This window comes from Convolutriloba macropyga, chromosome 4 (genome assembly GCF_964194025.1).
Source record: "Convolutriloba macropyga chromosome 4, txConMacr16.3, whole genome shotgun sequence".
Lineage (NCBI taxonomy): Eukaryota > Metazoa > Xenacoelomorpha > Acoela > Convolutidae > Convolutriloba > Convolutriloba macropyga.
Window position 1 is genome coordinate 81,513,052 of NC_134471.1, and position 72,089 is coordinate 81,585,140.

General features: G+C 37.2%; 1 protein-coding gene across 1 annotated transcript; it reads left to right on the top strand.

Annotated features, from left to right (window-relative positions):
• Window positions 1–17,426: 17,426 nt before the first annotated feature.
• Window positions 17,427–41,884, top strand: LOC142338714 (putative GPI-anchor transamidase). Its single transcript, XM_075388593.1, has 6 exons — window positions 17,427–17,695; window positions 34,012–34,148; window positions 36,482–36,684; window positions 39,219–39,323; window positions 40,764–40,988; window positions 41,312–41,884. Exons 1-6 carry the CDS (start codon window positions 17,464–17,466, stop codon window positions 41,622–41,624), a joined length of 1,215 nt encoding a protein of 404 aa, XP_075244708.1. The 5' UTR covers window positions 17,427–17,463; the 3' UTR covers window positions 41,625–41,884.
• The last annotated feature ends 30,205 nt before the right edge of the window (window positions 41,885–72,089 follow it).

Below are 72,089 nucleotides of genomic sequence, written 5' to 3' on the forward strand. Positions count from 1 at the left end.
CGGCTGATAAAACGAGTGCTTTGTACAAATTGCACTTGAGGTGCACGCTGAGCTGCTTGCTCTTCCAGAGATTTTGGAAGTTAGCAAACCGTTGTCTACCTTCTGCAAGTTTGCAATTGACTTCCTGCAGGTCTCCATGCTTGAGGCTGACATATGATCCGAGATACTTGAACGCTTCTATGTTTTCAAACTCGTTTCCGAGAACATCTTGTACTTTGCAGGAAAACACGCGTGTGGCAACTGCTTTAGTTTTGCCACAGTATCTCGATTGGTGAACTTTTCGGCCATTGACTGTTTTGAACTTTCTTTCACACTTGTCACAGGTAAGGCTCGCCTCTAGTTGCTCGAACTTTGACTTGTCGACGACATTCTTTGACAAACCGGCTTTGCAGAATCTTGTTTGGTGCACTTTGCGTCCGGTAACTGTACTGAATTGCCGCTGACAATTCTGACATCTTAAAGACTCTTGGTCAGCCACCACTGACCGACTCTCATTTTCTAGCGACTCTGAATCTGCTACCGCAGATTGTTGTTGTGAAGCTACCAACGCTGGCTTAGCCACCGCTAAGCTTTTCAATCTTAGCTTCCGGCCATCTTGTGTTTCGAACCAGCCCGCTTTCTTTTTCGTTCCCAGCAGCACCTCCGTGCTGATGGTTAGTCGTGACTGGCTAGATGTCTCTGCCAGGAGTCCTAGTTTGCCTTTATGTGTTCCAGTGAGTTTCTCCACGTTCTGTTGGATACTAGGCACTGCAACAACACTTGGGCTGTCGCATTTTACGCCCATATTCTTTGTTTTGGCCACATTAATCTTCAGACCAGCGGCTTCCGCAAGGGCCTCGATTTGATGTAGGTTTTCTTGCACCTCATTGTCTGAGACCCCCACGAGAGCAACATCATCAGCAAAATCTAAGTCAGCCACCAATCTCCCAATGTCTAATCCTCCATGCACCGAGTTAGCCAAAATGGAGTTGATGACAAGGCCGAATAGGATTGGGGACCACACATCACCCTGCCTAACGCCCGTTCTGACATCAAATAAGCGTCCTTTCTCACCTTCGGCTTTGACTCGACATTTGAATCCATCATAGCTGTTTCTTCTGATGTTTATCACTTTTAGCGGAAGACCATAGTGTTTCATTATCTGGTACATCTGCTCACGATCGACAGAATCGAATGCCGCTCGAAAGTCTATGAAACAAAAGCTAATATCCAATTGAAACGCCATTGATTTCTCTATTATTTGACGCAGGGCAAAGAGTTGATCGGCGCATCCTCTGCTTTTTCTGAAGCCGCACTGCTCTTCCCTTAAGACGCGATCCACTGAATCTTTGCATCGATTGAGAATAACGGAAGCGAACACTTTGCCTGGTACTGACAATAGAGAGATCCCTCGGTGGTTCGAACACTCTGACCTCTTTCCTTTACTCTTGTATAATGGGACAATTTCTGCTACCTTCCAGTCATCGGGCAGAACTTCCGTCGACCAACACTTATCTATGATGTCCCAGAGCCACTCGACAATACCCTTGTGTGCTTTCAACAACTCACGGGAAATGTTATCGGGTCCACTTGCCTTGCCATTCTTCAACCTGCGGACAGCTTCAAGCACTTCTTCAAATCGAATTGGGCTCAGGTCAATCGACAAGTTTTCAGCTGCTTCTTCGGGATCCAATCTCGTACTGCAACTGGATGTTGAGGGATTCAGGAGTTGACTAAAATGTTCCGTCCAGCGTTCAAGTCGTTCCTCTTTCGTCCGTAAGTTGACGCCAGTGCTTGAAACTAATTTGGTCAACTGGGGACTCCATTTTCGGCAAATCTGCTGTGATGCCCCAAAAACCTCTTTCAAGTTGCCTCTGTCCGCAAAGCTCTGCACTTCTTGGCCTTTGCGTTCAAGCCATGCCCGTTTGTCTGCACGTAGAGCTTTTCTGACTTCCTTACAGCAGTTTGTGAACTCTAACAACGCCACCGCGCTGCTGTGTTTCTTCAACTGTAGATCAGCTCGTTTCCGGATAAGTTCCAGAGAATCTGGAGAAATCCAAGGTTTGTTCACTCGCTTGTCCGGAAGGAGGCATTTCACTGCTGCTTGGTTCAAGGCTTTTCGAAAATTGTCCCAAGACTGCTCTGTATTCTCGAAATCGCCGCTCTTATCCAGATCTAACTTGACCTCCTGCGTGAATAAGTCACGCGTTGTTTCATCTTGCAGCTTTGCAGAACTGATTCTGGGCGTGAAACATGGCTTTTTAGACAAAAGTTTCATAGATACTTCCGCAATGACCATTTCATGATCGGTAATTGTGGTTTTCCCTCTTCTGGTCCTCACATTCATCAGACATCCTCTGTATCTCTCTGCAAACAGAATGTGATCCAGCATCTTTTTTCGACAACTCGGATCGGGAGGGTTTTAGGTGTACCAATGCACTTGTCGATGCTGGAACCATGTACCACCTACGAGCAATTTGTGTGAAGTGCAAAATGATAACAACTTTTCCGAGTTTTCATTTTCTTCACCCATTCCAAACGGGCCTCTGCAGCTCATGGTGTCATTCAACTGGTGTCCAGGCTCTGCATTGAGGTCACCGATGACACAAATACGCTCCCTATGTTTGAAGCTGGAAACTAGGTCTGAAAGTTGACTCCAAAACAAATCCTTCTCTTGGAGACTAGCTTCATTCGTAGGTGCGTAGCAGACAACAACAGCTAGATTGGCTCTCCTCCGAGCCGCGAACTTGACGTAGCAAATAGGTTCACTTAGAGCCACTTGTTCTACGATGCTGTTTATCAATGACTTCTTTACAGCAACGCCCACTCCTCCTTGTCTCGACTTTACACCAGACAACCACGAGTCAGACAGGTAGAGCTTGTGGTCTCCGAGATCAATTTCTTGCTCCTGCAATCTCGTCTCCTGCGCTCCCAGAATATCCAACTTGTATTGTGCCAGATCCATTTTCAAAGCCTCTAAAGATCCGGCTTGGGTCAGTGTTCTGACGTTTAAAGTTGCAATTCTGAGTTGGTTCCTCGGGAGATTCTTAGCACCCCTTACCCGGGACTCGGGGCCATGGTTGAATGTACTCATTGCTTTGGTGTTTGAAGCCTGAGATACGACTAGTTGCGCCACAAACTAGAAGACCAGTGCCTCGTTAGCTCGACCATGTGAGCGGAGAGCCGCAGCACATGATCTACCCCCAGGGGACACCACGTGGAGGTGAGGTTGGATTTTGTCCCCAATACTACTACTACTACTACTACTACTACTACTACTACTACTACTACTACTACTACTACTACTACTACTACTACTACTACTACTACTACTACTACTACTACTACTACTACTACTACTACTACTACTACTACTACTACTACTACTACTAGAACTGAGGTTGGGAGGGGTTGTACAAGGGTAAAGAAATAGCTGCTCCTGAGTGTTTTTGTTTGTAAGGAGGATTAGTTTTTCGAGCCAACAAATTTGTGCGGTTGCTGGGTAGACCGGTTTAGTAGTATTTGTGATTTTCGAGGCCATAGGCCGGGGAGTTTTGAGTTCCTTTGTGTTAATAACCTATTAAGATTGGCGGGTTTCTCAATAAGTATGTTTTAGGTTTTATAGATTGCTTCTAAAAAGAAAACCCCGAGCAGCCAGTGATCACCCAATTTTATTCACGGGCTTTTATGGTGACAGGTCTTTTTGACTGACTGGAGTGCCTGGCGCTCCTAATAAACTTTTAAATAGATGTGAAATAAAAATCTCGTGTGGAAGGCCCTCTATGGAGGGATTTTAGAAACGATATTTTGCATGACTTCATGATATTTATTATTGGAGCAAGCTCTGTTAATCATGCCCTACAGTCGAGAAGTGACGAAGAAATAGTTCAACTTTCAGATCAACTGAAAACATATGTCAATAGCGATACTGGCTTAAATTTACACCCTCAGGTCAAAAATCATGCTAAAACAGTTCAACGTATCCTGCAAGATAAAGTTGGCGCACAAGACCGGTCATTATATGACACGACCTAATTAACAATACAATCACAAAACATATCCACGATCCCCGAACACTCCTGAGTCCCCTTGAACTTTTAACTGAAATACACGCACTACAATATATAACAGCTATTTTCTATTGTAACAGACAAAGAGAAGCAAACATTTTTTTCGAAATTAAACAACTGAGTATTTCGGTGGTGGAAGTTACAACGAATCTTATCTCTTGATCGAAACAACAAAACCGTGAGTTAGTTGCCACTTATCAGCACTTACATCAACCGGATTTCTTTGAGCTTCACTCTTTAGAAATTGTCATGAAAAACAACCGTGATCTGTCCGCATTTCTGTGTAAGAAAAGAAAACAGAAATTGTCACAAAAGCAACGTCAAAAACAGAGAGAAACAAAAAAGACACAATGAAAAAAAATTCGAGTAAATCAGTTCTTGCAGTAGTAGTGGTAGTAGATGTAGTAGTGGTAGAACTGGACTTGTTGTCCAGGTCTATCTATCTAAAATTTCTACTAGCCATTTACTCTTGTAGTAAACTATAGAACTTAATGTATGACAAGCTCATAAAATACAAAGTGAACGCACAATTCGAAATTATCACAATAAAGGAAAAAACAAAAAGAGATGGTTACTAAGAGTAAACCGGATTTTAACAATATAAAAAAGCATCATAAATAATGATGGAATCATCGCGGAATGTCATCTTGACGGGAGACGTCAAGGAATGTTTTTTCTTGACGGGATCCGTCAGGCAGGTAAACCTGTTATCTGTTAATTTAATTAACAGGGGCCCGTGCGGTAGAAATTCCCGAAGAGATTAAAGAAAATGGGTAAAAATAACCTAAGTTTAATCAACCATTGATAGGACCGAAACCAAAGACCATATTCAAAACTAAACCTCATATAATTGAGCTGCCTTTCTCTTATTAGCTTTACAACTTCTCATCTTTAGAAAATTTTTGTATTTTCGACCAATAATTCTAACTCTATATTGAACCATTTGAATATTTACAGCTTCATAATTAATTAAAGTCTTATAAGATTTTCATCAGTAAACCAGAGGTTTTCAAGTGCTCCTAGAAAAACCCCCAACCCGTAACCGTACACAGTGCACGGATATTACACTGGCGACAGAGATTTTTTAAAAAAGTTATTTTTTTGAAAACTTTAATAAAAATTTCGGTAGGAAGACGCAAATAAAAAGCACTTTAATCCCGAGAATCCGAGAATCGAGTTCATCTCGAGAAAACACAAGAATTGGGATAACAAATCACCAATTCCACCAATTTCCACAAAAGTTTGTGGGATTTAGTTGCAGAAGTCAAAACGGAATCAGTCGCAAGTGAGAAATTACTCGCGTGGGGCTAACTTTTACTCGTTGGTGAAGAGAGAAAATTGCTTGTGTGGAAAGACCGCATCATACCAAGTGAGTACAAATAAAGAGTTTTCTCTAGTTGTTGTTGTTGGTAATCAAAACTGATCGCCACTGCGTTAGTCTTGTTAGTCTATGAAAATTTTTTTTCTCTTTCGATCATGGTTGCGAAATTGACTTGTAGATAACGAGCGACATAACAATCGGAACAAAAAAAACTGCAGCGTAATTGCGTTGTAAAATCAATTAAAGCAATTGCGTTGTTTTGTACTCTGAAAGTTATATATTGACTTTTTCTGAAACTACCATTAATTAAAAAAAAAACAAAAAAGCGAAAAAAGTTGATCAGGTAACAATAAGCAGGAGAAAGTAAAAGAAAATTAAAGCACCTAATGTCATCCCTGTCGTAATTAGAAAAAACTATATATTTTATTAGCATCAATAAAACAGGAAAAATCGGAATTCAACTAGTATCATATTAAAATAATAAAGAGAAATTAGGTGCGACAGTCATCTATAAGACCTAAATTAAAATTTGGTTAAAAATCAAGAAACAAAATAGGTAAAAAGGAAATACCAAACTGAAATAAGCGTTAGGTTTTGTTAAAAAAAATTTTTAAACCATTAAAAAAAGAGACAATTATAGAAATTCAAAATAAAATTAGAAAACACTTACCAGTGACGATCTACTTGGTAATTACTTATAGAAACTATTATTTTCAACAACTAAACAAAGTTTTAAAAGGCCACGATGCAAGAAGGGGAACAGTAAAATGGCAACGGGCTCGACCTCTAGAATGCTATTATACGAAGCGTTTACCAGTTCAAACGACTTGGAAGGCTACTTGACGCATTTTGAGCTATTAGCAGAACTACAAAAGTGGAAAAGAACTGAAGGAGATCCGGCCCGCGAAGTTGATGAACGGCCGCATTACTTTGCACTAAGGCTACAAAAATCTGCCATAGAGTTCTATCGCACTCTGCCGCAAGCTACAAGTGAAAAAAAAATGATGAATGCGTTAAAGCTTTTTGGAGAACACTGTAGAGTAAAAACCGGTCGTTTTCCGGGAACGGCTAGCTCGCAGCGTACAGCAACCCGGAGAAAAACTGACAGGTTTTCTGGCAGATTTAAAGCAGTTGCTTTGAAAGCTTACCCAACAGAGTCGCAGGACATTAGAGACCATCTCGTTATGAGTGGATTTCCAGAAATAATCAACCATAGTCAGGTGAGGTTAGATCTCAGAAAGCAAATCGGCGACAAGGATATGAAAATTGAAACAGTTTTGGAACGAAGCTGCAACAAGAATAGAAGAGGAAGAGCAAACACCAAAGTTGCTGTAATTAGACGGGATGAAACGAAAGACTTAGTGGAGGCCGTCACCAGGCTTGTGAACCAATTGTCAGTAGATGACAAACAGCGGATGACAAACCAATCTAGGGAGCGAAGCAGTTCCCTGGGACGATGGGGTGACGACAAACGTGAGAGAGGACAGCAACAAGATCGTGGGTTCAACGATCGGCGGCAATTGCCAACGCCAGGATCTAGTCTTCGAGACAGATCTTTCAGAGGAGATGAACCGTCTAGGAGGAACGACAGGTGGGGTTCCATGTGCAGAGCCTGTGGACAAGAACGGCACATTTCGAGGTATTGTCGAAATTGATTCCTATGTGGAAGTTCCCAACACTTGAAAAGAAACTGCCCTTTTAAAAAGAAAACCACCGAGAATTGTTTTGTCTTTAGAGATTGTTCGACAAACACAATTAAATGTCTAAAGGCAGAAATCACACTTCATGGGAACAGATGCGTTGGATTAATAGACAGTGGAAGTATTATATCGCTTTTGAGCTGGTCCATATACAAAAAACTGGGCAAACCGGGAATTGTGCAAACATACACAAAACGAGTGTTAACAGCCAATAACTCAGCAGTCAAAATAATAGGAAGAGTAACGCTGTTGGTACAGTTGCAAGCAAGACTGCCGGAGGTTGAACAAGAATATGTGATAACGCAGACGAAGGTATAAAATGTCTGCTGGGACTCGATTTCCTGAAAACCAGCAAATTTGTATTGAACTTACGCGAAGAGAAGCTATATAGCAGTCACTTTAAAATTTCGATACCGCTTACCACAGAGAAAACGCAAGGTGTTCAGGTTTTTGCAGTTGCGGGACAAAACACTTATATACAGAGTAAAAACGAAAACCTTATGACAATTAGATTAGCTGATGAAAACGGAAAAGAAATTCCGGGAGTGGAAGGATTAGTTGAAGCCATTGAAGATTTTTAACTAAAGACTGGTTTGCTTTCACTCGCCTGTATGATATCAATGAAAGATGATTCGAGCTTGATAAAAGTCATGAGTCTAACGGAGGCACCAGTGACCGTGTAAAAAAGCACTAAAGTAGGAACTTATTTTGAAAACAAACAGAACTTAGTTGTGAATGGAATTTTACAAATCAAAATAAGCCAAAAACATTGGAAAATTTTCAAATGGGAATACAAGCAACCTTGGAAGATTCTAATCTACATAACCAGCAGAAAGAGAAAGTACAGGAATTGCTCATGAGACATCAACAAGTTTTCTCCCGAAACTCGAATGACTTAGGATATTGTGACAGAATTAAACACCAAATTAAACTCAACAAAGATGCACAGCCGTTCAGAAGAAGTTATTGCAGTATGAGCTTTGATAAAAGAAAAGCAAAAAAAAATTGTCGACGATCTAGAGGATGCAAAATTAATTGTTGAACCAATCCATTCGTATTGGGCAGCACCATCAATTTCGGTGAAAAAGAAAGATGGCAACTACAGACAAGTTGAAGATTACAGAGGCTTGAACAAACAAATCGAGAAAACCAGTTGGCTGCTACCAAGAATAAATGACGTTATTGACTCTCCAGACGGAAATTGTTACTTTTCCAATATCTATTTGACATAGGGATTTTTTCAAATGGCGCTGGATGAAGAGTCACAGAACGTTACAGCTTTTGTAGCCCCAATGGGACTCTACAAGTGGAAGAGACTACCAATGGGTTTGGCGTCAGCGCCAGGACCAAAATTTATTGGAATTGATCATGGCGGGACTCTCTTATGAAGTGGATTTAGTATTCCTGGATGACAAAATGATCTTCGGTAGATCCATTGAGGAGCATCTCAACCGTCGAGATCTCGTACTTGGACGACTTAAAGACGCTGGATTGAAAATTAAAGGCTCAAATTGTAGATTTTTTCAGGAAAAAGTTCATTGCTTGGAACACATTGTATCAAATCAAGGCGTAGAAGTGGATCCGGAGAAAGTAGCGGCAGTAGGTAAAATGAAAAGTCCACGAACAATAAAAGACTTTGAAGTAATATTCGAACTAGTTGGTTTTTACAGAAGATTCATACAAGATTTTGGAAAAATAGCAGAACCTCTTTATAAGCTATTAAACAAAAAGAACGTTTTTCTTGGAGCAAAGAGTGTGAATCAGCAGTTGACATCTAAAACAAGCTTTACAGAAGCACCAATATTGGGTTATCCGAATGACACGGATCCCTATACGTTAACCACAGACGCTTTTCTGTTTGACATTGGCGCAATTATCTCCAAAGACAACAATGGGGTGAAAGAGTTATTGCATACGCAAGCAAAACGCTCAACAAAAGTCAACAAAACTATTCTGCGACAAAACGAGAACTTTTTGCAATAGTTTATTTCACTCAACACTTCAGAATTTATGTTCTGGGACAAAAGTTTTTAATTGTTACCGACCATAGTGCCCTCACGTGGTTATATAGTTTTAAGGAACCAGACGGATTATTGGCCAGATGATAGAAAAACTCGGACAGTTTGATTTTGAAATCAAAAACGAAGCGGGAAAAAGATCCCTCACGTAGACTGTCTGTCGAGAGTTCCACAGACAGAAGACCAAGTCAAAAACTGCGATCAAGTGATCCAAGTAAATACGGAAGACAAAAACATCTGGTTCATTGCACTAGGGAAATCTGTTGAACAACTAGTTGAACATCAGATAAATGCAGCGGACCTTATTATACTAAGAAACTGGATTGAGAACGGGAGACGCCCTCAAAGAAAAAACATGGCAGGAGCCTCTAGAGCCCTGTGGAAACTTTGGACTGACTTCTGAAACTTACAAATTGAATATGATCTAATCAAGAGATAGAAACGTATTGACGAATTTAACAGCTTAACACAAATAGTCCTTCAGTGATCACTTATAAAAGCAATTCTACTTTTCTTTCATGAACATTGCGGATATTTTGGTAGGGCCAAGACATTTGATCGGGTTCGAGAACGATTCTACTGGCCTGGGATGAAAAAAGATGTTCACGACTAGGTAAGTTCTTGCAAAGTATGCTGTCAAAAGAAGTCTCCACACCAGAAACACATGCACAGCCTGACAACGTGGAAACCAAGTCATCCGCTTTCGCAAGTTGCCTTGGACATTATGCGACCTTTACCTGAGCCAAGTGGAAACAAATACATTCTATTCTGTCAGTTGGAGATCGGTATACAAAATGCTATGAAGCAATTCCCAAGAGCAACCAAGAAGCTCCAACGGTAGCTAAGGATTTTGTAAACGTATGGAGTTCAAGGTTGGGTTGTCCAGCAAATCTCCATAGCGACAAGGGCAGTAACTTCATATGGAATCTTTTCAAGAACATGTGTTAAGAGCTGGGAATCAACAGCACATCAAAAACAGCTTATCATCCTCAAGGAAACGCAATGATAGAGCGCATCAATCACACAATCGAAGAGAGTCTTGCAAAATATGTTGGTGAACATCACAACAACTGGAGCAACTATCTTCCGCTAGTAATTTTGGCGTACAGATCATCAATTCACTCTGTTACCAAGTACAGCCCCTTTTATCTCCGTTTTGGACGATCATGCGCGCTACCGATTGATTACATGTATCAAACAATACAAACCAAAATCTACCCAACCTTGAGTGATTACGTTGGTTGCTTGAAAGACGAACTACAGACTTGCCATGAAATGGTTCAGCAAAGCATGGATGTGGAGCAAGAAAGACAAAAAACCTACTATGACCGTAGCACATTTGGACCACAATATGAAGTAGGTGATTTAGTAATGGTGTTCAACCCCACAACGAAAAGTGGCCAGACAAAAAAATTTAAATCGTTTTACAGCGGACCGCAAGTAATACGTGAAAAATTCAACGATCTAACCTTTGTTATTGAGGATGTGTAAACGAAAAAACAACAAAAGGTCCACTACAATCGACTCAAACGTTTTAAAAGTAGAAGTGCTACCACTGAAAAAAAAGAACCTATAAAGTCAAAGAGTGAACCGAGCATATCCCAAAATGACCTTACGCAGGACAATGATTTTGTGGAAATTGAAGTAGTCACTCCAAAATTGAATGACAAAGGAAGAAGAGAAGTGAATCCTGAAGAGAGTAATAGTCAAATTAACCATAGTACTGAAGCTCACAATGAGACAGTCAAAGAGGAATTATTTAAAACAAAAATTGGTGGGAGTACAAGAGAATCAATAAATACTAGCACAAACAACAAAAACAGAAGCACAAAGATACCTGCGCCTAAAGTAGCCACAGAGCAGAAGCGGGATAGCCGGGTGGCAACATCCGAAAGGAGTGAAGGCGAAGAATTTCCAAATAGAAGCACGGCTTCTACTTCGCAAAGTGTTACCGAACGACGATATCGAACAAGAAGTACGTCGGGAATAACAAGACCACGGGAACTCAAAGACTATTTTTTTGTTCAAGGATAACGATTCAGATAAAAAATTTGATAATGATTTATTTTTTGAAAAGGTGATACGACAAAATGCAGAGGGCATGGAAACCACATTGGAATGTGCAGCTGAACTGGAAATTTCTCCAATTGGTTAGCATAGTAGGTTTTTCACAATCCTTGGAGATTGTGGGGTATGATTTTGAGAACATTCTGCAGACGCAAAAATTTTCCATGACGGAACGGACGAAATGCGAAACGTCACACATAAATGAGGAACAGGTAAATAAAGGAGGACTCATCTACGCCGAGAGCAGCAGGAGTAAACTAAAATACTGCATGTGCACGGCTGCATACACGGTAACTGTGCTGAAAAAAAGTGGTTGATATGACGACGCAACTTACCTAAACAAAAAATCACAAATAATTTCAACGTTTTACCCATTAAAAGAATCAATCTGCCAAATCCTATGGCAGGAACAAAAAGCGCGGTTACCGGTCTTGGTGAATTTGAATTCAATGCTCCTAAAGAAGTTATGAATGAGATGAATTTTGACCGAACCGACGCATAGTTTGTTCAGAGGATATCAAAAACATTCATGAAAGGCGAGATGAAAAAAGAGTGAAGTATGTCTACCCCGAGGAGTGGATCAATCCAAAAGGTGAAACACAGAAAAGTAATATCATGATAAATGCTGAAATTCTCATGTGGACTTTGTTCATTGAAACTAGAGAAGCGAATGAAGGAACATGGTTATATTTTAAAGACCCTCTGAAACAGGAGCAGACCTTGTTATATCAAGGAGACACATTTGAAATAGTTTCATCACAATATTTGTTCGACCAAAACAAAAAACCAAACATCTTAACGATAAATAAATTTTCAGACTCGATAACAGTAAAAATAAACCGTGCTGGGAACAAAAAGTACCTGACGAGCACATTGGACAGAAAAAGAAATTTAGTTGTTCAGTTGAAAAACAGGACAAAACAGATAGACAATTTTCAGCTTTTTGAAACAAACCACAGAAATTTGTTTTACACAAAGGAAACGTTGGCGGCCACGGAACAGAATTTTTCACCAACAGATATATCTGAGACAGATCTCAGTGACATAAAACTTGACCATCTTTTTGTGCGGGATTTTTGAGGCATGTTTGAAAATCTGAAACAAATAGAGTTATTAAATTGTCACAAGGAAACACTGCACAGAGTTATGATTTTAACGACACCAATAAACGGAAACTCACACCAAATTTTCCTAAATCAACAAAACGCTCTGGGTACACACGCAGAAAGAGCGGGAGGCATACTTTACGTCCCTAGGTGCGCTAAAGTTATCGTACATGTTATAGAAAACCAGTTTTGTACCAATTAGGGTATCTTTTGACAAAAGTTCAGAAGGAATTGGATACATGGACCCTATTTCTAGAGTATTCTATAGAAATTTCACACTAATTAAATGCAACACCATGTACCCGTACGCTCTTGAACTGCAGATTGGGTCATGGATAACGTACGGCAGACGAATACAACTGATTGATAAACCCAATGATATGCCTAATTACAGAGTTAACGTCAATTGGTCAACCTCCGCGCCAATGGAAGGGTTTTTCAATGACAAAGACCTTGAACTGAGCAAGAAGGCCCAAAGATTAAGGCATTCGAGAAAAACGATTACAGGAACAGAAGTTTTCCTGGGACAAGGAGCTTTATATGAGCATGAGACTCTAGAGTATTTCAACACGGACTGGAAGTACAATCACTAGTGGCATGACTTGCTGATTTTTGAATTCCTGGGTATTGACGTGAAACAAGTCTGGCATGTGGCCAGGGAAATAACCATCAGTTTGATGACTATTTGTATTGGATTAAAAATCATATTTTGTTTGGTACGTGTGTTTTTTTTTCAATCGATATGCTACGGAGTGGCACCAAACCTGTGATTGCTCTGCAACCTAATAACCCAATGGGGGAACTAGGTTATTTTCATTATCTAAAACAACGTACTATGGAACAAAATTTGACAAGAAAAAGAACAGTTGAACTGTGTGATGGTAATACAGACATTGTAGTTATAAAAGCAAAAAAGGCTAAATCTGACACAGAAATTGAGATTGACACATTAGATTAATTTAAATGTATGATAAGTAGGAATGGCAGAACCAAAATGGCGGTTTTTGCTACTGTCTACCCGATTTGTTTGGGGTCAGGTCGATAGTCAGGCACCAAGTGTATTGGATTGTTGGAATAACCTCAAATAAAAGATACTTGGTGCCGTTGACGCAGCTGTAACCACCCAATATAGCAGATAGAGCCGCAATTAAAGTTATGGAGTTAAATGGGATGCATCAGAGAATCAAGGAACAGCAAAATAAGATTGACAACAGCGAAATCCTGGGAACTGCTGGGGCTCGGCTCGAAGAGGAGCTCCGTCAGTTAAAATTTGAAAGTCAAAGGTTAAGCGTTCAATTGCTTGAGACCAAACGACTGCTTGAATACGCTGGGAATCAGCGGCAGTCCTGCAGGAGGCAGGTGGAAATATTGAAGAAAGATTTGGCGGAGGTTACGAATGTAGCCGAAACAAAGACAAGAGAATGTATTGCTCTGGTGGATGAGCGGGAGTGTTTAGCTCGGGAGTTGAAGAATGCCGAGATAGATATCAGAAAACTAAGGACTAGGGTAAGAACAGAACAGACCTCAAAGAAGGTCATCCAGAGGAGACTGGAGGCGATCAACGCGCAGAGCCCGTTCAGTCGACCTCCGAACTTTTATGAGCTTCTACTCCTGCCACAGTGGGCCACAACCAGTACTATCCAGAAATATTTCAAAACGGTGGCAATGCTCTGTCATTCGGACAAGCGTGGTCGGGAGGACCTGTTCAAACTTATTCTTCAGGCAAAGAAAATTATGGACGATGAGGAGGCCCGTAATATTTATGACAAGCACGGGATTGAAAAAGCAGAGGAATATACGAACTCGAAAATGGACCTTTGAAACTCTTGCTTGTGAGTGAGTGGAACACTCACATTTTCTAAGAGGAAGGCAGTGTAGTCAACCATAGAACTTAATGTATGACATGCTTATAAAATACATAGTGAACGCACAATTCGAAATTTTCACAGTAAATGGTAGAACAAAAAGAGATGGTTACTAAGAGTAAACCGGATTTTAACAATATAAAAAAAGCATCTGAATAATAATGGGAATCATTGCGGAAAGTCATCTTGACAGGAGACGTCAAGGAATGTTTGTTCTTGAGGGGATTCGTCATGCAGGTAAACCTGTTATCTTTTTGTTTAACTAACGGGGACCCGTGCGGTAGAAAATAACTATGAGGAAATCCCAAAGTGATTTAAAAAAAGGGTAAAACTAACCTAAGATTAATCAACCATGGATAGGGCCGAAACCAAAGACCTTATTCAAAACTAAACCACATATAATTGAGCTGCCTTTCTCTTATTAGCTTTACACCTTCTCATCTTTTGAAACTTATTGTATTTTGGACCAAAAATTCTAACTCTATATTGAACAGTTTGAATTTTTACAGCTTTATATTTATTTAGAGTCTTAGACTTAGAAGACCTTCATCAGTAAACTAGAGGTTTTAAAGTGCTTTTAGAAAAACCCCCAACCCAACCCGTAACCGTACACAGTGCACGGATATTATACTGGCGACAGTGATTTTTTAAAAAGTTATTATTTTGAAAACTTTAATGAAATTGTCGGTAGGAAGACGCAAATAAAAAGCACTTTAATCCAAAGAACCCGAGAATCGAATTAATCTCGAGAAAACACAAGATTCGGGATAACAAATCACGAGTTCCACCAATTTCCACCAAAGATTGTGGGAGTTAGTTGCAGAAGTCAAAACGGAATCAGTCGCAAGTGAGAATTTACTCGCGTGGGGCTAACTTTTACTCGTTGGTGAAGAGAGAAAATTGCTTGTGTGGAACGACCGCATCATACCAAGTGAGTACAAAAAAGAGTTTTCTCTAGTTGTTGTTGTTGGTAATCAAAACTGATCGCCACTGCGTTAGTCTTGTTAGTCTAGGAATTTTTTTTTCTCTTTTGATCATAGTTGCGAAATTGACTTGTAGATAACGAGCGGCATAACAATCGGAACAAAAAAAACTGCAGTGTGTTTGCGTTGTAGAATCACATAAAGCAATTGCAATGTTTTAAGCTCTGAAAATTATATATTGACTTTTTCTGAAACTACCATTAATAAAAAAAACAAAAAAGCAAAAAAAAATGATCAGGTAACAATAAGCAGGAGAAAGTAAAAGAAAATTAAAGCACCAAATATCATCCTTCTCGTTATTAGAAATATATATATATATATATATATGTATATATATATATATTATAAACATCAAAATAACAGGAAAAATCGGAATTCAGCTAGTATCATATTAAAGTAATAAAGAGAATTTAGGTGGGACAGTCATCTATAGGACTCTAAATTAAAATTTTGTTAAAAATTAAGAAAAAATAACACGTATTTTTAAACAATTGCATGCGCCCTACCCAAGAAGGCTTCCGACCCAACAAAAGTACAGTAAGGTCGACTTACCGTGTCAATCTTTTGATAGGAAAAACAATTCGGAAACGGAAACAGATAGCCTTTTAAACATCGACACGGAGAAAGCGTTCGATAGCGTTTGGATATATGGAATGATCTGCAAACTGAAAGAGAATGAAGTGTTTGGAGAACTATTTGCCTTTTTGTACACTTTTCTAAAATAAAGAATTGCTCACACACGAATTGATAAACATGACACTTCTGAACTTAAAATCAAAACTGGAAAACCACAAGGCAGCGTACGCTCACCTGTGCTATTCATCCTTTAATTTCTCGAAAGACTGGAAATCACACTTTAAATTTGCGGACGACAGTTCTGTACTAATAGAAGCAGAGTCAACTGAAATTTTAAATGCGCAGCTCAAAAATGCCTGCCGTGACATTGAGAACTGGTATTCCAAGTAGAGAATGGCCGTGAACTGCTCAAAGTGAACTGAGCGGATGCTGTTGAACTGCTCACCAACTGACGTAGATGTATCAATTGTGAAAGGTGAAAGCTGTGCCGTTACACAACAGACGAAATTGCTTGTTCCGATTATAGACCACAGACTTGAATACAAAGACCAGGTCCAGTCAGTCATCACGACATCAATGGGGACCTGGAACCACTTCAGAAACAAATTTTCCCGGAGGTGGGGACTACCATTACAAACCCAAGCCTTGTTATACAGAACAGTTATCCAGCCGCAAGCGTTGTATGCTTTCCCGGTATGGGTGCAAAAAAAACACGAAAGATATCCAAACCCTTCGAAACAAGGTCATTCGATCCATACTACAAAACTACCTCTCACCATCACTTCCAGCATCCGAGTATCTCCTCGGTATCCACCGGCGGCGTCTTTGGCAAATGCTTGAATGTCAAGTTTCTCGTCAAAACAAGACAGTATGGCCCAGACCTGGTCTCTACTGCCCACGATAAAGCACTGCAATAACAAAGGAGCACAAGTCATATTCTGCAGAGCGATCTAGAAAGATATCAAAAGCAAATGGCCCCAAAGGATCCACTGCAATACTCAGCGAAATCAATAACAGATTTGTCAACAAAGAATGGACCAATAGATGGAAGAGTCCCTCACTACCTATTGGGATTTTTAAAGAATTTCCCGTTATTTGTCCCAGAGATAGGAACAACAAGCCCACTTCTCCGCGGAAATCCATACAAAGCAAACAAGATTGCTGGACTTTTGTTTGGAAACTCCTTGCAATACAAGGAGATGAAATGGAAATTACGAATGTAAAAGTTCAGAGGAAAATGCCTACCACTTTTTCTTCGTTTGCAAGAACCGCGATCATGCGCGGCCCTCACAACCACAGCTACTGGATTTCCTGTCGTATCAGGACTGTCAGCGACTCGTGACCTTCATCTATAACTCCCGTAAACTGCAAGAGTAACCCTATCCTTCAATTGATGTTGCTAACGATTCCAAGCCAGAACTTCCCCTACAACAGACAAGACGGCTACAATCCTCGCCCGCTAGGAGGGGCTCAATAAGAAACTATATATATGTAGGCAGACTGAAAAAAAATTATGGAAGATTTTTGGGTCTTTCCCATTTTAGCCCCCCCCCCCCCTCAGCTTAGTGGTCAGACAATCTATAGCCCCCAACCTCAAACATGGTAGTTATACCATATTGCATTATACTATAATTTCAGGGGGGTGGCTTTAATGGGAAAGACCCAATTTTTTAAGGACCTTTTCAAATGATTTTGACTTTTTTTCATTTCAAGTTAAATTTAATGCACTTTTATTTTTTTGGTTCGTATTCAATCAAATTCTTCTTTCAGGATCCGTAATGCGTTTAATACTGCAGCTTGTTTGTTTTCTGCTCACAGTTGATTTATATTTCTGCCATACAAATAACTGGGCAATACTTGTGGATACCAGCAAATTTTGGTTTAATTATCGGCACGTTGCAAATGTGTTATCTATATACCGGAGCATAAAGAGACTGGGGATTCCCGATAGTCACATTATTTTGATGCTAGCCGATGATGCTGCTTGCAATCCGAGAAATCCTCGACCTGGTAAGACAAATTGGACCCAATTTGGATTGAAAGTCATTTTTCGTTTATTATAGCCACGTTTGTAGACTATTAACTACACCCACCACAACAAAGATTGTAAGTGAATGAGAGAAGAGGGTTTTTTGATTTGATTGACGAAACCTAAACAGTGACTAAGACTGAGTTTTGAACTTGTCAGAAGCTTAATTCCATTAGCCGTATTCTGAACAAAAGTGACCTTCAATATCCTCCTGATAAGAAGGAACATATCACACTTATGGTGAAGTATTTGTCTATTGTAAAGAAAGAATGGACTGGTGCTATGGTTACGTTCAGTGTCTATGGTTAAATGCACAAGAAAACCTAGTGGGGTTCTCGTTCAAAACTTGAGCATAAGCAAAAAAAAGTAAAAGACTAAGGGAATCAATGTTAAGAACGATAATAAAAGAATAGAATAAAGGTTAAAAGAATTGGATCTTTTCCGTTTGTGCCCCCCCCCCCAGTACGTTATGCGCCCCCCAGTTACAGAGCACGTGCCATTACATAGTAAATCATCATAGTGAAAATATGGCACGTGTGTCTGGGGGTTGCAAATAATATGCGCCCACTAAGCTGGGGGGGGGGGGGGGCACAAACGGAAAAGATCCAAAGAATTAAGAACGTTTTCGGCTCTCATAGCCATCATCAGTTATTTAAAAAACAGAAGATGAACTGCTTATTCAAAGCACGTCATAACAATAGAAACTAAATAGAATAAGAGTAAAAGAAATAAAATTGAAAGATGTCGAGCTTTATTGAAACATTGTCTTCACAGTCAGGGGGCGGCTCGTTTGCTCATCTTTTGAGTTGATAACAGGCTTTAATTTTTCAATGAATAGATTACTCGGTAACGAGCCTCCAGAATGAATAACTTCCTCAAATCGAAACACGAAGCCAGAATTGACACGGTAAAATCTGCATTGCATTCAGATAGGTGTTGTTTCACAAGAGCATTGACATTTTTGTGCTCGGCAAGTCGGGTTTTTAGGTGTCGAGAAGTTATTCCGACATAAACTGTACCATTAAGCTTATAAATAACACGACTTTTGATCTCCCGGGGAATCCTGTCTTACAAACTCGATAGAACTGTTTTTAGTTTCTGAGTGCCAAAAACAACTGAAATTTGTGTGATAGACCTAACTTTCTTCATCATTGCATCCAAATATTTCCCTCTGTATTCGAGAATTGAGTTGGCTCGTTCTTTCCTCTGTTCTTCCTTTGTTCTTTTTCTGAATTCTGCGTGGAAGTACTACTTGTGACAATCTTCTCTATCGCAGTCCGAACAGTGGGATTGTAGAAAACGGCGGGTATGAATTTTCTTCCCAAATAATTTTTGCTTCAGACAAACCGTTGTGAAGAAGTTCCCATGTCAATGTTGCATGATATATCGAATATACCATACCCTCCACTATATTCTCCTTGTGTCTAGTAGGGGCACTCGCATGATAGGACATAATGAACCCAGTATCCGTCGGTTTTTGATACCATGCCGAGTGTAGTTTTCCTCTGTGTTTGCAGATCTTCATATCCAAAAATGGCAAATTTTCTTTCTCGTCTCTTTCAATAGTAAAAGTCAGGTTTTTATGCAAATTACTGGCTGTTTCTGGTAATTCTTCTTTTTCTTTAACACAAGTCAGAATATCGTTCATATACCGGAAGAATAACTTTGATGGCTCCTTTTTCTGTACACTGATTTTTCTAATACAACCGCAATGCCATTGTCCAGGTTTTATTGCCCTCACCTGTGCTGTGGAAAAACCCAAACACAACCTGTGGTACCAGTGTCCACACCTATTACATGGGACGGAAAAACCTATTCTTGTAACCGTTTTCCCACAGTTTCATCATGGGTTTTATTAATCCATAATTATTGGTAGAGGTGAGGGAGGGATCCTCTTCGTCTTCTTGTGATTTTCCACCAATACAGGGTTTAAACAGCTTTTTTCAAGGGTTTGACAAATAAACAGCCAAGTTCAAGGCCATAACCAATCCGTCAACTTGCTTGTACCATCTTCCATCGGACTGGAAGATAACATTTTTCACAGCAAGCCCCATGAGTCGAATGAAAGTGTTCTTGTTAAAGGCTGGTACTTGTCTTTCATAGGTCCAGTTAGCCGCCTGAGCAATCGATTCATCTACCGGTACGTTTGTGTACAAACTCTTGACATCTAATGATACAAGAATCTCGTCACTCTAATTTCGGTTCCGAAATGGCTTCCTTAATCTGTCAAGTGGAACATTCAATTTGAGCTTCCGGCAGGTCTTCGAACAGTTTGGCGAGTTCGTTTGTTAGTTTTTTGTAACAACTTGCAGGCCGTGAGAGCACAGGACTCAGCGGAATACCTTCTTTGTGCACCTTTCGCTAAAGCGTAAAGTCGCGCTGGTTGAGCTCCAAAACTTCTGGACTTCTCGTATAGCTCTCTGTCAAGTTTCCCATTCTTTGTTTAATTCACTTGTTTAATTCTTTGTTAAAGACTGTTTCTGTTTCTATTATCACATTTTCGCCGGACAACATTTGGGTTAATTGGGGCCTGATAAAACCTCGGCGATTCTCTTTATAATCTTATTTCAAAATGCAAAAACCCGTGCCCTTGTCATGGTGCAACTTTCAAAGCATTCTTTTTTGAAACTCTCTGGCTCTTTCAACGGCACGGATGCCCTTCTCCTTATTTGCGGCGGTACGGTACCAGACAGCGGCGACATTCAGATTGTTCAGTGTCCGCATCAGTGTCGCCCAAAAATCCGGTTTTATTATACCCTCAGGTGATCTAACATTGTTACTAACTGAGCGTAAAGATTTTTGTTGTATTTCAGACAATTCTTCAATTTTCTTTCTTTGTTTGGCCCTGATGTTTTTCCGGATCTCTCTGCATCTAACGGTCAGGTGTAGAGATACTGATGGTAACAATTTAGATGGAGTGCTCTTTTTAGGTTTGCTTCTGGCTATGACTAGCTCGTTCTGCTGTGTTTTGGGAGTCCGGAAAGCCTCCGCAACCTCTTTTCTCAGGAAGCAAACTTGCAAATGTTTTAACCGAGTTTTTGCTCGATCAACACCAGAAAGTACCCGTTAATAGACAAATAGGAGCCTTCAATTCCCTTTTTTTACCTATGAAAACGCACAGCCACAATTTGAAGATTATTATATTAATAACAATGCTGATTAATTTATTTCACATTTTAGAGCATGTAGATATCTAACCTTAGGGTTATAGTCTGAATAATTTACATGTTTTAAAAAAAGAATTATGCATGGAAGTACTACTTGTGACAATCTTCTCTATCGCAGTCCGAACAGTGGGATTGTAGAAAAACGGCGGGTATGAAGTTTCTTCCCAAATAATTTCTGCTTCAGACAAACCGTTGCGAAGAAGTTTCCATGTCGATGTTGCATGATATATCCAATATACCATACCCTCCACTATATTCTTCTTGTGTCTAATAGGGGCACACGCATGATAGGACATAATGAACCCAGTTTCCGTCGGTTTTTGATACCATGCCGATTGTAGTTTTCCTCAGTGTTTGCAGATCTTCATATCCAAAAATGGCAAATTTTCTTTTTCGTCTCTTTCAATAGTAAAAGTCAAGTTTTTATGCAAATTACTGGCGGTTTCTGGTAATTCTTCTTTTTCTTTAATACAAGTCAGAATATCGTTCATATACCGGAAGAATAAAATTGATGGCTCCTTTTTCTGCATACTGATTTTTCTAATACAACCGCAATGGCATTGTCCAGGTTTTATTGCCCCCATATGTGCTGTGGACAAACCCAAACTCAAACTGTGGTACCAGTGTCCACACCAGTCACATGGGACGGAAAAACCTATTCTTGTAACCGTTTTTCCACAGTCTCCTCATGGGTTTTTCTAATCCATGATTATTGGTAGAGGTGAGGGATCCTCTTCGTATTCTTTTGATTTTCCACCAATACAGGGTTCAAACTGCCTTAGTCAGAGGTTTGACAAATAAACAGCCAAGTTCAAGGCCATAATCAATCCGTCAACTCGCTTCTACCATCTTCCATCGGACTGGAAAAAAAACATTTTTCACAGCAAGACCCATGAGTCGAATGAAGGTGTTCTTGTTGAAGGCTGGTACTTTTCTTTCATAGGTTGAGTTAGGCGCCTGAGCAATCGATTCATCTACCGGTACGTTTGTGTACAAACTCTTGACATCCAATGATACAAGAATCTTGTCACTCTAATGTCAGTTCGGAAATGGCTTCCTTAATCTGTCCAGTGGAACATTCAATTTGAGCTTCCGGCAGGTCTTCGAAGTTTGGAAAGTTTATTTGTCAGTTTTTCGTAACAACTTCCAGGGAGTGAGAGCACAGGCCTCAGTGGAATACGTTCTTTGTGCACCTTTCTCTAAAGCGTAAAGTCGCGCTGGTTGAGCTCCAAAACTTCTGGATTCTCGTATAGCTCTCTGTCAATTTTCCCATTCGAAATGCAAAAACCCGTGCTCTTGTCAAATGGTACACTTTCAAAGCATTCTTTTTTGAGAAACCCTCTGGCTCTTTCAACGGCATGAATGCCCTTGTCCTTATTTGCGGCGATACGGTACCAGACAGCGGCGGCATTCAGATTGTTCACAGTGTCGGCATCCGTGTCACCCAAATCCGACAGGCATTTGTCAAAATCCGCTTAGGAAAGACATCTCGTCGAACCTCCACTTGGCGGAATGCTTAGGTCCAAAAGAAAGTATTTCCTTGACAAATTCCGGTTTTATTATACCCCTAGGAGATCTAACAGTGTTACTAACTGAGCGTAAGGATTTTTGTTGTATTTCAGACAATTCTTCAATTTTCTTTCTTTGTTTGGCCCTGATGGTTTTCCGGATCTATCTGCATCCAACGGTCAGGTGTAAAAATACTCATGGTAACAGTTTAAATGGAGTGCTCTCTTTAGGTTTGCTTCTGGATATGATTAGCTCGTTCTGCTGTGTTTTGGGAGTCCGGAAAGCCTCCGCAACCTCTTTTCTCAGGAGTCTTCTCTGGAAGTTATGTATAATTCGTTCCTCAAAGCAACCATTTTCCAGGACCCGAAACTTTAAAAACGAGGAATGAAGTCATGTTTCGGACACTTTTAAATATCGCTGGCGACATTAGCTTGGCTTTAAAAGTCAGTCTGATTGGTAAAAACATTGATAATAGAAATGTACAAAGAGGCTCGGTGATGTGCGTTCGCACATGAAGTTCCGACCGCGCTCATTCACACTTAGCTTAATTGTCTACCAAATGAGGAACAGAATGACAAAACTCAAAGCTTCACATATTGTTCCAAAAAATATAACTGGTGTAAATAAATGCTTTAAACTCAAATGACTAAATAAATACAATAATTCATCTATAAGAGGGCCTACGTGACCTTTCATTGAAAAGACGATGAGGAAAGACAAATAACAAAATCAAATATAAACAACAGGCATTAATTACTACCAAAATTCAATGTAGTCTTTAAAAAAACAAACCTAATAACAAAGTCCAAAAAGCATCTGATAACACTAACAAATAAACTTATACTTTTTTGGATTAGATATATAATCTGCTCTTAATTAACGCTAGGTAACAAGTAGAAGAAAATGGCAAAGTTAAAAAATAAGATTCAATTTTCTGAATAGAATTGTTTTGAAAGTCAGGAAAAGTATAAGCTATAAACTGAAACCACTGAATTGCTTAATTTATACCTCAATAAGAAGCCATTGAGGTCTGTAATTATCCTTAATAAGTCATCGACTCCAAAAAAGCGACAAATATAGCACAACAAATAAACAATTTTATCAAATTTTTCGAGAAAACGGTTGCGAAGCCGTGAACAGAATAATTAATTCACTGAAAACATTAGATTTTTTCAATTACGTTTTTTCAACACCAGCAATGTGATATCTCACTTCAATTTGTGAGACTACTTAACAATTAGAAAAAAAAAACAAAAGGGGCAAAGTTACAAAAAGTTAATATTTTAAAAACAATAAATTTTTTTACTAATGAAAACCATCAGCTATCAACTGAAATCGTCCGATATCCTCCCTTAAACCCCCACATTAAGTCATTGAGACCTCTGTCAGTATTCAGAATACGTCATAAGTCCACAAAAAGAACGGCAAATACATACAAAATCTAAACTCAATTAATTGCACTGAGAAATTGATGTCGAACCTAATAAAACTATAATTTTTTTTACTATAAATGTTAGACATAAACCAATGTCGTTTTTTCAACACAAAAAATATTGTCAGACGTAACGTTTCGCTAAAAAGATTAGGGAACAAGTAGACAAAAAATAAAGAAAAAAAGCTTTAGCAATGGACTGAAATATATAAATAGTCCTATAATATGCCAAACGTCTATAAAAAGAACGGAAAGTACCACAAAATTGATGAAATTCCAACAAATTTTGCGAGAAAACGTTGTCGAAGCCGTTAAATCCATAATCTGTTCATACAAATATTAGCGTTTTTCAGGTCAGACTTCTTGCAACATAAATAATGGGATATTTAACTGTTATTAAGGTGATTAAATTGACAGGACAAAGAATTAACCACAACACTAGGCAAAGATCTAAAAACCAAAGGAACTTAATAAAACTTAATATCCAAGCAAAGAAAAACCATTCAATAAAACACAAAGCCGCAAGAATGACTAACACATAGATCACGAGAAACGTAATAAGACTTGTCACTGCTGAAATTGAGCTATAAGTTGGTTAAAAAAGATAAAAAAGAGAAGGCCCAACGAAAATTTTTTAACAAAAAAATTGAAAGATTAGAGCCTTAAGATCTCAACTGAATCATTCTAGATAAAATACTTAACTCCCTATAGAGCCTCCTCATAGAACTATAACTCCTTATCAAGCCAATTGAACCTATAGTGAAAGAGACTAAGTCATAAGACTGCAAAATACGCATTAATGCCGACGGAACTCGAACAATTTCACCTACCATTTTACGTATAAACTGTGGTAAAGTCAAGGAAACAATGAGATTTTATTTAAAATGGTAACATGTGCTACTTGGGTCCCCTAATTGGCAAGAAAGAAAAATTCTTGTGTGTAATTAACATAGAACAAAAAATCAAAAATATTTTCAAAAAAGACAGCGCTCAAAAGCATCCAAATAATAATTGGTTTCTAAGAATCCTCAAATAGCTCAAAACCAGCCATGCCAATGCTGCCCCTATTCTTGCAAACACGTCATTGGTCCTAGTTTTATAGATGTGAGTAATTTGACAAATAAAAGTCAAAATTAAATGATGCAGTTTTTTTAATTATCGTGTTAAATTAGCAAAAAAATTAAAATTTTAATTCTAGAAAACCCTCCGAGGAAATGGAAGTAGAATTAAATCGCTTCGGAGTTTCCACAGATTGCGAGAGCAGTTTTTATGTCTTTACTTACGTCAATTTAAAACAAAGGGGTCTAGAGTTACAAATTTGGCACAATTTTTTTTGAAAAGTTTGCTGAATTTTAAAAAACTTAGCCAAATTTGTTGTCGAAAAGTATGATCAGATGGTTCAGAAATACTCGTTTATCTTAAAAGCTCAAACCAGTTTTTTCAACAACCTTATCTTTACTCATTATTAACAAAATTGACAAATTTTTAGTAAAAATTCGCAAAATGTGAACAGAAACAACGGAATTTAGTGATATGTTCACGAAAATTTAAGCCCCGATAACTCCTCGAAAAATATTAATTTTGAAAAAATCTTTTTAATTCTAAATTCTACATTGGACGAGCTGTTCAATGATACCACTGAAAACTCTCTACGATGAATATATCATTCGACCAAATTTGTTTGAACAAAGTGGGGTCGGAACAAAAAGACTAAGGGAATCAATGTTAGAACGATAATAAAAAAATAGAATAAAGGTAAAAGAATTAAAAACGAGACAAAATGGAATAAGAGTAAAAGAAATAAAAGTGAAAGATGTCAAGCTTTTTGAAACAATATCTTTATATCTTGGAAAAAACAAAATTTGGAAAAAAAACAGAACATTAGAATTAATTCAGCCGTCCCTCATGAACAATTGCAGAGGACAAAATTTCCGTTGCGTCGTGTTTCTTCGTAACCACCGACACCCTCTGAGGCAAAGGAAACAGCTTACAAGAAGAGCGAAACTGATATTGTTTGAATAATGGAAATGACGTCAGCGTACGGTTCCTTACGCTTTTCGCTGATCTTAGCGGTGATATGTTTGAGAGCTCTCGTCGCTGTAGGTTCCGCATTGACAGTGCAGGTTATTGACTAGCGTGTTAAATGTGCTATGCGTGTCAATCACCTATTGTTCGTGTACTCTCGATATTCTTTCACATAGAATATAGAGCCCCCAGATTTGTGCCGTTAGGGCTTGTAGGGCTACGATTACAGATAATCTTCTTACTTCCTACTCTGAAATTGATATATCAGAAGAACTTAAATTGCTATTTAGTATTGAAATTAGAATTCTACAATTCTTTAAATTGACCTAATTATTGTGATAAACTTTTTAAATAGTCTCTATCTGCACACGGGATGATATTTAAAACCTTCTCAGCTTGAGTTTTGATGTCAGAGATTTGCACTTGATATCAGAGACTGGGTTGTTCTTTGGTTAGCCTCGCAGTATTGGGGATTTTAGATTCCGGCAAAATCCAAGGCCGATTCCTTAGATTGAAACAGTCCTGCCAATTTTTCAGTTGCTCATTGGCTGAAACTACAGTTAGCAGAGGCTCTCATTCTTGTTTTTCTTACTGATTTTTTTCCCTGTAACACTATTCCGACATGGGTGATAAACATACGTCTGATGATGGCTGCAACTGACATGGGACGAGAACTCAATCACGAGGACTACTGCCTTGAGCTTTGAAGATGAATTTCTACGTTCCCTCTTAAAGCTGAAGGCTAAACCGAGCAAGGACTGGCTTCATTGTCTTCTCACGGATAAGCTTGTCAATCTCGGGATCGAAATGACTCAAGCTATGGATGAGTAAATGAAAGCTTTTAATGACTTCATCAAGCAACAGAGTTGCCAACCAAAAATTTAAGATGCAAAATCTGATTCGTTGAGCAATGATCAACCATTCCTGCTACTTCCACAAGATCTTATTATCATTATCAGCTGACGGATAGTCTTTTGAGTAACTGAAAGTCCTTGGGTTATCTGAAAATCAGAAGGAATCTGTCTCTGAAAGACTCTTGAAGAACATAACTGCCGTTGAGGACACATTGGAGTTATTTCACAGGCTGAGGATTGAAAATTATTGAAAAGAAAATACTCAGGAAACGATATGAGTTGATCAATGGGGGATGCAGTTGATCTCGGATCAGCTCAAAGCTTTTCCTGGATCACAATATTGTTTGGGTTGATTGACTCGATAATATTACCATCAATTTCCGCAGTACCCTCACTATCAACAAAAGCGTTCTCATTTCAAATTTGCTGGCCTTACACCACCCTGACATCGCCTGCATCACTTGGCCTGACCTAATTTCTACTTCCAGCTTTATATTAAATAGTGATTAGTTGCTCTTGAACGTAGTTGATAGCAATTATTGTAAACGTGTGTGTCTTTTTTTGCAAAATTTTTGCTTGACAATTTTGACTTTTCGAGTGACTTTTACGCCCTTGACTTTTTGCATTTCGCGTGATCTAAAATTCTCTCTCAAATGAAATTCCAAGCAGCTGAACTCAATTGGCGGCAATTTAATACTAAAAGTCAAATGAAAAGTGCGCCGAAACTGGTGTCATTTTTTACTTTAAATCTTAATAGTGGTATATGTTAACCTCTGTGGTTATTTGAAGCCCACTATAGAACTTCTTAGTCCCATTTAGGCTCCCCTCCCCCCCCCGACTGACGCAGACTGCAATTGACTAGAGCTCCCACTAGTCGTTCAAGAGCAATTCTTCCGACGTTTAGTCGGTTATGTTTATAAAAAAAAAAGAATTTATTTCTTGGACATGATTGAATATATGCAGCCATTGGATATATTTATCATGACACAAGTGGACTTGCACGGAATCTTGCTGATTCTCTATTGCAGCAATCCCCATATTTAACTCAGAAACATTAACATTTTCAATTTTACTACATTTCAAACATATAATTTACTAGCTCTTGGTTGTTAATAAGGTAAGAATCCTTTAACTTATGGTATATATTTTTTAATTCATCACGCGTACTTTTTTCTACGTTTCCAGGTAGCAGATTTAATTCCCTGAGCTTATTATACAGTTTAGCAGCACGATATTTGATCGAAAATTTCTCAAGTTTTCTCTTGCAGCAAGGTATATTGAGTAATCTTAGCTCGGATTGCCTCGTATTCCTCCTTTTTTTTTTACTAAATTGAAACATTTCGTTACAATAATTCTCAGAATGAAAATTGCAAATCGATTTAAGAACAAATTTAAGGAGCTCGTAAATATGTAGCTCGTAGACTGAGAGAAATCCATGTTTAAGAAACAAATCACTGCAACTGTCTGATTTTCGTCGAAAGGATATAAACTTTAACACCTTTTTCTGCAACATAAACAATGGTAGTAAAGAAGAGTAGCTGCAGCAACCATATACAAGAACGCCATATTGAAAAATGGGAATCACGTTGCTCGAATAATAGCTTATAAGTTGCAATCTAGGAACAAAATGTTTCATTTTAGATACAATTCCACATTGCTTGCTTAGTTTTTTCTTTACATGCTCAATATGGCTAATAAGGGAAAGCTTTGCATCAATTCTAACACCAAGATACTTGCACATAGAGTGAGTTTGGACAACTTGATCATCAAACAGATATTCACTTGAATCTATTTTGGAACCAGCAACCAGCATTTTCATTAAGATAGTCTTTTCAAGGTTAAGTACCAGTTTATTTGATTTCAACCAGTTATTTATCTTCGAGACTAATTTCAGCACGGCTGTTTCCTATGGATGTAATATTAGTGTCGTCAGCAAACAGCAGGAAATTAAGATTACAATTTTGAGGGAGATCGTTAATATATATTAGAAAGAGTAGAGGTCCCAGAATTGAACCTTGTGGTGCCCCACAGTTTGAAATTTCCCAATCATATGACACATTGTTTAAAAAAACTCTTTGTCTCCTATTAGTTAAATACGATTCAAACCACATTAAGTATTTCCCCCTGATACCATATCTTTCCAGTTTTTTTAGCAGTAGATTATGATTTATAGTATCGAAAGCTTTCTTCAAGTCCAAAAAGAGCGAATTAATAGCGTTCTCTTTTCCAGAATGACGAATTTTTTCGGTAAGTTCTACGAGCGCATCAATCGTGCTATGCTTGTCTCGAAAACCGAATTGATACTTTGAGAGAATTCCTAGTTTTCCGAAATAGCCATATACTATATTAAAAACTACTTTCTCAAAAATTTTGCTCCAAATTATGTAGTGAAATTGGGCGATAGTTTTTTTTCCTCCAATTTTGAGCCATCTTTAAATAAAGGAACGATCTTGGCTGTTTTCAGGCTATCAGGAAAAAGGCGTTGAATGACCGGTTAATCAAATTTATAATTACATTTAAGGTGGCTGGCATTGAGGCTTTTACAATACTGTTACATATTAGGTCATCTCCCGAGGACGACTTATTTTGTAAGCTTCGGTAAACGGATTCAACTTCACGCTTTGTTGTTGGGAAAAAGAACATGGAGTGAACGCAATTTGGGATATCAACATCATGTGCGGCAGTTAAATGATTGCTAAGTCCTTCACCAACGTTTGCAAAGAATTTATTAAAGACATCTGCATTGTTTTTAATTGATGGGAGCTTATAGTTTTGTCTACAAGTGTTCAAAAGCGGGGGATCATTAAACGTTTTGGATTTTCCGTTGATGTCATTCAGAAGTTTGTACGTTCTCCTCGAGTCTGTTTGGCAAGCTTGAAACTTATTTTGATAGTACTGCTTTTTTGATTTTTTGTTTATGTTACAGCTACTCGGACTAATCACAGTTTTGGTTACATGATGACGTTGCTATCTTATGCCGCCACAATTTTTGTTTTGAGGCCATACCTCAAATACGCGACTGTCAGTTCATACGTTCTATAGAGTATTGAAGGTGGAGACCAGAATTACATCCTCACGTGAGCCGTTTGTCCCTAATTTTGGTACTTATTACAGGCGACTTCATTTAACTTACTTTGATTGGCCGTCCTTTACCTCGAACTGCAATGAGATGGACACTTTCATCAATTTACTTATGGACAAAAAATTCAATCAATCAGTCACAATACCAACCTACTTTTCTGGAAATATACTCGACCTTGTGTTCTCTGATGTTAATGGTTTTAAGGGCTTTATTTTTTGGAGTTTTTCAACGATCGTCCAACTTTGGACAGCGCTTCAACAGTTTATCTTTTTGCAACCTCATCAATAATAATATCACCAGCATGCAAACAGATCTTAATGACTGTTCTGTATGGCCAGAAATAATTACTTGAATATTTCTAAACTCAATTTCTAAGAACTGGCAACAAATCATAGTTTCAGAGCTCTGATCGATCGCAACACATCTGCCAATTGGAACTAAGAGTCATTTCTACCGTGCAGTCTTGTGGCCAACACTTCTTTTATGTTTAATAGTCGCCTCAGCTTCTCAGCCGGCTATTATAGCACTCCTGATTTTTTACAATTCAAAGAATTTGAATTGTATTGGGGCGCTGTCTTTTTTTAAGATCTGTTCACACATTTTCATCATTTTTGACGTCAAATTGGAGTAGTGATTATGGTCACGCCGAAACATGAAGTGGAGCGAAAAAGCGAGTGGTTTTGCGGCGTAAAAATTTTTCGTTCTAATTTTAAAGTAGAGTGAGAAAACATTTGCTTTCTTCCTAGTGGTTTTTTTGTTAACATGTGGCAATTTCACTTTGATTTTTACTGTTTTCCCGGTTTTTGGATTGGATTTTGTCTAAATGGTTTTCCCAATCCATTTATCGTTCATTCTATGCCTAGTTGTTAGTTTGAACCAAATTTCAATTTATCGCTATTGGTTTTTGTTATGCGGCATTTTGACATTGAATTTCTGATTTTTTTTTTCAATTTTTTGGATAATTTTTTTTTCTAAATGTTTTTTCCAATCCATTCAAAGTTCATTCTAGGCCTAGTTTTGTTTTGTTTGAAACAGATTTCTTTCTCGCTAGTGGTTTTTTTTGTCCACATGCGGCATTTTGACATTGATTTTCAGTTGTTTTTTATCTGATTTTTCCAGAAATGTTTGTTACAATTCAATCATAGTCCGTTCTAGGTCTCTTTTTTGTGTAGTCAATGAAAATTTTCTGAATTGTACGTCAGGATATGTCTGCTGTTTTTTTTACTCATCGAATAAAAATTTTGTTTTGCCTTAGCTCACACCTTGTTGAACATTTTGCGTGAAATCTTTTTGATTTCTCCAGTCTAGTTTCACTCATATCTCTCATTCTTCTAAAAGTGTTTTTAGACAGCAGTTGCTCAGCAAAGCAATTCAAAGTGAACAGAGTCAGTATAAAAAATGAAATCTGAAATAAACGGGATACGCTTATAAAGCCCGATTTTGGATACCCGTTACTCGAACTTTGTTTTCAGTTATCATCTCTAATGTCTATTGGAATTGATACTAGCTCCTATGCGGTCTCACTACGGATTAGAAGTATGTTCAGCTTCAAAATGACATCAAAATAGTTTGCAGAATTGTTTGTACAAAAATAATTTTTTCACTAGTTTTTTCTGTTCTTTCAATACCAATCTTGGTGATGAATCAACGGCGGTTATTGTCCGGCAATCTGCCGGGTATGTTTAAGTGTTGGTAACTGATCATGAACTAATCAAAAGTTTTTTTTAAAAAGGTATCAAATTAACATGAACTCAACAGTATATAATGACTCAATGATCAAGTGTAAGGTCTTGCCGCCGCGCTACTAAGAGTTGAAAGATCTGTTGCTGCTCAGCAGCATTATAATGGCTTATCGATATCAGCGATCGGTTTAAAATACGTTGGGGGAGTGAACAGCGAATCTCGAGTAGTTCTGCCTAGAATTCGATCTGAAGCCCAGAGACTCAATTTTTGGTACCGAACTGGCTTCAGAGTGATTTTTGTAGTATGTTAATTCTCGTAACTTGCTAAGTCAGGTGGTTTTCAGTTTCTTCAAGTAATTACTTTTTTAAAATTGGGCCATAGTCTTTGGAGCAAGAGTTCGAAAAACGTTGATGAAACTGGGCATCGATGTGTTGATGTACACTTCAGTACTTTGCTTTTTTTCTCTATTGCATTGAAAATTTCATGCTTGACATCTTTATTTTGCCCAGTCATTAATAGCCAAAGTGATAGCTGGGGCTCTTATTGGCCTGGTCGTGACTTTTTTACAACAAAGGGAACGTAAAAACGAGTAAGTTTGAGGCTCCATTTTTAAAATTAATTTGAAGTGGGAATGACAACTTGATGTTTGAAAGCGATTTTTTACGTGCCGCAATTTGACTTCTATTTTTGCTATTATTTCTGCTGATTGTTTCAACCAGTGTTTTCAAAAGGTCTTACATGTGTTCTAAGGATTCTTAGATATTTTAAAGAATTATTCTACGAGCAGTTAACGGTTTATATGGCTTAGACACTCTTTGATTTAATGAAATATCAGTGATTGTTGTCTTGTTTCTTAGTCTCATTAATCACCGGTTGCTTTAGCTTTCTAATGAGGCCTAATAGAATCTACGTAGTAGTATCAATTGGTCTTGAGGTTTTCACAGTTTGTTTTGAACCTCTGGCCCAGTTTTGTAGTTCTTCTTGCCGTAGCACAATCTCATTCATAGCAATTTTCATCGTCTGTCAAAATTGAATCTAATTCTTAGTGTGAGTTCATAGCTAGTGTTTTCCATAATTTTGAATTTATAACACTGTTAATTTTTTTAACACTATAACAATTTTTTGAAAATTTGCGTGTATTTGTTAAAGCACTCAATCTGATTAATCATCAGATCTGTCATCAGTTGCTAAGCTTAAATATTCTAATCAATTGTTTCAGTTCAAAGATGATGCATTCTATGACTTATCAAATATATTTGCATTTTTTGAGTTTTTGCAACTTTTTATTGTTCATGTTGTTGTCTTATAACTTACTCTTATTAATCAGAATGAGCATCCCTTGCTAATGACGCATTTATGTTTATAATTATCGATATGAGCTCATAATTGTGATTTTGCTGATTTTTCGCCAAAAATAGTGGATTTTTAATATTGCCCTTTTTTGTTCCTTTTCTTGTGGTTTTGTTCCTGTGTCTCATAATTAACAATCCTAATTGGTCTTCTGTTGATGCGTAGTTCTTGCCAATTTAGTCAAGCTTTAGTTCAAATTTTCTGCTTTTTCTTTAGTCTATCGTGCAATTTTGACTGAATTGCGTACTTGACTTCGTTTACACTCTTAGTGGAGCAAGTTTTTTGTCATATGCATGGTTGATTAAGTTTTTGATCACACGTGTCTCACCTCAATATCAAAAATGACTTTCCTCGCAATCGAAATTACTTTTCTTTGCTTTTTTAATAGATAAAGTCAACTCAGTGCATGTAATTATATTTGAGGGGTATTTGATGGCAGTTAATAGGAGCAGCAATAAGCTTACAATTTTTTCCTCGAAATATGACATCTCAGTAGAAAAATGTCACTTTTGGTCCGGTTTTTTTGTGTTTTTGAAACTGCAGATCTACGAAGCTACCGCGGCTATTTCCTGGGAATCTGTCAGCTATGTTTTTTATTGTTGGTAATCTAAAAAGGATACGGGTGTGGTACATTCACAGCGAAGTTGGAAGTAAAGTTAATCACAGCGAGTTTTTCAGAGATGGTGGAAAAATTAAAAGGTCAAAATTTAGTCATATTTTTTGAAGAAATGGAGCAGACATTGTCTTAAAACTGTGCAAGTTGAGGGCTTTTTTATGTCGGGTTCTTTTGGAGTATTTGATAGCGTATCAACTACGTCCTATGACTTAAATTTTATTGCATTCAATCAAAATTTGGTGCAAGTTATTGTAAGTTTTTTTTGCATTTTTTGTTTGACTAATTTGACTTTTCGATGACAGTTTTTCTTGCCTTCTTAAGTTTTGCGTGACCTAGTTACTGTAAATATACTGCGATGGTTTGGTTATAATTTGTTATGAGAACCTAGCGCTTTTCGCTTGAGAGCAATTCTGTCGAAGTTAGTCGGTTATGTTTTCTATCGTATGAACTAAGAGTCAGTTGTTTTTTATCGTGTGAAATATGCCACTAATGTATGTCAAATGAGTCTCACTCTTTTAAACACGTCTTTAGTAGCCTTGGCCGTAAAGTACAGATTGGATAATCCTGTTGTTGCTTTAGCCACCATCTATCATAATTCCAACCAGAGGTTGAACATTTACGGCGATGACGTAGAAGTAGACTACAGAGGTTATGAAGTGACAGCAGAGAACTTCATTCGTATTCTCACTGGAAGAGTTAAGGATGGCACACCCCAAGTGAGTCCCACTTTATTTTTATTTAGGTTAATTTACCAAATTAAGAAGGATCTTTTCCGTTTATGCCCCCCCCCCCCCCCAAACCATTTTCAAATAATGGTTTTAAATAAAAATTAGGATCTTTTCCGTTTGTGCCCCCCCAGGTACATTATGCTCCCCCCCGTTACACCCGTTACAGAGGACGTGTAATTACGTGGTAATTAAGTATGTAAAAATATGGCACATGCGTCTGGAGGGGGCGCAAATAATATGCACCCACTAAGCTGGGAGAGGGGGGGGGGCACAAACGGAAAAGCTCCAAAAACTATTATTATTATCAATAATTAAGATATAATAAAATGTTTAATAGCCGCCCTCATCTTCTCAGCCGGCTATTATAGCGCTCCTATTTTTTTACAATTCAAAGAATTTGAATTGTATTGGGACGCTGTCTTTTTTTAAGATCTGTTCACACATTTTCATGATTTTTGAAGTCAAATTGGAGTAGTGATTTTGGTCACGCCGAAACAGGAAGTGGAGCGAAAAAGCGAGTTGTTTTGCGGCGTGAATTTTTTTCGCTCTATTTTTAAAGTAGAGCGAGAAAACGGCGTTTGAACAAAAATTCGCTTTCTCGCTAGTGGTTTTTGTTCACATGCGGCAATTTCACTTTGGTTTTTACTATTTTCGATTTTTTGGATCGGATTTTTTTTCTAAATGGTTTTCCCAATCCATTCATAGTTCATTCCAGGTCTAGTTTTTTTGTTTAGTCAATGAAAATTCTTTGAATTGTACGTCAGGACTTGTACTGCTATGTTTTTTTACTTCGTCGAACTTTTTTCGCTTTACCCATTTTGCCGCTTTTTCGACATTTTGCGTGAAATCTTTTTGACTTCTCTAGGCTAGTTTCTCTCTTCTCTCATTCTGTTAAAAGTGATTTTCAACATCAGTTGCTCAGCAAAGCAATTCAAAATGAACAGAGTCAGTATAAAGAATTGAAATCAGAAACATAAACGGGATAAACCCATAAAGCCCAATTTTAGATGCCCGCTATTTGAACGTGGTTCCTATAAGTCTTAGTTAACATCTCTAATGCTTATTGGTTACGATAGCAGCCCCTGTAGCCTCTCTCTAAGAAACAGAAGTATGTTCAACTACGAAATACCATCAAAATAAATGGGACTTAAAAAATGTTTTCGTACAAAATTCTTTTTTTTTCAGTATCTTCATATCTTCTATTCTTTCAATCCCAATCATGCTTATTGGAATCAACGGCGGCTATTTTTCGGCAATCTGCCGGGTATGTTTTGAAAAGATAAGACAATAAATACGTTGTAATAGGAGGAATCAATGCTCCACTCTGAACCAACAGTCACGGTGCTTCGATTTTGATTGTTTGGAAGAATATTCGGAGCTATTCTGTTTTGGCCCCCAGTGTGTTTTACGCCACCCAGTTACAAAATATATGTTGTTATGTAGCACGTTACTATGTAAGAAAATAGCACGTGGGTCTGAGGGGCGTAAAAAATAAAAGCCCACTGAGCTGGGGGGTGGGCAGAATAGATCCGAAGCTTCATTCATCCTGAATTATTTTAGTTGATCTGGAGTGAGTTTTCGGATCAATTCTGTTTGCCCCCATCTTAGTGGGCTTATATCTTTCACGCCCCGCCCCCTCTCAGGCGCACGTGCTATTTTTTACATAGTAACGTGCTATAGAACATATAATTTGTAACGGGGGACGTAAAAACGCAGAAATGAGTTCCAGAAATCCAAAAATTGAAAATATCCAAAGTAACGAAGGGGTCTGTTGCAGATTCTATTCATTAAATTTAACTTGACTTTTTGCGTAAATACAGCTCTGTTTGTTGAGTGCATTGAATTTTGCCTTTTAGAAAATATTCGTTGATTTTTAATTGCTCTTGAACGCAGTTAATAGCAATTATTTTAAACGTGTGTGTCTTTTTTTCTGCAAATTTTTTGCTTGACAATTTTGCGCTTTTCTTCTAGAACATTCTTTGACTTCTCAATTGACTTTTTCACGCTTTCGTTCATCATTTTTGAGTGATCTCTAGTGCTCCGAAGTATAGCTTGTTGCTAATATAAACTCAGTTGCAGCATAGGAAAATTAAGTGACTCGTAGTGCAGTGGTTAGTGTGGGTGGACGTGGATCGGGAGGTCAGTGGTTCAAATCCAGGTGGGGGCGAGGGTTTTTGCACCTATAAAGAAAAATCGAGCTATACTAAAGACCATGAACTAAATTGCCTCGCCTGTCGTTCAAGAGCAATTCTTCCGACATTTGTCGGTTTATGTTCTTATTTCTTAATATATTGTTAGCTGGATTATATTTGACTTTTCAGTCGAAACAGATGCTTTTGGATGAGAATAGTAACGTGCTCGTGTACATGACGGGTCATGGTGGAGTAGGATTCCTCAAGTTCCAGGACACCCATGAGATCTCAGACCAGGAACTGGCAGACACATTCCAGCAGATGTACCAGAAGAGAAGATACAAGTCACTTTTGTTTATCATTGAAACTTGCAAGGCTGCTAGCATGCTCAGGTTAGAAACTGAAAAACTATCGTCCGCCTTGATCATTTTTTTTTGTTTGTATTACCCTGTGTTGACAAACAAATACTTATTTTTTTTTTGCGCTGATAATGGTTTGTGTAGTCCAAGAACAGGTTGGTCTCTCCTTTGTGATTTAGTTACATCATAAAGGTGAAATATTATTAGTTATGGAGTGCGGGGACTATATCCTAAAGCTCACAAGAAGAAAACAGTCCCGAGAAGCTGTCTCGGCACTTGCGTATAATGCAGTGCGACCTGGTGTAAGTAATATTTTGCACCCTTTATAGGCGTGGAGTATTTTAATGCTTTGCCCCTTTTGGCAGTGGACTGTTCAAACTAATCATTGGGAAAAGTGTAACTCCACCTTGCTAAATTCCATAAAATTTACAAGCTTTTGTGCTTTTATTCTAGAATAATCTTTGAATTCTTTAGTGACTTTTTTAGTGGTCTAAGTTGCTCGCGTTCTGAAACAAGGATGGTTGCTTAGTGATTGTGAGAGCACAGTAATCATTTCCCTTGTAGATAAGTGAATAAGATGTCAGGCTGCGAACCTGGAGATTCTAGTCCGAACGCGAGTGGGGAAGTTTTTTCCACCATAACACTTGTCTAAGCTACGCCCCTTTCAAATTAAATTGCCCTCATTTGTCGTTCGAGAGCAATATATTGCGGTGCTCTTGGATGTTTTTGTTTCTTCATCTGACGCTCGTTTTACGTTAGCTCTAGAACAATCTTTCGCTTGACTTTTTTAGTGACTTTTTCACGCTTGGTTTTTTGCTTTTTGCGTGACCTAGTTTGCTGGCATTCAAAAATTATGTCTGTTGCTAAAATAAAATGGATTGTAAGGTAAGCGGTGACAGGGACCTGATAGCCTAGTGGTAATGTTTCCAATTTTTACGCCTGAGATTGGGGTTAGAAACTCAGCGGTGTCATGTCAAAACTTTTTATCCCCAAAAATGTTCTCAACTATGCACCCCCTTTGAAATTAAGTTTTTAAAGTAAACGTTTCTGGTTCAATTTTCGATACTTTGATGAAAATAAATCTTTCAATAAATCTCTAAAAGTTTTTTCGGAAAAATTGTTGCCCACCGATCAATCTAATGGGTAGCAGATGTTGACAGAATGAATGGCTGTTACCAAAATATTTATTTCCCTGAGCTCTTTAGGGGCTCAAATCACAAAAAAATTACGTGGAAAAGATTTCAGAGGCTTGTTCTCCTTTTTTTTATCCAGCTATGTATCAACTTCTGCCTGACCCAAATTGACGGTCCTCTCAAGATTGAGGGCAGTTGAACTTGGATTAAATTTTCTGTTGTTGGTGCTTTGATTCAAAGCACTAACAGCAAGTACTCAAGCAAAAGTATGAATTGTAGTATTTTAACAACTTTGGCACGTTTAAAAGCTAGTTGAAAATTTTCTTAGCTAGACTTGAAAGTTTTTTTGACAGTTGAAAGATCTCTATCATTTTTATTCCTTCGATTTCCTTTCCGAGTAAAAATTTCATCGTTTTCACAAGGGTATACGAACGGGCTAGTGCTTTTTATTTCATTGATTAGTGCGTGTAGATATTAGTGGGGACTATAATTCAACCTCAATGTACTTTATATCGGCGATTGGATATCAGACAAAAACTTGATTGGACAAAAACATTGTATGCATTTTGCAAAAATTTTAATAGCATTTTGTGTAAAATAGGCGAATGATAAACCCTAATGAGGAAATCAATCTAAAACCCTAATTTAAAATGCACTCGAGACACTATATTGTCAAGTGTTGCTCAAATTTATTTCAAATACAATACGAGTTGGAAAATGTCGTATAATGTTCCACTTTTGCAAACTGTTACATCATTTTTACACCCCTCGGTGCTGCCCTTCAGAGTTTTTTTTGCAAGTTAACGCATTCAATAATTTTGTATTTTTTACAACCATTGGACGCGGAAATTTTTTTTGAATTTGGGCTTAAACTAAAATGGTGCAGATCGCTTAAACTAAAATGTTTGGGCTTAAACTAAAATGGTGCAGATCGCTCAATATTTAATATTTTGAAAAGATAGTACCAATTTTTACCAATTTATATAAAATTTTCATTGTGAAGACAAGTATTAAGGATGCGTGATTACATTACAGCGTCTAGTGGATTTTAGAGAATCTTTTTTGTGTTTTTTTTTAGAATTCGCCTGATTTCCGCAAACTTTAAGTCGAAAATTTTTGCCTGATGGGTACAAAAGTTCCTTTAACCTAATCAAGTTTTCGTCTGAAATCCTACGTCCCTTATTATCGTACATCTGAAATAATAAATCAGTGGAATACTTTTTGGTAATTAATTGAATAATTTTGGTTATATGGGGCTAATTGTATTAGAATATCAAAAGTCCTCGTTATTTGTACTGGAGTTAGCGAAATAAATTCTTTCTGAATTTCTGTAGATTTGGTTTTCGAACTTGTTAGCTTGTAACTAAATTTGAAATCTTGAGTAAAGAATTTGTTAACTTAGTGTCTTAGTCTATTTGATTAGATATTTTTCAGTTACATCTACTCGCCGAATGTGATTGGATTTGCAGCTGCTAGGATAGATCAAGATAGCTACAGTCACCACAGCGACCATACTATTGGGGTACACGTCATAGACAGGTAAGTGTTTACAAGTGTTTACATTCTACAATTAAATAACCGAAGAGGAGTATTGGTATTCTACCGGTTTTTTTTAGCTGAAGCAAGTTTGTTCATTACTTGAACTTCGACTTTTGATTTCGAACATCGACTTCTGTTTCAGAAGGCTGACTTCTGTTTTTTTTTATTTTTTTTACACAGGACATTTAACAGTAGCTTCATAACTTAAACGTACTCTCACTGACAAAGGTAAACGCACAAAATAGAGTTTTGCATGGTAAATTCCCTGTTTTTGAAGTCAATTTCATTCAACATAACTTTTCTTGATTTTTATGTCAATCGATGCATAATGATCATAAGTTTAACAGATCTATTTTTGGTTAAACTGACAATCTTACTTCCAGAAACAAAATCCAGAAAGAAATTGGCCAGTTTTCCATAAGTAGCTATATTTTGAGTCCCACGTTAAAATATGTTCAACCCGCTCATGCCTCCTCAATTTTAAGCAAATTTTTACATTGTGAATTTAGCAAATTTATGAGCAGGTTGAACAGATTTCACATGGGACTGAAAATACAGCTGCTTATTGAAAAGTCGCCAAGTTATATCTGGATTTTTTCAGTAAGCAAGCTTGTCAGTTTACCCAAAAATAGATCTATTAAACTTCTGATGATTATGCGGCGATTGACACAAAAATCAAAAGAAACGGCCAACGTTATATGTGCGAAAATTGACTTAAAAACAGCAATTTACCATGTAAAACTTCATTTTGTGCGTTTACTTTTGTCAGTGAATGTGGAAAATAGGAACTGCTTGTAATATTCAAGGTCTCAAGGTTATTTAATCTTTTTCACATGGCAATCCCCTTCTTATCCAAACTACAGACACACCCCACTTACCTCTTCCACCTTCCTACCTCCTCCCCACCTACCTACATCTCCACCACGAGCTAACTACCTCCTACTTACTCCCTCCCACTACCCCAATCCCCCCCCCCTCACCAAGTTACCTCCCCCCCCCCCCCCCCCCAGTCCTTCATACCTCCCCGTCTGCCCCCACCCGGACCTACCACACTTACCTAATCCTCTCTACCTACCCCTTCCCCCGCACCTACCTACCTCCACCCCTACCTTTATTCTTTATATTTAAATATATTTAAAATATATATTTTAATGATATGATATATATTTTTATTAGTGGTTATAGTGGTATTTAATAACGTCTAATGACAACATTTGATGCCCCCATTTGTGAATTTAGTTACTCTCCTCCCCCCACTGAAGCAGGCTGTAATAGATTTGAGCTCCCACTAGTCGTTCGAGAGTAATTTTTCCGACGTTAGTCCATTTTGTTTATATTTACAATGACACGGTTTTTCAATGTGATTGACGATTATTAAAACCGTCAGATAAAAAAATCATTATTGCAGGGTTTTCCTTTTAAATGAAAATGTTACTCCAGGTTCTCCCACTACATGTTGGAGTTCCTTGAGAAGATAGACTCGTACAGTGAAGTGACTCTGTCTCAGTTCTTCGATTGTTGCCCATACACAAAATGCCACTCAAACACAGTGCCAAGAGTGGATCTATACTCTGGCGATGCCAAGACCACCAAAGTGACAGACTTCTTTGCCAGTGGCAGGCCGGCTGAGTTGATGGATGTGCCAGAGGGATACAGTTCTGTGAGGTATGGACGAGTAAGGACTTCTGGTTTTACCAATATAGACCTCCGTCTGTCCAACAAAAAGGAGCTAGATATAATGTACTAGAGATCATAAAACCGATCGAAGGTGTTGGATACTAATTGTTATGTCAATGCGGTCGGAATTAAAAAATAGCATAGATTTTGATAGAAAGTATTTCCCAGTTGAAAAAGTAATTCGCAAGTCAAGTTTCAGTAGCAGAAAGACTGAAGAATTTTGAGGTGAAGCATTCTTAAAAGCTTCTGCTGTGACTGCAAATGCAGACATAGGGTTCCATTTATTGCTAAACTATTTTGATGTGTTTTAGAGATCTCTTCGACCCCGAAATGTTCGACAAATACGACGAATATCTGAAAAGCGAAAGTTCAAAACAATCAAAACGGACATGTAGTTTGCTAAACAGTTTCAACATCCAACCACATCGAATAGAAGAGCAAGTGAATTTAATGGATCGTGATAAAACTGACGATGGGGTTTGGTTCGCAGTTTTGATTATGAGCGGTCTGTTGGTTTACATTGCGGTTTCTGCGTATGAAATGAGCAGTCGGTACAAAAAGGCAACTTTTGAATTCATTCCTGATGGTCTTTTGCCTGCCACGTGCTTCAGTCCCAACCAATAACAAGAAAGTTGACTTTCAGAACTGACTGTAATGATGATTCTGGAGTGGAGTTTTGGTAACTGGCTGAAATTTTGTTGGATTTTCTCTTAATTTGGATGTGGCGCAACCAAGTACGACGTCAATGATTGATGATTTGAGGAAGTTAAATCCATGATCGATTTGAAAATTGAATAGAAAACTTTGATTCCAAAACTATATACTTTGTAAATATGTTTACGATATTGTTTAGCAATAATTATAAAGCTCATCAGTGTTGTCAATTCAAGTAAGGTAAATAGAGGCAAGATTTAGCAGGTCGGTCAAATGTTTTAGAAAGCAACACAGTGAAAAATTGGAAATGTTTAATAGCCTCCGTCATCCTCTCAATGGCTACTATTTAGGCGCTGTCCCTTTCTTTACAATGCAAAGGATTTTGATTTTGTTAATCAGTTGTAGCGGCTGTTATTGCGGACATCGTGGTTTTTTACAATTCAAAAAAGTTATTGCATTGGGGCGCTGTCTTTTCACACATCTTCAAGATCTGTTCACACATTTTCATGATTTTTGAAGTCAAATTGGAGTAGTGATTTTGTTCACGCCGAAACGAAGTGGAGCGAAAAAGCGAGTGGTTTTGCGGAATGAAATTTTTTATACTCTATTTTTTATTACAATTCAAAGAATTTGAATTGTATTGGGGCGCTGTCTTTTTTAAAGATCTGTTCACACATTTTCATGATTTTTGAAGTCATATTGGAGTAGTGATTTTGGTCACGCCGAAACAGGAAGTGGAGCAAAAAAGCGAGTGGTTTTGCGGCGTGAACTTTTTTCGCTCTAAATTAAAAGTAGTGAGAAAACGGTGTTTGAACAAAAAATTCGCTTTCTTGCAAGTGGTTATTAATAGCCGCCCTCATCTTCTCAGCCGGCTATTATTGCGATCGTATTTTTTTTTACTTCGTCAAACTTTTTTTCGCTTTACCATTTTGCCGCTTTTTCGACATTTTGCGTGAAATCTTTTTGACTTCTCTAGGCTAGTTTCTCTCTTCTCTCATTCTGCTAAAAGTGCATTTGAACATCAGTTGCTAAGCAAAGCAATTCAAAATGAACAGAGTCAGTATAAAAAATTGAAGTGAGAAGTAGAAACGGGATAAACCCATAAAGCCCAATTTTAGATGCCCGCTATTTGAACGTCGTTCCTATAAGTCTTAGTTACCACCTCTAATGCTTATTGGTGTTGATAATAGCCCCTGTAGTCTCTCTCTAAGAAACAGAAGTATGTTCAACTACGAAATGCCATCAAAATAAATCGGACTTGAAATATTTTTTTGTACAAAAATCTTTTTTTTTCAATATATTCTATTCGTTCAATCCCAATCATGCTTATTGGAATCAACGGCGGCTATTTTCCGGCAATCTTCCGGGTATGTTTTTTTCACAAGCGGCAATTTCACTTTGATGTTTACTGTATTTTCGATTTTTTGGATCTGACGTTTTTCTAAATGCTTTTCCCAATCCATTCATAGTCCGTTCTAGGTCTAGTTTTCTGTTTAGTCATGAAAATTCTTTGAATTGTGTATCAGGACTTGTCCTGCTATGTTTTTTATTTTGAAGTAGAGTGAGAGAACGGCGTTTGAACGAAAGTTCGCTTTCTCGCTAGTGGTTTTAGTTCACATGCGGCAATTTCAGTTTAATTTTTACTGTTTTTTTTTGATATTTTGCCTTGAATTTTCTAAATGTTTTACCCAATCCATTCATAGTTCATTCTAAACCTAATTTTTTGTTTGAACCAAATTTCTCTTGATGGTTTTTTTCATGCGGCAGATTGACATCGATTTTCAGTTGTTTTTATCTGATTTTGTGGAAATGGATTTCTCAAGTCTATTATAGTCCGTTCTAGGTCTAGTTTGTTTGGTCAATGAAAACTCTTTGAATTGTTCGTCAGGACTTGTCTTGCTATGTTTTTATTTGATCTTGAACGAAGTTCATAGCAATTATTGAAAACGTGTCTTTTTTATGCAAAATTTTCGCTTAACGGTTTCGACTTTTCGAGTGATATTTGCGCACGACTTTTTGCGTTTCGCGTGATCTAAATTTCTCTCTCAATCACAATTTCAAGCAGCTGAATCCTATTGGCGGCAATTTAATACTAAAAGTCAAACTAAAAGTGCGCCGAAGCTGGTGTAATTTTCACTTTAAATCTTAATAGTGGTATATCTTAAATTCTAATGTTATTTGAAGCCCACTAATTGACTTCTTAGTGCCATTTAGGCTCCCCTGCCCCCCGACGGAAGCAGATTGCAATTGATTGGAGCTCCCACTAGTCGTCTGAGAGCAATTCTTCCGACGTTTAGTCGGTTATGTTTTTGAGATATTTTCACAGATTTTTCAATGACTTCGATGTTTCAAAACGGGATAAACAGGTAAATCCCAGCGGTCATTAAGTTTCGTTGGAAGCCCTTAGTGAGTTGTAGTAGATCTTCAAGTGCATAGATTGGTGCAGATGCTGGGATGGCAGTATTTTAAGGTTAAAAGGTCAATTTTTTGGGAGTTTATGGGCTCAAAATAGTGCAATTTTTGTAATTTTTGGAGTTTCTTGTTTGATTAATCTTAGATTGATGGTCTTTTGCCAGGAAAAGTTACGTAATGTGACCATATTGAGCTGTATATTTTGAAACTACAAACACGCAAAATGATACTAATTTTTTAAAGTTTATATTTCAGAATTTCTGTTGAGTTTATATTTCAGAATTATCTCAGGGGCCAGGGAATCTTCTTTAAGGTTTGATAATAGAGCACTGCATAATAGAGCACCATTTTGAGCTGTATATTTTGATACTACAAACACGCAAAATGATACTAATTTTTTAAAGTTTATATTTCAGAATTTCTTTGAGTTTATATTTCAGAATTATCTCAGGGGCCAGGGAATCTTCTTTAAGGTTTGATAATAGAGCACTGCATAGTTTATAGTAACAATGGAATGGTTTTCAACATTTTAATGTCTCAAATTGCAGCATTTTTGATAAAATTTGCTTTTTTAAATTCTAAAATGCCACAAAAACTATTGCACGGGATAAAAAGTTACTGCATGGTTGTTAGTGTCAATGGAATTGTTTTCAATAGTTTAACTTTTCGAATTTTAAATTTTTTGGATAAAATATTGATTTTTTCAAGTTTTTTAAACTTCTTTTCATTATAATTTCCAGCCTTAGTAGCCAGGTAACCTCTTCGAGTGTTTGATTAAATTTTTTTACTTAGTTGCTAGGGGGCAATGGGATGGTTTTCAATTTTTTAATAAAACGAATTACTTCTTTTGAAATTTGGACTTTAAATTTCGATGTTTGATCAAATGAATTTTTTAAGGCTTGGAATCGGATTACTGGACAGGATGTAGAGAGACAGCAATTGTTCTGAAGATATTATCGGGATTTTCAGCAACATTTCATTAAAATTTGCAATTTTTCTTGAAGTTTTTTCTGTCATTTTCTGTCTTAGTCGATCTTCGAGGGCCAATGAGTTTTTTTCTGGCCTTGCAGCAAAAACACTGGACCTGTTTCGGAAATCAAAACTGGTTGTAAACATTTTTTTTAAATAGGTAGTATACTTAAAGGTATCGAATTTTGACTTCGGGTTAAAAGCTTCAAGAGTTATAGCAATCAGTATTATTTTGTTTAGTTTGTTTGTTCTTTTCTCAAATTGTTGAGATGTTTTTGTTCTTGTTTTGTCTGGATTTGCAATTGCTCTTCTGGTCAGTTAGAGTAATTCAAACTTTTTCATCCAATTTTTTGGATTGTATTTCAGATCTTGTGCTATGTTTTTTTAATTCGTCGTCTCCATCGATGATAATTACAACCTGAATACTCGGAATTGACTTTTTCAAAGACTTTATTTACTTCTACTGCTTTGCAGTTAAAATTTGTAGGGTTGACGTCTTTTCTGCTTTTAGGTGAATTGCGTTACTCACCTCACTAAAAAAATGACTTCTGAACTCACTTATGGAACTTTTAATTTTATGAACATCTACTAGTTAAAAACAATAGTGTGCGTCTAAGTAGTGCCTAACTTATATGCCCTAATTCTTTGGTATTAGTCTTGAGTTTTTGATATCGATTGTAAATTTTGAAAAAGCTCTTTTAGGGCATTTTTCTTAAAGACCGTTTGTTTCATAAAGGAGACAGTCCGAATCTAACCCTAAAAATTTTTTAGTAGTGGTCTATTAAAAACTGATAGTCGATCTGGTTTTCTTGTTTCCTTAGTTTCTTAAATTCATGGAAGGCCACAAGAGTCCATCGCAGCTATTTTCGGGCAACCTGCCGGCTATGTTTTTATAGTTCAAAGGAATTGGTTTGCATTGCTGAGCTGTCTTTTTTAAACTGCAAAACTGATATTTAACCGCAAATTTTGAAGTTCTGTTTGCTACTCGGGGAATCATGCTCTTTCTCACGACACCAAGAGTGGTTTTTTTAGCGACTGAGAAACGGTTTTCCAATAATGAATGCTGGAAGTAAATTTATCAAAGCTCCAAGATTGTAGCAGTTATATTAGTCCTGCTGTCTTTTTACAGTATAAAATGCTCGGAGAGTATTAAGTTGTGTTAGAGCGGTACGGCTCTCTACTCTCTACTCTTTTTGCCGAATTAAACTAAGAGAACTTTATGAAGGGAGGTTAATAGAGTTTGGCACACTCCTACGGTTTTTGTCATGTAAAAAAGTTGTAAGCTTCACCCTCCATAGTGAATCCCCCGCCTGTTGTTCAAGAGAAATTTATCTGTTTTATGTTTGTCTGTTAATGTTTCGTCTGTTGATGTTTACATTTCCGGCTGAGTGGTTTTAATTGTTTGCTCTCACATACTATTGAGAATTGCGACAAAGTTTTCGGTTATTAGTAGCCACGAAGCGATAGCGGCTATTAATGAGGACATCGTGGTTTTTACAATTCAAAGAATTTGAACTGTATTGCCACACAAGCAAATTGATGTTTTTGCTATTTGGTTTTTGCATTTTTTCAAGTTTTTCGAAAATTTTTGTCACTTTTGAGTTTTTCTAGCCTGAATAAAATTTGTTATTTCAAGTTTTTTGAAAACATCCGTCTTTTTAAGTAATTTTTCTTGCTTCAGTAGCCAGGTAGCTCCTTTAGTGTTTGAATATTTGTTTTTGCATAGTTGCTATTGGGCAATGGAATGGTTTTCAACTTTTTAATGGAACGAAATTCTTGAAATTTGTCTAAAAATTATTGCCTATCGATCTTTGAGCCAGTTATATTAAGTTTGTCACAGGATGATAAGTCGACCTTTCGGTATCAAAGTTAGACGTCTTGATCGTTGGCCTCACGACGCTTTGTTTGAATTGAGTAGAAAATTATCCTGTCTGAAATGTTAAATTGATTAAGGTAGTGTAGCCCGGAGAAGTTCACAATTTAATTGTACATTACTTCGTTGATATTACATCTCTCAGCGTCGTACTCTTCAAAAGTTTTTTGGGGAAGCAATAGCACCTTACTAGATGTACAAACTTTGAAAGTCTTCAAGGTGGTTGGATGTGAGCTTTTCAATTTTATACCGTTAGTTAGAGGTTCTGGAACATACAGTTTCTTTTTCTCAATAAAAGAAATCAGGCTTCCCTAGTGACCGCGGTGAGACAACTTAATTTCCTAACAGTTGTAGACTAGAATGCAACCTGTAAAAAATCACTAGCGACAAAACTTTTTAGTAATCCTTTTTCTCTCTGTGAAACAGCTTAGAAATATCACAGAGTGAATTTAGAAAACAGCTCGTTGTTTGCAGGTTTGTATTATTTCGATAAGCCTTCTCAAACTTTCGTCCAGATTTTTTCAGTGTTCGTTGCATATCATAGAAGAAAGGGCTCGTATAATTTCTCAAATATTTGGTTTTAAGAGGATGGTTCTTCTTGACATAACTAACTTTGTTCAATAGAACACGGTTCCAAACATTTTCTGGATTTTCTCCGCAGATAAGAGCAAAATTTTTTTTGCAATTATTACGGCGAAGAATGTTCCATTTCCTACAGGAGGCCATCTTCTTAGCTCAACTCTCATGCTTTTGCGATGATCAAAGTGAACAGTTCCTTGATCAGAGATTGTACCGGAAAGTGGTTCTGAGACTTTAACCCCCTCAGATGTTATAACGTGGTCTCAAATCACTCCACGTGTGAGAGTAGCTGCAGTAACTCAGTATTACAAATTAAAGTAGTCCAAGAAAGAAGTCTGGTTTTTTGAAGCATTATTTGATAGCAGCGTAGAAATAATAATATCAAGTACAAAAATTACTTTTTTAAACAACAGCGCCTTCTCCTTAATAAATTAGGTTAACTCATCTCTAAAACACGATTATTGGTATTTGATCGACGGTATATACAAAAAGAGATAAATTGATTTGCCCACCGTGAATTTAGGAGGGGTGAAGTCTGCATTTGAAAAACACATGCTTAAAAAGTTATCGACACGTAAGGATCCGTCCTAGTGCACCGCAAATCCTACGCCATGTTGTTTTCTTTTTGCACTGAAGTATTGATGAGCATCGGGGAGACACTGTTGGAGGAACTCACCATTTGAGTTATCTTTAATCCATGTTACTGTTAAAACAATACGGTCAACCTCGTTAACTTCAATTGCGTGGCTTACCTCGATAAAAAAATGACTTCTAAACTCGCTTGATTTCAAATCGATAAATTATTCCCTCAATCTACAGTTATTAATTATTATTGGTTTTACCACCTTTGAAAGTCTCGTTAATGCCAAAAAATAAAACTTGCCTGAATAAAATTGCAGATGGTATAGGTTTAGCTCAAAACAGAGCTTATTCCACTCTACAGCAACGGCATACGAGAATAAACATCTTTTGAAATTAGAATAAAACTGGGGAATAGGTAAATTGCAGTTATAGTGAGATCTGTAGCCACCGTTTTTTTTAACTACCTCCGATAAATAAATCTGGAGGTTGTCAGGTTGATGTACAAAGCGATACTTTTACAAAAAAAACTTAAACAGATTGCTTTGCTTAATTGGCAACCGGTGTAGCTGCTTCTGGTACAATGAGGTTGGCGTTGAATATGACTATTTATAAAACAAACGCACAATAGAGTTCCTTATTCTCTGGAGTTTTTCCTAACAAAAAGATTTGCAGGCCATAATAAAGTACAATACAGTAGTCAACAGGTGATAACACTAAATCTATAATAACCTCAATTATAGATTTAGTGATACTGTTTTCGGAGAGCAAACTAGCGATGCAAATTCGACAGAGGACTGGCATGAGGCTGACTGTAGTCATTGGGCCAAAAACGCCTTTTTTGAGTTTTTGCTGGATACGTTTAACTTCTGATAAATTGGCGTTTTTGGCAGTCAAGTACTCGGTATTTCAAAGTTCACTGTGACAGTTTATGGTACTTAACCAAGCAATTTATTGGTTGAGCTGGATATGATGGTGACAAAAATCTTGTTGATGATTGAACTTTAAAAATCGATCGGTGCCCAAAATGTCAACATCGACTTCGTATTGCCAGAGACCTGATGTAAGTGTCTTGTTGACGGAGTATTGATTTTGATATGCTCTGATAAAGTTTTCCTGCATGACTGCTGGCGCCTTCTTATTGGGTTTGAACTCCTATGTCTTTGCCCTGCTAATGAAAAGTCTCAAAGACCTGAAATGTTTTTGTTAATGGCCGCCTCAGCTTCTCAGCTGGCTATTATCGTGCTCTTTTTTTACAATTCAAATAATTTGAATTGTATTGGGGCGCTGTCTTTTTACGACTCGGAGAAGAGTAATAAAGAAATCCCTTTTTAAAATCAATTTTTTGGAGTGATTTTTCAAGCAGGAAAGGAAACGTCTGAAGAAATTTGGATTGGTTTGATTGCCGATCAAAATTGAAGAACGGGCAAAAAGAGAGTGGTTTTTGTTCATACCACAGTTTTCAAGAGAGCGAAAAAAGTGAGATGGCTTTGTAGAAGTTTTTTTCTGAATTTTTTGCTTTCGAATTTGATTGTGATATCGTATTGGTTTTTGGAGTTATAACTTAGAAAGAATTTTTTTTCGGATGCATTATCATCTTTTTAGGTCAGTTACTTTTTCATTGTTCGTTTTCATGTTTTTGTTTCGGTGATTAGTGTTATTTAGTACGATAAATATTTGTCAGATTAGTTGGTTGGTTTTTTCCCTTCGAGTCGTTTCCCGAATATTTCCGTCTATGTTTTTTAAGATCTGTTCACACATTTTTATGATTTTTGAAGTCAACGTGGAGTGATGATTTTGCTCACGCCGGAGCAGGTAGCAGAGGAAAAAGGAAATTTAAAGTAGAGTGAAAAGAATAGCGTTTGAACAAAAAACTGCTTTCTAGCTAGTGGTTTTTGTTCACATGCGGCAATCTGACTTTGATTTTTAAAGTTTTCATTTTTTTCAATGGAATTTTTCTAAATGGTTTTCATAATCGATTCTTAGTCCCTTCTATGTCTATTGTTTGTTTAAACAATGAAAATTCTCTGCTTTGTATGTGAGGGCTTGTCCTGCTATGTTCAACATTTTGCATGCGACTTTTTTTGACTTCTCTAGGCTAGTTTCACTCTTCTAATATTCTGCTAAAATTGTTCTTAGATAGCAGCTGCTCAGCAAAGCAATTCAAAATGAACAGAGACAGAATCAAAAACCATAATCGGAAATAGAGACGTTTAAACCAATAAAGTCCGAGTTTAGATGCCCGTTACTCAGACTTTGTTCTTAGTTACTATATCTAATGCTTATTGGTATTGATACTGGCCCCTATGCCGTCTCACTACAAAACAGCTATATGTTCAGCACCAAAATGTCATCAGAACTTTTCGAACTTTAAATTTGTTTTTGTTCATTTTTTCCGTGATGTTTTTTTTCTTCTTTCATTTCCAATCTTGTTTATGGGATGAACGCCGGCCATTTTCAGCCAATCTGCCGGGTGTGTTAGTTCAATTGATTTTTCCTTTTTGCAGACCTCATTTTTTGCAAATTAATTTTTTTTTGCAGATCGGATCAGGCTTACCGCAAAATGGCAATCGTTATTGTTCATTTGTATTATCTCTTCATTGAGTTGATATTTCTGAGGTCTGCGCAAACACAATTTTTAATCTGTGTTTGTTTATTTGAAAAAATTTAGCTATAACTGCCCTATTTTGAAAGAATTTAGATTACGTGCAAGCTTTGTAACGGTTTTTTTCAACAGACTAAAAATTTTTAATGTTTCGTTATTTTGTTTTGTAATCGAATAAATGTGGCACTAAATTTTGAAGCAACACAATTAGGAGGCAATTGATCTGTCAAAGTGAAAACAATGCTTCTATTTATTAATAAAAGATTGTCCACAATTTCTTCAAAGAAACGGCGGAAGGTACTAGAAACAGACAGTATCGGACAGTCCCGATTTAGATTCAATTGAATTTTTACTGGCCATATCAAAGTGTGAAGTAAAGATAACTGAACCTCAAAGGAATTCGACTAAAGAATGACTAAATATACTTGCAACTAAAAGGTTGCGCAGCATGAATTTGAGCAAGATCTCGTTCCAAACTTTTCAGTATTGGGTCAGTATAAATGGAATTCATCGTCATTACTGAATCATAGACTGATTCATGTCACTTTTTGACCTGTCATAAATTCACTTGATACAAATGAATGATTCTTTAGAATACGCGGGGTAAAAGAATCCAATTGAGGTAAAGATGGTGAACAGAGTGAAATAAGATAATTTACAACAACACTGAGCCTCGGTAATATGCGTACGCATATAATGTTCCGACCCCGCTCATAAATATTCCTGACTTAATTGACCACCAAATGATGAAGAAATGGAGAGAAACTTTTAAAAACATACAAAATCGTTCAATAATTAACCAGTGAAGTACAATAATGCCACGCTAGTGGGCCGACAGTTGGTTATAATAGGACTAATAGCAAAGACAAAATAAAAACCAAACAACAAACATTATTTATGACCAAAAATTGATGTCTATAAAAAAATTATACAGAAATCAAAATCGCATCAGATAAAACCTAAACAAATCAATTTAACCTATAATTCATTAGAAAAGATATGGGATCTATCCTCAATGCGACTGGTAAATAGGTCGACAAAAAAATCAAAGAGGTGCGAAGTTCCAAAAAAATACTTCTCTTGTTTTGAAAACAATTAATTTCGCAGTTTGAATGTCATTAGATATCAACTGAAATCATTTAAATGTTCAAGTATATCTCCGTTAGAGGCTGGTGAGACATGTTATTAAAATGTCATTAATTGCTCAAATTTTCAAAGCCAATGAGACTTATGATTATTGTTATACATAAAAAAGAAAACAAAAATCCTTTAAAATAAACAAATATATGAAATCTCAAGTTTTTTTTAATAAATTTTCGGAGTAACAATAGTAAAAAAAATCCGAGAAACGAATGCTTGAAGCTAAATGCTTTATAATGCTCAAAATAATAGCTCACTGGGAACGGGTTGTGACCTGTGTTTACAGAGACAGAGCTACAAATCGACCAAAAAACTATTTAAAAAATTGACGATGCTCAAAAACCCAAATTTGTTTTGAAAACAATTATTTTCAAATGTCATAACAGACTTAAAATTTCAACAAAAAGTTATATTTAAGTTGCAACGCTTCAGGAAGCCAATTGGACGTGGTAATAATAAGACTAAGTCAAGATTCACAAAATAACAACAAATATATATAGTAGCCAAAACTTCAAACAATTTTCTGACATCACATTGTTCATGGCACAATATTTATAAGATGTTACCTGCAAGAAGTGTAAGTAGTCATTTTTTCTTCATCTTAACACCAACGAGTCTTCTTTATAAAAGGACTGAGTAGACTTGACAACAAAAAGAACCCAATATTGAACAGTATTGAAATTTTGATTTTTTTTCACGAAACTAAATGGTCGAAGCATTCACTCACAACGTATAACAAAGCGCAAAAAATGTTTTAATCAACAAAAGTAATTGAGACTCCTTATAAATGAGATTGAGTTACATGGTGACAAAAATGAAAGCAAAAAGGAGACATTTGAAAATTTTTTTAGGTGTATTTTGAGTTTCATTAAAACAAACAGCTATTAACTGAAGTCTTTAAATCCGTTGATCCTTATGCCCTGGAGAAGCAATTGCAGTCTATCTTTATCAGGTAAAAGTACAACAACAAAAAAAACAAACAAACACAGGTAGAAACAAAAAAGAATTACTCAAAAGAATTACTCAAACACTGAGACTGCGTCTGAAGTTGAGAGAAATAAGATAAAATAATGACAAAGTTTAAAAATTAACCTTTATTTTCTTAAAACAAAAACATTCAAAGTCATAACAGACCTTAGGTAACAACTGAAAAATTGTCTAGGTTCGTTTATCTCCTAAAAAAATAACTGGGTTTTAGATTAGGGACACTAGGTCATTGGGCCACAAAAAATTATAACAAATGAAAGGAAAACTCATGAAGTCCACAAAAATTTTATGAAAACAATTGGTCAAAGCCATAAAAACCAAGAGCTTAACTCTGAAACCATGATATAATCTTGTTAGGCCTATTTTTTTGTGTTGATATTATTTGTCATCAATTGAGCCCTGATTCGAAGTTCTTGTCAGTAAATTACACAAGAACTTTTTAGATAGCAGAAATATTTTGATAAAAGTTCGCGCCCCAATAAAATCTAGTTATTTTTTTGTTTTACGGATCAGTTGTTATATCAAGATCAGCCGAAATTTTGCTGCGCGTCTAAGAGAACACTCAGTTGTCCAAATGGTTGTGAAGTAGATCAGTTTTTATTCAAAATTGTTCAGTTTGTCAAAATAAATAATGCATTTTGTACACTTATCGAGTGTAAAATTGCAAAATGCAAAAAAACTGGCAATATTAGAATTCCAGAAGACTTCTGAAGCCAACTGGAGTACAATTAGCTTTTTTTTATCTTAAAATTTATATGACCGCGGTCTTAAGGTGTCTAAATGCGGCAAGTTTTTATTAAATGGGCTAAAGTGCAAATTTTTGACGAAAAACAAATTGAATTTTTGAAAAATTTATTTTAAATTCTAGCAGAAAAACTCGGATCGAACGATTCGGCAGCTCTCTTCACCTGTATAGATAAAATCGATAGCACTACAGTTAACAATTTTTTTTTACCTATTTCAGCAAAATTAACAAAAGTTTGGTCATAAATACCGAAAATGTGAATAAAAACAGTTGAATTATGTCTAATATTCACAAAAATTTAAACCTCGATAACTCCCTATAAAAAAGGAAAATTGAAAAAAACTTTTTAATTCTACAATCTACGCTGGACGGGATCTCTAATGATAGCGCTCATAACTCTCTGCGATGATTATATCGATCGGCCGAAATTGTGTGAACAAATAAAACCTATTTGAGTATATTCTTCCTCTCCCACTAAAGTGGGTCGGAACAATTAGTGCAAAATATATGTACAATATTTGTATCACACAGTTGGTGTAACCACGCCTGGATTAGACTCCAATTGTTCCAAATCTCACTCTTGACGCTGCTAGGAAAAGTTTGCAGAAAGGGAATTAGGTGGCCAATTTGGGATTTACTGCTGAGTTTTTATGCTTGATTTTGTCTTTTATTATGACATATGGTTTAAAATTGAAGTTGTAAGTGTGTGTGGAAACTAGTTATACTAAGCAAATTCTGTTCAAGTTTGTTTCAAAAAAGAAAATAACTGCGCTTATATTTGCTATTTCATTATGACGGTTTTTGGGGTTAGTATTAAAACGTGAGACTGTAGTTTGCAACAAACTTCCATGCCATTAGTCACTAATACCCACATTGTAAGTAACCTATTCAAATAACTAAACTAGAGTCATTTAGTCCAAAATGGCATAAAGATCAGTTTGGTGGTTAATTTCAGAAATGTCACTCTCGACCGTAATTGCGGATTAAGAGGAAAATTCAGTGTTGCAACTACCTATATCCGTGTTCAGAAGAGTCGTGACTTTGAACTGGTTCTCAAGTCCTTAAATTTTTTTTACATAAAAATTAAATCTGCGTGGTCTCCATTATCAAATAATCTTGGTTTATATTGATCTAAAATTTAAATGTTTGCTGATTAATTCTTATTGCCAATCTTAAGGTTTTCTCCGATCTCTGACGTTTCTTCCTCTCTCCCTCAGCCTTTTAACTCTCGTTTTTTAATTTCCTCGCGTTAATGAACTGCCTTAAAAATAAAATCCAGTTAAAAAAGGGATAGGCTGTTTACATGCTTAAAGTAAACCACGCTTAAAGTTGTGGAAATGGGTTACGTTTATCCGTGAAGACTAGTTATAAGATCTAAGACCTTTGTAATAAGTAGTTTTTTCCACGTTTAGTAATTATATTCTATCCTTACTCAAAATAAAAAAAATGTGCCAATCGTTCCAGCAATTCGGAAAATTTTGTTGAACTTGCTTTTTCGACCTTGGCTGCGCATGCTTATTTTTTTGCACAATCAGGTACTTGCCAATCTATTGAATACTCTTTTTATTATTCTGTTCAATAGATTGGCAATTTCTATCTAGTTGATGATTGGAACTAATAGACAGAATTAAGATATGAACGGTCAGTCTCATACAAAAATGTGAACAGTTACTATTATAATTTCTCTGAGAAATTTTCAATTAGACCATTTTGTGATGGTTTCTGTTAGCAAACCACCATTTTTTGTTCAGCAGTTCTGAGTGCTAATCAGATTTATCATCTTGTTATTAATTTGGAGTTTTCAAACTTTGCTCAATGAATATGACTAATCCGAGTCTAGTACAAAAAAGGGGCGGCTTGTTCTTTGTTCTTTTTTGTTTGGCGTTTCTATTATTTATGCTTTTTTTAAACCAACTCTTTGTTAATCTTCCATCAAAATCAAAGTTGCATTTTCCGAGCATTAATTATAAAAATAACAGTTTTCAAGCCGGCATTGGACATGCCTACTGCAAAAAGAAAACAAAAATTATGTTCTCAAAGAACTCAAAAACCGGCGGAACAACACTTGGCGCAATTATTTTGCAAATTGCTACACATTATCACAAATACGAAATTTTGACTCCAATGAATTTTGGATTCTATGTGAAAGGAGATCACTCAAACATCGGCTACGATTTGACTCATTTTCGACTAAACGTTTCAAAGTTTAAAAAACTTTTCCCCAAGCGAGAGAGTTTATGGTTATCATCAGTACGAAATGTTCACGATCAAGTTAATTCATCGATCCGGTATTTAAAACTTCAAAAATAGTATCAACCTGCAAACTTTAAGGAAACACTGCAGCTTTTCAAAATGGGCAAACGAGAGAAAAAAATCTGGCCATTTACAAATGGCGGTATATCTTGGATTCTCTATGAGTGTCTGGAGGTTAAAGATTTCGAAAACTTCAAATTATGCGCTAAATATATTTCCAGCTAATTTGATTTAGTTATTGCCACAAACAGGATCGACGAAGGCTTGATAATGCTGCATAAACTTTCCTGCTTGCCTTTGTCCGATTTTGCATATACTAGCTAAGAAAAAAGTGACCTCAGGTAATTTCACCATGTCAGAACAAAATATGTCAGTCATGTTGACTTATCATGAAAAGGCTATTTGGTTTTACAATTACTCATCGGCCATATTTGAACAGAAGTTTAACAAATTTCAAGAGCAGCATTGTAATTCGTACAATTGTAGAAACGAAATCGAAGAATTAAAAATAGAAAATAGAAAGTTAGAAGAAGCGTGTGGAATACATCGCTCGGATTTCGACCAATTCGCCGGCATACAAATGAACTGGGATAAATTGAGACAAAATGCCACTTTAGCTCTGCGATGTCTCTCTTTCGGAGTTGATGACGGCTTCCACAGTCATTTTGACGTGTACAACAAACACATCAGGGCAAAAGACGAAAAGGCTGTGGAGAAAATTGCAAGTGAATGGATTAGAATGACAGCAAGCAAATCACTGTACTGATTAGTAATGAGTCATGAACGGTTGGGAAAATTCACTTGTTCACTTCTGTTTGGAAAATTATTCTTCTATAAGTCAACTTGGCTTTCTGTGTCTTTTCAAATGTATTTAAGTTTCTGTCTGTTGGTTTCAAGTCTCACGAGTCAAATTTTATCTGTAATATAGTTTGATACTAAACAGTTTTACACTGCTGTTCGAAACTGCTGGCTTGTTTGCCGAAAATCATAATGTTCAATCTAGAGTCCAGATGTCAGCGCCGTTTCAACGCATTATTTTGTAAGAAGCGCGCTGAATGTGGTAAAATTATGTAGGAAATGCGCTGGTTACGCTGGTTGTGCTGATATGCGTAGATTCTTCAACAATCTCTGTGCCTAATAATACGCTCAAAAACGCTGAAAATTTGCAAGAAATTAATTCAAATATCGCGCTATGTCTCGAAGGATTTAAGTGAGTTTCAACGCTTTTTAGAGGCGATTCCTGAATTTCTCACCATATAGTTTAATATTAGCTGAAATGCGATGAAATTATGTAATAAATGCGCTGAATTATGTAAAAGATGCGCAAAACTGTTTAGATGGGAACATTTTCAGAATTAATTGGCGAAGTGGATTAATTGATGGCTATGACAACCGAGAAGAGGGTTTGGGTCTCGGTCAACACCAATTTTTTGAAACTTCAGCGGTTTTCCGCAAATTCTTGCAAAGTTTCATCCCATCATGTAAGGTTTTTTTGGCCGAAATTTATGGAAATTGAGCGCAATTTAGCGCATTTCTTGCATAACTTTTAGAACAATTCGGAACCCGGATTTTAGGTTAGAGGAAAATTGAAAACCACTCCCTTTAGTACGTGTCAAAAACTCCGATAGGATTGCAGCTTTAAAAATTAAATTTCATCACTGTCTCTGACAGAAATCGAAAATAGTTTCGAACAAAAAATTGCGAAATTTGTAATTTTTGGCGATTTTTTTAATCTTTCTCGGAAGTTCGTGGTACAGAAAATCAGCGCTGAAGCATGCTAACGAAATTTCATGCTGGACTCTCCTAAGGTCCCAAATTATATTTTCTTGAATTATAAATTTTCATTGACTTTTAATTTTTGCAGTTCAAAGTTTCTTTTGGTTTTCACTGCAAGCCAAACAATATGCTGATCATAAATTCTACCTACAAGGTTTGCTTTATATGCCATTGTAACTTCTTTGTGCGTAATTGTTTTTTTAATCTGCATGGCAGGTTATAACCACTAAGCTAAGAATGCTTTGCGCCAATGATCTACAAGTTAGTGTAATTTTAAGGAGCGTTTTCTTGACCGTATTAATTACAAGTTGTAGGCTACAGTAACTTAAAATACTTTGTTTCAGGATACTTTAAACTTAAAATACTTTAAACTTAAAATATGCATTGTTACAGGACCAAATTTAGATTTTTCATTTGAATTCTGCTGGCTCATTGATGAATTGCTCTCCCACTCAAGTCCGCGCTGCCAAGACAATTGTGATTTCAATTTGAGCACATAAAACCACACAATTGGGATTCAATTTGATTTGCTCGAAAATCTGAGCCAAATTGGTACTCCTGGTACTCTCCTTGGATGTGTTTCTGACAAAGATAATGTAAGAATTGTGGTGAAAAAAAGTTGAAATGAATTTCACAGCAATGCTCCCGCGTCTTTTAGCGATGAAAGCTGCAAATTTTTGAAAAAAATCCATTGAAATTTGGTAAGATCAACACTTTCTAGCGAGGAATTTGTTTTCACCGCTTTCTTTTGGATGAAAAGCGATCAAAAAAATTACCGCTAAGAATCACAAGTCTGACAAGATTTCGCCGCTAAAATGAGCGGACTCGTTCATCGCAGAATAAATTGTAGAAAAATGGAAGAATGGAAGTGAATGCAACGGGAGTGACAACAAAAATTCACCGCTGAGAGCCGCAAACCGTACCAACTTTCAAAGCTCAGCTAGAACAGTTTTCTATCGACTCAAGTTTTAATGAAACTAATTAAAATTTCTCGTTGACTTCACCATCGGATTTTTATTACCAGCAGTCGAATATCTAACGCCAATTGCTACTGCTCCTCATCGTTGCGAATTTATAGTCTGTAGAAAAACACGGAAAATCACGACAAAAATTTGTTCAGAGTATTCGTTTTTTTCAGAAGAGAAACTTCACAAAATTCATTTCGTTCAAAAGTCAATTCAAAAGACTTTGAAAACTCCAGTTTTAATTGTAAATTAGTTTATAACAGACTTCCAAATCAGCCGTTATGCATCCATTCACCATTCATGCTTTTTTATGTTAGCGTACGTTTCATGAACTTGATTTTTATAAAAAAAACGCGTCAAATTTAAAACGAACACGCAAAGTTACTAACATTAACTCAGTTCAAGCAAAAATCGAATGCAAAAGTATATAAAGTAGGCCATTATTTTCCTTGGAAGGGTGGGATGTTAGGCATAAATTTGATTAGGCAAAACCATTTTTCGCTGACATGAGGCGAAAAGCTACAACAGTTGTAGTCGCTACTCGAAAATAGCATTTGCAGTATGTTTGTCCATCTCCAGTTTACGAATTTTTTTCTCGAACTTTTTCATCCTAAATGCAATTTCTTTATAACCAGATACTATGCAGTAACCCCTGTTCCACAGCCGTAGAAAGTTTATTTGGTCTAAAATAATTGAAAACCTAAAAAGAAAATGAGAAAACATTTTCAAGGTTCCCTATCTGAATTGGTGTATGTTTGTAGTGACAAAACATATAGCACAAACAACCTACATAAAAAGACATTGTAGCTTGTAAAATACTTTTATAAACGTATAAAGTATATAAATTTACAGGATGCTGTCTTCAACTGTTAGATGGTGGCTCTGGGCAGAGTTGGTGGATGGCTGTTAGGAGGTAGGTAATAGATAGAGGTTTTGGGGTGAGTGGGTAGGTGGCATGTGGGGAAGAGCGTGGTACGTGGGCAGTAAAGGGGGCTGGTAGGTGGAGTTGGAAGTTAAGGCAGGCGATAGTTTGATGGGTCTCAGAGTGTTTGTGGTTGGACGGGTGGTATGCAATGAGGATGGCTTGTCGGTGGACTGAAGGTCGGAAAGGGGTGTTCTTGGGCAAGTGGGGCAAGAGGGAGTAATCTGTAGTATGAATGATGAGGAGGGACTGTTGTTGCGGAATGAAAACTTCCCAACACTATCTTTTGACCTTGAGTTATACCAGCTCTTCTTAATGATTGTGGTTAAAGAAGTAAGTTAATATTAGAGTCGAATGTTTGCCAACAGAAATAAACGTTTTAAAACAGAGAATGGTCATTGATCAAAAAAGGGGCCAAATTTTTAGTCAGGAACAAACTTGCTTTAGTTAAAAAACAGCCGGGAGGATACCCGAAACAACTCAAAGATTCCCACAATATGAACCCCAAACTAAAGTTTGGAAACTATCCATGAGAAATGGCACAAAACGCAAACCAAATCTGAAATGCCTAAGAGATTTACAGATTTTGCCGCAAATATGCAGACATTTTGTAATTAGGGAAGAATAAGGTTCGTGGGGTTGAGATGAGATCGTTGCTGCGGGCAGAGTAGCTTGGGACCAGGTATGTAAGGTGAGGGGCAAAGAGATAAGGTGCATAAGAAGGGAGAGTATTTGGTGCGGGGTTATTATGGGTGGGTTAGGTAGGTAGGATGCGGGTGTTGAGGGGGACTTCAGGGTAGTTTAGTAGTTATGTTGTAAGCGTAGTATTTTGAGCGTGCAGTAGGGACTGTTATGGGTCAAAATTTCACAAAATAACTTTTCCACCTTGAATTTTAACAGCAGTTGCTATTTTCTGTACAACAGAAGCTAAGCTAATGTTAAAAATTGTTTTTTTTTTAAATAACAGAAATCGATCCTCGAAAGGTTTTCCAATATACGGGTTAAACTGGTTTTACTTATATCAGAACTATCAAAAAATCAGAAACAACAAAAATTACCAATAAAAATAGTGTTGGAGCTGAGCTTAAGGAATAACAAGCTTGCATAGGCGGGGAAAATAGAAACAAAACACTTTCTGATGTCTTAGTCATTTAATAGTTATAGTTATAGTTCTAGTTCTAGTTACAGTTTGTCACGTGAGAAAAAAGAGAAAAAAGGGGAAATAACAAAAGCAACACACAGAACTCAACATAGTAGCCGCAGAAAACGGCTGAAAGTATAACTCAGCAAAATATTGCAAAACAAATTGTCTTGAGCAGTAAATAACGTGTTACTGTGTCTTGAACTAGAAATATTCCTGAGCAGTAAATTGTTACTGTGTCTTGTATTCAAAATATTATTCTTGAGCAGTAAATTCTGTTACTGTGTCTTGTATCTACGAATTATTGGAGCTGAAATTCAACTGTTACAACCCCAACTTCTGGCTTTCTCAACTTGTGAGTACAAAAGGCAAAAGCCAACTTAAGTTTAAATTTAAATATTTTTGCACAAACAGATCTTAGACATACATCTTTGTCTTCGATTTGTTTTTTCTATCGGATTGAACTGGTATACATAAAGAGATCCCGTATTGTGTGATCTGTAGCAATCCAGTTCAAATTAATAGTTGAAAAAACTAAGATTAGCCAATAGTTACGAACCGAATTTGTAATGCAACGGTAAGTACAGCAGAACGGATATACAGTTACAAAAGCGAACTGCATGAACGAAGTATCCGGTCAGATTTTGTAACCACTCAGAACGAACTGGGCGGTGTATAACTTTCTTTGTGAAACACAAGGAGAGCAGCCGTTACATTTGGTCCGCCGACCCGGACAATAGAATAAACTGCTGTCCAACACAACAGTCGAAGTGACGAAGTCATCGACGAACGAGAACAAAACTCAACGAGCAAATCAACAACGCAAAGCCAATTAGGCAAATTGCATTAGAAGTTAAATAGCAAGGTTTAATTAAAGCAAATAAACAAAAGGTACTGTAGAGATTCAAGCTGCAGTCCCAAAGTACAAACGCAGTGACTCCGTCACAGAGTCAAGACATTTTGCAAAGACAGATTAGCAACTCCAAAAAACAAATCGAAGCAAAAATTCAGGAGGGCCAGGAGCTAATCAGAAACAACGATAGATCAAGCAAACTCAAGACCATCTATAAACAGGTGCTGAAATTTGACGACTCTCTTTGCATTCTTAACCCAAAGCGAGCAAATTTTCTTCGTGATTCTGAATTGTTTGAAGGTTACGAAGCCAACCGACTAAATTTCTTACAAAAATTAAACGCAGATTGGTTACCATACATTCACGGAGAAACAAACATGACGGATCAACAGAATCAAACCGCACAATTGACAAGCGATGCAGAACCAACTGCCGCTAAGTCTTCACAATTTGTTGTAGGAGTTTCTCAACAAACTGCTGAAAATGGAAACCCAAACAAAGACAACAATTCAAAGGCCTCCTCTGATAAACGAGCTAAGAAGGCAGAAAAGCTTGCGGCTCTAGAGAAAGACTTTGCATCAAAATTGAGGTTGAAGAAAATTGAATTCGAATTGAAAAGGAAGGAGCTTGAAATGGAGATGCAACTTTTTGAAGAAGAAGGAGCACTGAAACTGGAATACGAGAAAGAAGCTCTTGACGCAAGAGCACCAGAATCTGATGACAGTGCAACCCCTAGTATTCGAAGTAGATCACCATTCAACTGGAAAACCCCGAAGGATAAAGATGTTTCCGGTTGGCTCGATAACTCGGATAAATTCTCCAACTTGCACAATCATAGTTTCGAGCGTGCGAAAACCAGGATCGACAACAATTATCCCAGGGTAAGCTTCAATCGCGGAGGTGTACTTAAATCACGGTCACCAAGTGGAGAGCGTGCCAGCACAGCCCGGGAACAAGACAATTTTAAGCGTAATAAACCAAGCAGTAGTAGTCAGCTACCTAAGTTGAAGTTGAGTTCATTCGACGGAAACCCGCTAGAGTGGCCGGAGTGGTCGGATATGTTCAAAGCAACGGTTCACCATCGCGATATACCCGACTCAGAGAAAATGAGCCACTTGAAAACTTTGTTGACAGGTAAAGCAAAGTCAGCTATATCAGGAATGGGCTATTCGGGAGATTTCTACGCTCAAGCGTGGGAGCTCCTGGGACGGAAGTTTGGGCGACCTTACCTAACTGTCGACGCTCAGCTTAACACATTGCGCAAACAACAACCAATTCGAATGCACGACTCAACGGCTATAATTAATTATTCAATAACAATCAGCAACCTAGTTAATGTACTGAAGCAATACAACTATGAGGGCGACCTGCAATCAAGTTCAACACTGCAAGTGGCAATTGAAAAACTGCCCCCAAACTTGAAAGAAAAGTGGTTCTTTTTCTTTGACGAGTGTCAAGAAGATAGGCCCGATCTCACTCTCCTTGAAAAATGGTTAGCTCGAATGGCTTTTGTCCATGAAGGAATGCCATCAACCAAGAGCGAACGGAAGGAAGATGATCGACCAAACGCTAACAAGGAAAAACGATTCTCAAAATCGTCAAACGTTACTGCGAGTTCGAATGCGAACGAAACGAAGCAAATGCTAAACAACAACTGCCCACTAGCGGATGGCACTCATAAAATATGGAACTGTCCAATATTTAAGAATATGAATGTCACCGATTGCTATGCAGCAGTGAGAAAAGAACGTTTATGTAATGGATGTCTGGGGAAAGGGCATGCAATCAAAGATTGTAAAGTCCACCCGTGCGGTATAAATGGATGTACAAAAAAGCACAACAGACTGCTACACTCAGAAAACCAAATGGACGAGGGTAGTCACGCAGTTAACGTAAGCGCAGCAACAATCAACCAGAGTAACCAAGTTACTAGTTTTCTTCAAATAGTTCCTGTATCGGTTCAGAGTGGTGGTAACAGGCTGACTACCTATGCTTTCCTCGATAGTGGGTCAACAGTATCATTCATCGATCAAAGTGTCAAGGATCAACTACAAGCCAAAGGCACAGACGTTACCTTGAACATAGCTGGCATACATGGGACGCAAGATTTGAGGACAAAGAAGGTTCCTATCACAATAAAGGGACTAAATTCAAAGGTGCATTCAGTTGAAGCGTTTGCACACCCATCAATCTCTTTGGGAAACACAACATATGATTACAAGGAACTGAAGAACAACTTCAGAGACCTGAATGTTCTCACAAACAGAAGATTCAACCTGATGGAAGTAGGCATCATACTTGAACAAGATGCCTACGAAATTCAACGTCCATTAGACTATAAGATTGGAACACGAAGTGAGCCTTTCGCCGTCTTAACAGAATTAGGATGGGTAGTCAGTGGTCCCATGACAGGCAAGAAAAGTCAAAATGTTTGTCATTTCGCCTTCACAGAAGATGTGAAAGTGGCAGAAAATATCCAATCATGGTGGGACATAGAAACCTATGCTTCCAAAATAAATGTTGTAAGTCAATCAAAGAAAGAGCAGCAAGCTCAGAAATTTCTAGAGAGCACGACAAAGTTTACAGGCGAGCGGTACGAAGTGGGCATGCTCTGGAGTGAACCAGAACCCAATCTCCCAAACAACTACGGCTCGGCCCTTGGTCAGCTCTACTCACTGGAACGAAGATTCCAACGAGACCCAAACTTAAAGGAATTGTATCAACAGTCAATTGATACAGATGTTGAAAAAGGATTTGTGAAGATCCTTGGCAAATCGGAAGTCAAAAGCACTGTCGGAAAGGAATGGTATTTGCCACACCATCCAGTACTAAACCCCAACAAACCGGGTAAAGTTCGCCGTGTTGGCAACGCTGCAGCAAAATACAAGGATGTATGTCTAAATGACAAGTTGTTAGCCGGACCCGATTTACTACACGGATTGATCGGAACAAAATTCAGATTTCGAGAAGGACCAATTGCCCTAACCGCAGATATTGAATCAATGTTTCTGCAAGTGCAAGTTCCTGAACGGGATAAAAGCTGCTTGAGATTTTTGTGGCGACCAACAATGAACGAACCTGTGCAAATATACGAGTATCAACGTCATGTTTTTGGAGCAAAGAGTTCACCAACATGTGCCAACTACGCTCTGAAGCGAGTAGCGATCGATAACGAAGACGAGTTCCCAATTGCAGCAAAAACAATCCAAAACAACTTCTACATGGACGATTTCATCAAGTCAGTTGAAACACCTGAGGAAGCAATCAAGGTTTTCAACCAACTGCAACCTCTTCTCTCAAAACATGGATTTGAACTGAAGAAGTGGATCACCAACAGCGACGTGGTAACCAACGCAATCCCAGAGGACTTAAGATCAATCAGCAAAACAAAGCAGGTTGAAGTAGAACCCAGCCAGGAAGGGTCATCGGTGCTTGGGCATCAGTGGACGATTACCGATGATAGTCTACAGGTTTGTAGAGGTACAAGCAAAGAAATTGAGACCCCAATCACCCAAAGGAAGATCTTATCTCTAGTTTCTTCAGTGTTTGATCCTCTTGGACTGTTTGCTCCATTCAGTGTCCATATGAGACGACTCCTGAAGAGCATCTGGAGCAAAAATGGACAACATTGGGACAACTCAGTAGAACCTAACGAAAAAGAAGAGTTTCTGAAGTGGAAGGCGCAGCTTCCAGAAGTAGCAGAAACCAGCATTGATAGAAGATACTTCAGCACAGCCAAGGACAAATAGGAACTTCATGTGTTTGCCAACGCATCTGAAGATACAATGTGTGCAGTGGCATACCTACGTTCAAAGCCCAAAGAATACTCAGCAGACTTAGCATTTGTAATCGGAAAGTGCAGAGTTGCACCGATGCGACATCTTTCCATACCACGCTTGGAACTACAAGCAGCAGTGATGGCGGTGAGACTTAAAGAGCAGATAGTGAAGGAACACGAATGGAAGATTCACAGTTCTAGCTTTTGGACAGACTCCACTACTGTTCTGCAATGGATTCATAGCTCCCACCGTAAGCAACAGGTGTTTGTTGCAAACAGGGTGGCTGAGATTTTGGATATCACTAATGTTTCACAGTGGAATCATGTGAGTGGTATTAACAATCCAGCTGACATCGGGACACGAGCGATCAATGTTGAAGAACTCAAGAGAAGTGAATGGCTCACTGGGCCGGCCTGGTTGAGGCAACGAGAGAACAAATGGCCTGAACAGGTGAATTTGACATTTGCTTCAGACGAACAAAAGGATGAAATGGTCTTCTCAGCAAAGGTTGAAGAGAAGAAACCGATGATTCAGTGGGAACGATTTAGCAGTTTCAATCGACTGGTAAATACAATGGCATACGTAAAGCGCGTATTTATAAAACACAAACCGGCAACAAAAACACTAAGCGTTGAAGAAAGAGAGGGTGCACAAGCAAGCATCTTCAGACTACTGCAGCAAGAACAGTTTGCGGAAGAGATAAAATCTCTCAAAGCTGAAAAGGAAATTCCAAAATACAGCAAAATCCTCCAGTTTTCACCATTCATAGACCAGCAAGGACTTATTCGTGCCCAAGGCAGAATAATTAAAAGTCAAATGAACTTCAAAACCAAGCATCCAATACTGTTACATTGGAAGCACCATGTAATTGAATTATTCTTGCAAAATGAACATAAGAATAGTCATCACGAAGGTACTGAACATGTCAGAAACATAGTTCAGCAGAAATTCTGGATCCTAGGCATACGAAATGCTTTGAGATCAATCAAAAACAAATGCATTAGATGTCGAAAGGGAAGAGCCCAAACAAAGGCACCAGTAATGGCAGATCTACCTGAAGAACGATTAGTCGCATCAACAGTGTTCTCGAATGTGGGCGTAGACTATTTCGGACCATTCACAGTAAAGATTGGTCGAAGAAACGAAAAGCGTTGGTGCTGTCTATTCACATGCCTTACTGTACGTGCAGTACATATAGAGATTGTACCAAAACTAGACACTGATTGTTGTCTGAACGCAATTTTGCGATTCATTGCACGAAGAGGCAAACCGGTCAAAATGATTAGCGATAACGGGACAAACTTCGTTGGAGCTGAAAAAGAACTGGCAGAGTATATAGCAGCATGGAACAAGGTGCGAATTGAAGAACATCTAATTCAACAGGGTATCAGACGGAAGTTCAACCCACCTGCATCACCACACTTTGGAGGAGTGTGGAAAAGACTGGTTAGGAGTTGCAAGAAGGCAATGTACGCAGTGCTGGGCAATCGATCAGTCACGGAGGACGTTCTGTCAACCACGATGTGTCTTGTTGAACAGACGCTGAATGCTAGACCGCTGACACAAGTCAGTTCTGATGCTACCGATTTAGAAGCTATTACTCCAAACCATTTCCTACTTGGCAACAAGAACCTTTGTTTTCCGTATCTATCAGGAGCAGAGCAATTTGTTGATCATAGAAAGCTCTTCCGACAAATGCAAGCTTACGCAGACCTCATCTGGGACAGATTCCGTAAAGAATACTTGCCAACGTTGAATAGTCGAAAGAAATGGCAGACCACAACGGACAGAAGTCTTCAGCAGGGTGATCTTGTGTGGTTAGTGGAAGACAGTGACAAACGTGGATATTACAACCTGGGTCAAATAACCGAAACATTTGAAGGTTCCGACGGAGTGATTCGATCAGCGAAAATCCGAACAAAAGATGGATACTACAAGAGGCCCGTTGTGAAGCTCGCTCCAGTACTTCCAACTGACGATGATGTTTTCACGAAGGAAAACAGGGCCGGCGATGTTGGAGCTGAGCTTAAGGAATAACAAGCTTGCATAGGCGGGGATAATAGAAACAAAACACTTTCTGATGTCTTAGTCATTTAATAGTTATAGTTATAGTTCTAGTTCTAGTTACAGTTTGTCACGTGAGAAAAAAGAGAAAAAAGGGGAAATAACAAAAGCAACACACAGAACTCAACATAGTAGCCGCAGAAAACGGCAAAATATTGCGAAACAAATTGTCAAGTATAACTCAGCAAAATATTGCGAAACAAATTGTCTTGAGCAGTAAATAACGTGTTACTGTGTCTTGAACTAGAAATATTCCTGAGCAGTAAATTGTTACTATGTCTTGTATTCAAAATATTATTCTTGAGCAGTAAATTCTGTTACTGTGTCTTGTATCTACGAATTATTGGAGCTGAAATTCAACTGTTACAACCCCAACTTCTGGCATTCTCAACTTGTGAGTACAAAAGGCAAAAGCCAACTTAAGTTTAAATTTAAATATTTTTGCACAAACAGATCTTAGACATATATCTTTGTCTTCGATTTGTTTTTTCTATCGGATTGAACTGGTATACATAAAGAGATCCCGTATTGTGTGATCTGTAGCAATCCAGTTCAAATTGATAGTTGAAAAAACTAAGATTAGCCAATAGTTACGAACCGAATTTGTAATGCAACGGTAAGTACAGCAGAACGGATATACAGTTACAAAAGCGAACTGCATGAACGAAGTATCCGGACAGATTTTGTAACCACTCAGAACGAACTGGGCGGTGTAAAACTTTCTTTGTGAAACACAAGGAGAGCAGCCGTTACAAATAGAGAAAGTTTTTAATAATTGCAGCCAAAATTTTCGTTTAATAGGTGAGAGAGGGATGGAGAGGATGGTTGAGGAGGATTGTTTTTGCCAGCGGTGTTGTTTGTGAAGAGAGGAGCAGATAGGTAGGTATGGTGGTGTCTATTGTTTAGATAGGGGAGGCCTGTTATCGAAAGAAAAGTTCTCGAAAAGGCTTTTGGACTTGAAGTACTTACAGCATTTCCTACTTAGTATATAACAAAAATTAAGCTAATGATAACGTTGAAATTTTGACAACAGAAGTCAAAGTTCTAGAACAGAGTCAATGTTTAAAAACAAAGAGGTGAAAGTTCAAGTCATAAACCGAATTACGTCAGTCTACAAAGCATATACAATACCAACACTTCTCTTTCAGTCAGAGCTTTTTTTAAGATTTTAATAAGGACTGAAGTTGTTCTATTTGTTTCATTTTCTTGACCTCAGCAAACTAGATTATATAAATATAATTAAGGTTTTTCAAGGTCTAGGAAAGCTTAAGTATAGCGGAGTTGCCCATTGTAATTGAACCATATTGATTTATGGCGATAATTCAAAATCATGAATGATTGGTTTGAAGTTTTAACAAACATTTTCAGACATTTCTTATTTACATTTTTCACAAAACCTGAAAATATCTGGATGGATCGTTAATGTTGTTCTCGAGCTTTTGAATGGCCATCTCCAGAAGGGGATTTGATCATATTAGTGAGGAAAATCAATTTTCCCATCTTGTTGCACAGTAGAAGTTTCTAAGAGAGCATGGATTTTGCTAAGCAAATTTCTGATGAAGTAATATTCAGTTTCATCACAAGAAACTAAATGCTAAACTTTAACTGAAATGTGCGAATTAGGTCGTTTGGGGAAATTAAGGAAGCTGCTTTCCCTGCCCGATCAAAACCACTCAAAGTTTGAGCGTTTTTGGAATTCCGCTTTAGAAAATTAGGAGTATTTAAACTAAGTGGAAATTATTTCGAAAAGTATATGAAAACCTCTACGAAGGGTAATAAACATATATTTTACTTCAAAAGAGTTTTTGATGAAGTAAGCGTCATTGACAAATTTTTTAATCAGTTTTTGTGTATTACTGGTATTTTGAGAGAACAAATTGAAGTGAAGACAGTATTTGTCGTATATTGATGATCAAGTTCTCCTGTTGAGTACCTCAGATCTGTCGCGGTGACGCTATTTCCCAATCGAAAGATAATCAACAATTGAAAACCATTCGGCTAAAGTTGCACGTGAATGGTTGATTTTTTATTGTTAGTTTATCTTTAGTTCGTTGGACTAAAATTATTTGATATCGATCAATTGGAGTTTGATGAAGTTCATGCCATAGTGCGGGTTACATCTGTATTAGACCTCTAGGTTTTTTTTTTCAATTTGTATTTAAAACAGTCCCGGTTATATTAATGAATGATGTAAAGAAGTAGCTGTCAGTAACTGCTTAGGCTTCAAAGTTAACTGTATCACTGAGCTTGAAAATCACTGGATGCTTAGTGACAAAAGTGTCAACTCGGCGAAAGTTTTGTTACCCAAGTCAAAATCGGACGGTTATCTTGCAAGATCTTGCATGAATCTTGCAAGATTACGCATCATCTTGTAAGATCTTGCAATATTCTTGCATGATCTTACAGGATAATCATCCGATTTGCAAGAGTCTTAACTCTAGGGAACACTCTAAAAATTTATCGTGTGAATTCAACAAAAAATCGTGTATTTTTACCCGATTTCTCGCGTAAAAAGAATCACACGATAAAAGGTCGATTTACACGAGAAATCATGTAAATTTAGGGAAATTAGGACGAGGAAAAAATCTGAATTTTTTATAAAAATTGCTTCATTTCATCATACATTCAATCACACGAAAAATCGTGTAATTTTTCATCACACGAGGAAAATTTTCTCGTGTGAAATCACACGAGACGCATTTTTCACACGAAAAATCGTGTGATTTTTCATCACACGAGAAAAAATCGTGTGATTTCACACGAGAGATTTTTAGAGTGAAGTGTAGTAGGTGATAAATCAAACAACAGCCTAACCGCCTTGCAGATAACTGTAATGGCAAGCAGCAATTTTTTTCTTTTCACCTTTTTCTAACAAAAACTCGTTCTGTTCGATTTGGAATTGTTTATCAAAAGATGGATTAGATTAGTTGCCAAGTAATAATCTTTATTTGCAACCAGTAGATTGAATAGTCCACAGTTGCTACAATGATTTCTTATCAATCATTTCCCTTAATCTGTTCCCAAAAAGGTTAACAGTCACCAAACTTCTAGCAAGAAATGAACTGTTATAATTATGGGAACTTGTCTTACGTGTTATTGAATCTCATTAAACAATTTTGCTGTTATTTAATTGCTGCAAACGCAAATGTCGCAGCTTCGAAAACAAAGCGACTATCACTGAGTATTTGGAACAGCATACGATTCCTTAAAGCATAAGTTATTTTTGTTTCATGAATTTTTTGGAAATTTTCTGTTGGAGGATATGACTTCATGCTATTTTGAAAACAAACTGTCTTCAAGTTGGTAATTGAAGTTATGCAAACAGAGTCTATAACACATTGAACAAGATTGCCCTCAGGCTTTTATCATTTACTACTTTTTAGAATAAATTAGCTTACATGCGAACTGATAATGGTCTTCGTTGAAGCTCAAGCTTCAATATTTCGCAAGTTTCTTAATTTGACTTTTGCATGATTTGATTTCTAAGTTTAGCCCATATGTTTCCATGCTAATTTACCGCTGAAACCGAAGTTTGTGAATTTACTATTGTCAAATCGATCTTATAAGCAAGTTGGTCAACATTGGTGACCCCGAAACAACGAACTGCAACTAAAAACTTCTGAGATAAAATTAAAATTGTAAAGACATTTAAAAAAAAGAAATTGACGTAAAGACAGGGAGTACCTTTGAATTCTTTTCAATACCGAATTTCTGTAATCACATAACTCAATGTTTTCTTTATTTTAGAACAATTTAGAACTGCAACTACAGCCCATCAACGAATACGAAAAAAGAGAGAGGAAAAATTTAAAACTCACAAAAAAGAAGGAGAACAGAAAAAATGCAGAAATAGCATAATCAAATACAAATTCCAAAAGAGAAGGAAAATAGTTTTGGAATACGACAAGTGAAGCATTACTTGCCAGCAACTAATTTTTTATAGTTCTATCCTTCTAACAAAGAACTAAGTAACAAAAGTAAAAGGGTCTCAATCCGAAGTAACCTATATCTATATAAGCCTATTTTACCTATATATATTTATATAACTAATATCATATTTATATAGATGCGTGTACATCGTTCTTTGCTTTGAAGTAGATAGTGTTCAATCACATACACACACATAAAGAAAATATCAACACAATAAAATTTGTTTTTTATCGTAGATAGATATCGAAGTTTTGGAATTTTCAATCTCTTCAAAATGTAATGCAAGAAAGAACACCGCAATCATAGTAAATCACTTTCTACTTCAGAAGGCACGTTAAACAGCAGACAAAGCTTCGGATTTAGGTTGTTCGTTGCAGAGAAGATTTAAACGTCAAGTAGTAACCCCACGTATCAAAAGTCGGTAAAAATAATTTCTTTTGACATTAATTTTCCTTAAAAAAATTGACGTTCTCTGATCATCTGCAAAGTCCAACAGACCCAACCAAGTTTAGGATAAAAAAAACTCAGACCATACCTTCACTAATATCACAACAATATAAAAGAACACTCGGGTCTGAGATAAATTTTGCTCTTTTCACATATCACCATAACAAAGGAATTTTCTTTCGAAAAAAGTAAAAAATAATCGTTTATCAGCAAATAGGCTGACAATTAAATGAAGTCACAACCATTACGCTGCATACAGATCGGAGAATACTAAACAAAAAACAGACAACGGAAGTAGAAGGAGCAGCTTCTTTACCAACCTCAAGTAACACTGAATACTCTTGCGCGCAACAATACAGGGGCTCTCATTGATAGTGCTGTTTAAGTTTGAATAGAAACTGAAACTGTTCAAAACT

Coding starts and splice junctions, on each gene's coding strand:
- LOC142338714 (XM_075388593.1), top strand. CDS start 17,464: ATGCGTTTAATACTGCAGCTTGTTTGTTTTCTGCTCACAGTTGATTTA. Junction 17,696..34,011: donor TCCGAGAAATCCTCGACCTG/GTAAGACAAATT, acceptor TTGTTGCTTTAG/CCACCATCTATCATAATTCC. Junction 36,685..39,218: donor AAGGCTGCTAGCATGCTCAG/GTTAGAAACTGA, acceptor GATATTTTTCAG/TTACATCTACTCGCCGAATG.